At 35.8% G+C, this 69,808-nt stretch overlaps 10 protein-coding genes and 1 pseudogene across 14 annotated transcripts; 5 read left to right on the forward strand and 6 right to left on the reverse strand.

Annotated features, from left to right (window-relative positions):
- The first annotated feature begins 3,347 nt into the window (after nt 1–3,347).
- LOC18042135 (ectonucleotide pyrophosphatase/phosphodiesterase family member 3) lies at nt 3,348–5,128 on the forward strand. Its single transcript, XM_006431452.2, has one exon. The coding sequence runs from the start codon at nt 3,586–3,588 to the stop codon at nt 4,936–4,938; it is 1,353 nt and encodes a 450-aa protein (XP_006431515.1). The 5' UTR covers nt 3,348–3,585; the 3' UTR covers nt 4,939–5,128.
- Nucleotides 5,129–6,309: 1,181 nt separating this feature from the next.
- LOC18042136 (cytochrome c-2) lies at nt 6,310–10,844 on the reverse strand. 4 transcript variants are annotated; one of them, XR_002905604.1, is made up of 6 exons: nt 10,645–10,844; nt 10,212–10,345; nt 9,586–9,717; nt 9,016–9,067; nt 7,552–7,607; nt 6,350–6,590 (listed from the first exon to the last, which is right to left on the reverse strand). XR_002905604.1 is itself a non-coding variant. In XM_024185002.1 (4 exons), the coding sequence occupies exons 1-3, from the start codon at nt 10,754–10,756 to the stop codon at nt 9,625–9,627; spliced, it is 339 nt and encodes a 112-aa protein (XP_024040770.1). In that variant the 5' UTR covers nt 10,757–10,844; the 3' UTR covers nt 7,285–7,607; nt 9,586–9,624. The 4 variants fall into 4 exon arrangements, 2 of the variants coding, with proteins under 2 accessions (XP_024040770.1, XP_006431516.1); XR_002905603.1 differs by lacking the exon at nt 9,016–9,067 and having other exon boundaries at nt 6,310–6,590; XM_024185002.1 differs by lacking the exons at nt 6,350–6,590; nt 9,016–9,067 and having other exon boundaries at nt 7,285–7,607.
- A 1,854-nt stretch (nt 10,845–12,698) lies between these two features.
- On the reverse strand, nt 12,699–17,008 carry LOC18042137. The gene is made up of 2 exons (XM_006431454.2): nt 16,878–17,008; nt 12,699–15,229 (listed from the first exon to the last, which is right to left on the reverse strand). The coding sequence occupies exon 2, from the start codon at nt 14,931–14,933 to the stop codon at nt 13,740–13,742; it is 1,194 nt and encodes a 397-aa protein (XP_006431517.1). The 5' UTR covers nt 14,934–15,229; nt 16,878–17,008; the 3' UTR covers nt 12,699–13,739.
- A 3,865-nt stretch (nt 17,009–20,873) lies between these two features.
- Nucleotides 20,874–25,295, reverse strand: LOC18042617 (glutamate--tRNA ligase, cytoplasmic). Its single transcript, XM_006431455.2, has 7 exons — nt 24,986–25,295; nt 24,202–24,341; nt 23,835–23,922; nt 23,573–23,726; nt 22,177–23,276; nt 21,578–22,045; nt 20,874–21,232 (listed from the first exon to the last, which is right to left on the reverse strand). The coding sequence occupies exons 2-7, from the start codon at nt 24,336–24,338 to the stop codon at nt 21,014–21,016; spliced, it is 2,166 nt and encodes a 721-aa protein (XP_006431518.1). The 5' UTR covers nt 24,339–24,341; nt 24,986–25,295; the 3' UTR covers nt 20,874–21,013.
- A 2,014-nt stretch (nt 25,296–27,309) lies between these two features.
- On the forward strand, nt 27,310–32,916 carry LOC18042618 (probable serine/threonine-protein kinase At1g09600). The gene is made up of 8 exons (XM_006431456.2): nt 27,310–28,647; nt 28,971–29,255; nt 29,628–29,945; nt 30,322–30,549; nt 30,651–30,748; nt 31,118–31,229; nt 31,357–31,752; nt 32,340–32,916. Exons 1-8 carry the CDS (start codon nt 28,219–28,221, stop codon nt 32,544–32,546), a joined length of 2,073 nt encoding a protein of 690 aa, XP_006431519.1. The 5' UTR covers nt 27,310–28,218; the 3' UTR covers nt 32,547–32,916.
- A 680-nt stretch (nt 32,917–33,596) lies between these two features.
- On the forward strand, nt 33,597–35,102 carry LOC18042619 (glucuronoxylan 4-O-methyltransferase 1). The gene has a single exon (XM_006431457.2). It carries the CDS (start codon nt 33,945–33,947, stop codon nt 34,830–34,832), a length of 888 nt encoding a protein of 295 aa, XP_006431520.1. The 5' UTR covers nt 33,597–33,944; the 3' UTR covers nt 34,833–35,102.
- A 107-nt stretch (nt 35,103–35,209) lies between these two features.
- On the reverse strand, nt 35,210–40,103 carry LOC18042854 (leucine--tRNA ligase, cytoplasmic). Of its 2 annotated transcripts, none has more exons than XM_006431458.2 (3): nt 39,916–40,103; nt 36,145–39,426; nt 35,210–35,555 (listed from the first exon to the last, which is right to left on the reverse strand). In XM_006431458.2, exons 2-3 carry the CDS (start codon nt 39,405–39,407, stop codon nt 35,552–35,554), a joined length of 3,267 nt encoding a protein of 1,088 aa, XP_006431521.1. In that variant the 5' UTR covers nt 39,408–39,426; nt 39,916–40,103; the 3' UTR covers nt 35,210–35,551. The 2 variants fall into 2 exon arrangements, with proteins under 2 accessions (XP_006431521.1, XP_024038871.1); XM_024183103.1 differs by having other exon boundaries at nt 36,140–39,426.
- Nucleotides 40,104–42,268: 2,165 nt separating this feature from the next.
- On the forward strand, nt 42,269–46,774 carry LOC112098398 (ras-related protein RABD1). Its single transcript, XM_024184651.1, has 8 exons — nt 42,269–42,474; nt 42,588–42,660; nt 42,864–42,911; nt 43,057–43,104; nt 43,290–43,361; nt 43,699–43,854; nt 45,794–45,897; nt 46,530–46,774. The coding sequence occupies exons 1-8, from the start codon at nt 42,461–42,463 to the stop codon at nt 46,618–46,620; spliced, it is 606 nt and encodes a 201-aa protein (XP_024040419.1). The 5' UTR covers nt 42,269–42,460; the 3' UTR covers nt 46,621–46,774.
- A 2,373-nt stretch (nt 46,775–49,147) lies between these two features.
- On the forward strand, nt 49,148–49,812 carry LOC18042855 (annotated as a pseudogene).
- Nucleotides 49,813–51,134: 1,322 nt separating this feature from the next.
- On the reverse strand, nt 51,135–55,767 carry LOC18042952 (putative disease resistance RPP13-like protein 1). Its single transcript, XM_006431461.2, has 2 exons — nt 53,284–55,767; nt 51,135–53,251 (listed from the first exon to the last, which is right to left on the reverse strand). The coding sequence occupies exons 1-2, from the start codon at nt 55,565–55,567 to the stop codon at nt 51,168–51,170; spliced, it is 4,368 nt and encodes a 1,455-aa protein (XP_006431524.2). The 5' UTR covers nt 55,568–55,767; the 3' UTR covers nt 51,135–51,167.
- A 12,641-nt stretch (nt 55,768–68,408) lies between these two features.
- On the reverse strand, nt 68,409–69,720 carry LOC112097701. The gene is made up of 3 exons (XM_024183061.1): nt 69,316–69,720; nt 68,873–69,170; nt 68,409–68,785 (listed from the first exon to the last, which is right to left on the reverse strand). Exons 1-3 carry the CDS (start codon nt 69,718–69,720, stop codon nt 68,409–68,411), a joined length of 1,080 nt encoding a protein of 359 aa, XP_024038829.1.
- Between the last annotated feature and the right edge of the window lie 88 nt (nt 69,721–69,808).

The raw sequence follows: 69,808 nt of genomic DNA on the forward strand, positions 1-69,808 counted from the left end.
TTTAATATGATTAGTCTCCTAAACAAATTATGTTATTTATATTATATGTGTATTAATTAAAAATTTAAAGTTAATTTTCTCAGTACTGTATTTAAAAAGTATTATGGTCAAAAAAGGAGGTTACAATATTCTTCTATAAAAATTTTAAGATTTACATAACCATTTTCTCAAATATTAAGGACGTAGGCGTCATTTTTTTTTCAATTTTCAATTATCAGCACTCAATAGAGTTTCAAATAAAAAATGCATTGGAATGTAGTTGAAGTCAAGTCTACAGATGGTATTGAAAATTATTAAACCGTTCACTTAACATTATGGACCAAAAAAATATAGTAAATTTCAGATCCTTACATTTTTAGGAAAACTTTTAATTATTCGTTAACAAAATTTGTCAATTTGGTACAAGCTATCATTTTTGCAATATGTCACTCGGATCGATTTCTTTTTCCTGAAAGATAAAGAGTTGAAATGAAATCGAATAGATTTAAGCAAATGTGAACAATTTTTTATATATAGTAAAAAGCTGTTATTGATTAATATTCTACTATTTCAATTTGCGCACAAATTGTATTGAAATATTCTATTTCAACACAAACACTCACCTAATTATGACTTGTTTAATTTAAATAATTGCATAAAAATTATCCCAAATTAATTTTTTTTTAGCGCCCAAACCCTCTAGAATCCAAATAGGGATGACAAAATCCTCCATGGGTTTGGGGCCTCATGGAGTCCCACCCCAAATGGAGAAATTTTTAAATAATTTTTGGGAAATGAGGTGGGGAGTGGGGAAAAATAATCCTCAAATTCTTAATGGGGTGGGGTTTGGTTTTGCACTCCCCACCCCACTCCCACCCCAATCTCCATTATATATAAATATGTTTTTAATTCTTATTTAATAATTTTTATTTTATCAATTATGTCAATTAATATTTTTTTAATTTTAATGCAATATAAACATGATATGAATGAAAGAAAATCCTAAAATATTTTTTAACTCCGAAACATTATTATATTTTCTTTTCTCTTTTAAGGTGCTACGCTCTTTAAATATTTTTCACCTTTAATATCATTTTAAGATATTTTTCAAACTTTTAGATATTTTTTTAAAGAATTTAAATACTTTATAATATGGTGATGATTTTATTTTAAGTCTTTAATTTTTAACATACTAAAATCATGTATTTATACCTAATATAAAATAAATAAATGAGGAATTGGGTGGGGATGAGAAAATCATTCCTCACATGGGGATTCCCCATCCCCACCCCACTAAATTTATTGGGGAATGAGATGGGAAATGGAGGCAAAATTTTTTAACATGATGGGGAATGGGGTAGGCCTTCCCACCCCTACCCCACCTCATTGCCATCCCTAAATCCAAAGTCGATTGACCAAATAAAATTATAAATTACACGTCTTCCTATAACAAAACACATCCGTATTAATTTTGAGGGAAAAAGGACATTTACAGCCTCAAGATTTAGACAAATGATCACAAAGACCCCAAATTTTCAATAAAAGACACCAAAATTCTCTTTTAAACATAATATCATTTAACTTTATAAACCTGAAAATAATTGATCCCAATAAATGTAACAATATTAGATATTGTATTGTATCAAAGTAATTTTTAATAATAAATAGGAACATAATTTCAAAATAAATAAATTTAATTTAAATTATTTTGAATATTATGTAAAAAATAATTTTAATATTATCAATAGTAAGATATTTTGTTAATTGTAAAATCTATTTAATCCAAAGGTTTATTTAAAAATCTTTATAATAAATACATATATATCATTTAAAATAAATATAATAATTTAAAATTCTAATATTACTTTAAATGTAAAAAATACTTTAATATGATTAGTCTTTTAAACAAATTAGATTATTTATATTATATTTGTATTAATTACAAATTTAAAGTTAATTTTCTAAGTGTTATATTAAAAAAGTATTATGGTAAAAAAAGGGAATCACAATATTTCTATTTTTAGGATTTACATGACCATTTTCTCAAATATTATGGACATAGGCGTCGTTTTCTTCAATTTTAAGTTAGCGAATCAAAACTTCATGTTTACTTGTTAATACTCGTAAGCACTCAATGGAGTTTCAAATAAAAAATGCATTGGAATATAGTTGAAGTCAAGTCTACAGATCGTACTGAAAATTGTTATACCGTTCACTTAACATTATGGACCAAACAAAAAAAAAATATCTAAATTTCAGATCCTTACTTTTTTAGGAAAACTTTTAATTATTCGTTTGCAAATTCTACAATCAAGCCGCCGCTTCACCACCAAAAATAGCAATAATAATTTAAGAAATCGTGAGTTGGTAGCAATCTTCTTTGTTGTTGAAATTTTTAATGGTTCATTATCCGACTGCGTGATTAATTAGTATATCTTATTTAATATCAATTTAAAAATCGATATATCCTCATGTGTCCGGTCAAATTGTTTTTTTATCAATTTTACTTAGTTGACCATGTGAATTGTAAATTCTAGAAGAAATAAAGAATTAAAAATTAATTTGACCTTTATGGTTTTAAAAAGTACAACGACATTATATATATATATATAATCTGGGATTACAATTTAAGATGAATTAACAACATATGAACATATTTTTATATAACGTTGTCATTTATATTTATCCATCAATCATTATCTAATAAATATTCCTTTATAGTAATATAGTAAAGGATTAATTAAAAGATAGAAAAATATAAATTTCAATATACTAAAATACAAAATACATTACTTTAAAGCGTGTGATTTTCTTATTTTTTAATCTTTTACAAGTTTTTTTAATTAAAATAAACAGAATTTCATTAATACCAAACAAGTTACTATCATTTTAAAAAAAACAACATAAGCCTTACTTCTTTGTACACAAATGTTCTTGGGAGTTGACTTCCAATTAAAGTCTACTACAACCGCCACTTTAAACGAATAATAATTTTTTATATTAGTTTATTACGCCACATGCTCTCCTCAAAGATTGAGGGAATTGATTTTTTATTTTTTTAATTTTGGTCAGCACATGCTTACTTACTGGCTGCGGTTCCATTAACTCTTGACTTTTATTTAATTTTGACTTACAAATTATTTCTACCTTTATAGCCTTTCACCTTTTTTGTTAAGCATTGTAATTATGATAAGCGGCCACTTGTTTTTGCCTTTACGTTTGAAATTCCACTACGTGTCGAATTAAAAGAAAATGACGGTCACATAGAATTTTTTTTTTTTGTTTTTCAAACAAATTTACAATAGTTTCAGTTTCAAATATTACTTTCAAAATAAGCTTATATTAAACGCGTTTTCATATTCACTAAGAATACATCTAAGAAACTGCATTTGAAAACTTCAAAGGAAGTTTTCAAGATTTTTAATATCTGACTCTCAGAAAACTTCAAAAAGAAGGATGAGGCCGACTTGTTAAATAACTAAATATGCAGACCAGATCAAGTGGGATGTATGCAGAAAAGTCACAGCAACCGGCCAGCATTTATTATATAACCCACCACATCCTTCTTCATCTTCAGCTCAATCACAGAAACAAATTTTGGTCGTCATGGGTTCTGACCATCACGCGTCGACATCACCATCAAATCAAACGAATCAATCCACAAGAACCCTCTTCATCATCACCCTTCTGCTCGTCACCTGCAATGCTGTTTCTGCAGCAGCATTGCGCAATCCTTATATCAGAGCGAGAGCTCACGGCCCTGCCAAGAAGAAACTGGAGAGGCCGGTTGTTATCCTGGTTTCGTCGGACGGGTTTCGTTTCGGGTACCAGTTCAAGACCCCAACGCCCAACATCCACCGCCTGATCAACCAGGGGACCGAAGCAGAAACGGGTTTGATCCCCGTTTTCCCCACTTACACGTTCCCTAATCATTACTCCATCGTGACGGGTCTCTACCCTGCTTCTCACGGCATCATCAATAACCGTTTCGTAGAACCTCGCACGGGCGATCAGTTTTCTCCGGCACGTCATGAGCCCAAGTGGTGGCTCGGCGAGCCGCTGTGGGAGACCGTGGCCAATCAAGGGTTGAAGGCTGCTGCTTATTTCTGGGCCGGCTCAGAGGTTCGCAAAGGTTCGTGGGATTGTCCAAAAGGTTACTGCATGAAATATAATTCCTCTGTGCCTTTTGAAGATAGAGTTGATACTGTTTTGAGTTATTTCGATTTGCCCAGCGACGAAATTCCTGCGTTTACTGCTCTATATTTTGAGGATCCCGACAGTCATGGTCACGTGGTTGGCCCTGATGACGTGGCGATTACCAAAGCTGTTGCTAGGATTGATTCAATGATTGGGAGGTTGATTGACGGCTTAGAGAAAAGAGGGGTTTTTGAGGATGTGACAGTTATTTTGCTTGGTGATCATGGGATGGTAGGCACATGTGAGGACAAGGTGATATTCTTAGATGATTTGGCTCCTTGGGTTGAAATTCCAGCTGATTGGGTTCACTCTTATTTTCCATTACTTGCAATCTGGCCCCCAGCTGGGCATAATCTGACAGAGATTGTCCAACGGATGAATCAAGGGCTGGACTCTGGGAAAGTTGAGAAGGGGAAGAGTCTGCGAGTGTATCTCAAAGAGGAGCTGCCTGCTAGGTTACATTACGCGGCGAGTGACAGGATCCCGCCGATAATTGGGATGGTTGACGAGGGGTTCACGGTGGCGCAGAGGAGGACGGAGGGAGCACGGTATTGCGGAGGAGCACATGGTTATGACAATGAGTATTTCTCAATGAGGTCCATATTTATTGGGCATGGTCCTCGGTTTGCTAGGGGAAGGAAGGTGCCTTCCTTTGAGAATGTTCAGATATACAATGTTATTACCTCCCTTCTCAACATAAAGGGTGCTCCAAATAATGGGTCTAAATCATTTCCCCAGTCTATTCTCTTGCCTGCCCAATAGTGCTCATTTGCTTCATAGATGACCTACATGATCATCATCCCCAATGGCATTGTGGGGCTGACTTAAAATCTTGATTGTTGATTGTATGCACGCATTCTTCTATTTGTACTGCTACCAATTTGCTCTTGTAGCTGCAGTAGCATTTGAGCAATGGCTGATGCAATAATAAGCCTCTACATTATTTTATGCTTGTTTAGAGACCAATTCCACGCTGGTTTTGCTCTTATTCTTGAACCTGTCCGGCTGCACTCTGCTTCTCTGGCAGAGCCAAAATTCTCAATTCAATATTTGCGAATATTTGCACTCGACTCCAATTTACTTACAGTACAACTTCATTTTCCAATAGTTTAAGTTATTACCATAAGCTTTAATTTATTTTTAACTTGGGTGGCATAAACATTCCTACAAAAGCAATTAAATTTTTAACTTCAACATTTTAAGTAATTTGTGTTTGCTACTCACATTCTGCAAATCATGTCTATGGCCATTCTTCAACCTCTAAATCATAAACCCCTAAAAAGGTCAAGAATCACATCCTCCATAAAAGACTCAATATAAGAGTCAGCAACCACTACATAAGACTTTCCATAATATGATTGATAACAATTAGCATGAAAAAAAAATAATAAACAAAAACAAAAACAAAAAACCCAAAAAAAAAGCAAAAGGAAAAACAAATCTTCTAGTGTTCACAAATTCCAACAAGCAGTGGGGCGACCGAACCAAGATGTTCAAGCCCAATAACATGGTAGTGAAACTGAAAAGCAGCAAAGAACGTCAAAGACTACATTTTTGTCTTTGTTTTATCAATTACACCAATTATGTCACCATCTTCCTCAAAGATTAGCCTATCAGGCAGAAAGTGTAATCTTACTAGAAGAATATATTAAATTTTAAAATACGAAAATAACAAAGACTCACAATAGGTGCTATCAGTGCATGAACTGACTTCACCACCATCTCTAAAAGAAATTGTCAATTCAGACAAAATTCATGTTTACAGGAACCTTTACATTATCACTAACAATGACAAATAGGGGCACCACAACTTTTTCTATATACAACTAAAAGCCATCGATCATAAGATAGAAAATGAAAACATAACAGTAAAAGACATTAAGGTTGATATGATGATTAACATTTCAAGCTAGTTTTGATAGTCGCCTTTTATGAATGGATGTGTTGTTGCCAACTTCTGTACAATTATGTAGAAAACAGTGTTGAGCAACCAACAATTATCATTGAGACTAGAAGTATATTCATCGCTGGAGCAAATTACTTCAGAAATACCTAGATTTCTAAAAGTGTAATAACTTGCTCTTCTAGCAGAATCAAGGAAAAATGAAAGAATAATAATACACACACCATGCTAAATTGCTAACCAAGATTCGTAATGCTCATGCACTAGAATGCAATAAAATTTTGCTAACTTAACATCAAAAAGTTGAAGTTAAAATAGCCCCTAAACTTTAACCTATTTTTATCTTGGATGGCATAAACATCCCTACAGACAGCAACATTTAAGTAATGTACTTTTAATACTCTCATTCTGCATATCATGTCTATAACCATTCTTCAACATCTAACTGCAAAAAATCGAAGATACCCTTGTCCACGTGCATGGCTCTTGAAGGTTTGTGCACGAATATGATCTGTATCAGAAATACATTATTTAACATCATGAAGTATAAGACCAATACCCACAATTGATCTACTTGTTTGTGATCACATTTATATATAATAACACATTATGAAGGTCAATCCTCATATCCACCACAAAGGGCTCAATGTGAGAGTTTGAGTCACCAATAACTATAAGACTTCCATTATTTCATTGATTACAATTAACATGTAAAAATCATGGGAGAAGGAAAAAGAAAAAAGAAAAATCTTCTACAGTTCACAAGTTCCAACAAAAAGTGTGGCAATCAAACCTAGACATGCCAAAATAATTTTTTTTTTTTGGGGGGGGTGGGGGGGGCAAGGGATCAACCATCCAAAGTTCACAAATTCCAACAAGCAGTGAGGCAATCAAACCAAGATGCAAGCTCAATAACATGGTGATATTGTTGAGGCTCTGTATACTTGAATATTGTATGAATTAATAATCTCAAGTGAAAAATGTCTACCAAAGACAATAACTTTTGTCTTTGTTTTACCATTTACACCAATTATGACATCGTCTTCTTCAGTGAGTGGATTTTGTTCTAGAAAACAATATTAGCCTATCGGGCCTCAAAATGTTAACTGAGAGTAGTAAGTGTGACCTCACTAGAAAATTTAAAAAAAAAAAAAAAAGGGATACGGTAAGTGCTATCAACACAAGGACTGACTTCATCGATTCAGACAAAATTCAGGTTTACAAGAACATTCTCATCATCACCAATAACAACACTAATCATGAACTTGTGGCATGCCCATCGTTTGCAAGGCCCAAAGCGTGGCATGCCCATTGTTTGCAAGGCCCAAAGCCGATTTTCGTTACCATTTTTTCTATATACACTAAAAGGCCATTAATCATACGATAGAAAATTAAGACATACCAGAAATTGTTGGTGACTCAAAACACTTAAACACTTATATAAAGACATTATGAAGAATATGATGATTAACCTTTCAAGCTAGTCTTGATTGTTGCCTTTCATGGACGAATGCATCGTTGCCAGCTTCTGTACAAACATGTGGAAAACAGAATTGAGCAAACAAGCCAATGGAACTTAAGCCATTGAATACTATTTCTGAGAGAAGGTATACATAAAATAAAAAAAACCTTTAAATGAAAGACTGCAATTGTACAGGTGAAGAAGGTCGAGTTGTGCATTCAAACACGCATATCACAATATAATTGAATAGTTGTTCAATACCAAAGGCATTCTACACTAACCTCCCGCTGTGATCTACACACAACATAAGTGGACCCACAACAGCTGAAGAGAGAAACTTAGGTAAGCCAGGCTCACCACCTCAACATGCTAAGGTGGTGGGATCAACTGACCAGGATGAAAAACCAAATGAAAAACCAGACGCACATCTATATTGACGCAAATTTAAAATTTGATTAGGTGGAATCCACCATCCAATTATTGACACTTGTCAAACAGTTGTTGTTGCTGAAATGGTGAACCCAACACACCTAAATTTCTCCCACAGCTGTAACCTTACAGCCAAGTACTGCATCCACCAAACTTTTTGTCACATTTGCCCCACTCTTCACTATAGATCAAAAGATTTTCAATAGATTTCCCAATACCTGTGTTTTGATATTTCTAAAAGAAACCTAAAATTGGGTAAACTGAGGAAAAAATTTGATGACAGGGATGAAGATGGGACAACAAACTTGTGAAGACAAAATACAGTCAATTATAAAAGGAGAAAGGTCGGTACCGTGAGATGAATTCAAAAAGTTTGGTCCATGGTTTTATCAAATAGACTTGGTTGATAAAACAAAAAACATTGCCATCACCATTATTAGTACCTTTCAATTGCCAATTACCTCTTCCTCTAGTGGTTGTCACCTCTCCTGAGAAATTTAAACCTTCAAGCACAAAATTGGAGATTGAAAAGTGCCAACTGATAGAGCAAGAGGTAAATGACAATACTTTTGGTATTTAATTGAAAGGAATTAACCATAATGAAATTGGCATTAGAATACCTATACTTCCAAAATGGTGGAACAACATCAGAATACCTATGCAAGTCATTTCACTAACATATCATCATAACAGTCATTATGATATATCCACAATGCATGAACCATAATTGAAATTATCATTCAGAAGACCCACCTATTCATAATGTGACTTCTCACCAAGTAAACAACGAAATGGCTCCTACCCTATTACCACAAAAGATGCAAAACTACATAATAGTAGTCATTTGCATCATTATGCAACACTGTACTTCAGCCATAAATACAACACAATATTTACAAGAAACCTAAACCCTAACTTGTCAATTCTGGATTAGCTCAAACAGGCCAAACTGTACCCACCAAAAAAAAACAAAAAACAAAAAAAAAATCCATAATTTTTATGAATTAAAGCAGCACAATCCAATGCATTTGACATCTCTACTTACTATGACAGATCTGTATCAACAAGGCTGCAAATATGAATAAACTCCTGCATCTCTGGGAAGGAAAAAAGCACAATGTAAACACAAACATAGCAGGTACCATATTTGGCAAATTGGTGGGTGCTGAACGCAGTCCTCCTACATAAAATCTTTAAGACTTATACTCTGAGAAAGGAAAAGACAATATGGCTGACATAGCAAGATTCATACATCATCAACAACCCACCTCAGTCCACATGCCATGCTAAAAATAGATTTCAAAAGAGCAGAGATACACAAAAAAACTTAAATTTCATATCCAAATGTAATGACATCTTTGAATCCAAGAAAGTCCACTCAAAGAAGAATATGCAACTTAAAATTCCATTATAACAAATTAAGTGGCAAAATTAGGATACATAGCGCTTAGAAATCATCAAAATTTGCGAAATGCCTCTCAAAGAAAAGTTTCTTTGGAAGAACATTTTATCTAATTGTCTATGGCTACAAAGAGTAAAACATTTTGAACATTCTCATTTGAACAACATTTTTTCTTCCAAAAACAAAAAATTATTGAATCATCAGGGACCATACTCTTCCCATGGTTGCAAAATAGCCCACACTAAGCAAAAATCAGGCTGTTGACTCCTTCAAATAGGCAATGAGGTCTGCACGATCCTGAGGCTTCTTCAATCCAGGGAAGACCATCTTTGTTCCAGGAATATACTGTACAACTCAAAGCAAACGACAGTGAAGAAACAAGAAAGGACAGAAGGAATGCAGAAAAGAGACAAATTATAAACATGAGGCGCGCTGAGGTGCATGGCGTCGTGCACAACGATATATGTCACGCTGTGGGGTGCCAGACAATGAATATCATGCACAATAACACGTGGCGCAGCACACAACTGATCAGATTTCTTATAAACATTACACTCTCAAGATAATCATTTATCAGCACAATCCAAGGAAATAAAAAATGCAGATAAAAATTCTGCCATTCAAGTTCGAAACGTCTGTCGTAGATATGTTTGCTCGTACAATCACAAACCAAAAAGCTTACTTTGAAGCGAGCATGAAAGATCGCACAAATTTAATCCACAACACTAAACCATGTGTGACAATTTACGGCTAATATCAAGGTATTATAACATTTCCGTGCAAAGATCTATTAAAATATGCAGACGCATTAAACTTTAGGAATTAGAACTTGTTCGTACCTTCTTGGGGTTAAGCAAGTAATCATACAATGTTTTCTCTTCCCAAATAACAGCCATACCCTTGTTAGCAGCTGAATAGGAGTACCCGGGAGTTGTCCCGGACTGTCTCCCGAAAAGTCCATTCAAATTTGGTCCTAAGAAAATTTCAATGCCCAGATCAATGAAGCCTCGAAACCAAAGGAACAATATTTTGTAACTCTAAGGAAAGCGCTTACAAAATCAACTTATTTTAACAAGCTCTCAATGTTAAACATTTATTTTTATTTTTAAAATTTCGATCAAATGTACAAGTAACTACACAATCATAAACAGTAGCAGAGAGATCCGAACTACATGATAGCTAAAATCTATTGAAAAAAAAAAGTGATAACAAAATAAAATAAAATTAGAAAAATTAAAAATTTTATTTTTAAAAAATAAACAAATAAAAAACCTTGTTTGTGACCAGCGCCTTTCACGACGGTGTGGCACTGAGCGCACTTGGTCTTGAAGATTTTCTCCCCGGCCTTTGGATTACCAGGTGGAGCTTCCTCAAACGACGCCATTTTGATTGTGGTTAAAATCGAATTAACGAATCTGCTGCAATTTCGTCTGGTTTAGTATTGATAATTGAAGTGGAGGTGCAATGACGGTCGTGCCCATTGGTCTGTAAACTTATTCGAATGTTCTAGAAGCTTGTTGATTTTGACCTGGATAATTTCATATGTCTCCCCTAACCTCTAAGGCAATAGCAAATTAAGAGTTTCTTGTAATTTTTATTCGAATGGCTTTTAGGGACCTTTTCTTTTTCCTCTTTCGGAGATATTTTGAGAAGGCTTCTAGCCTTTTACCTTTCAGGGACCCTAATGTTATTATCATCTTATTTTAGAATTTTCCTTCATAACGACACGTGCTAGAAAATTATCGTAGAGCGTGGTGAGACGGGGCACATTTTGCTGTGGTCGGCACCAGGGCAAGTACAGTAGGGGCTTCGAAAGGAAACGTTGAAATTGAATAGACACAAATTGAAGACAAAAAGTGTTTGAGGGAGACCAGGAAAAGAAAGCCGATTATCGTTGTCTTAAATAATAATAATAATAATTCAACTCTCAAAATAATAATATTAATTCAACCCCTTTTATAGAAAATAATAACAATGATCAAACCATACAACTTTTTGAATTGAAATTCTCATAAATTTGCAACTTGATGGAATATATATGTACCTATACGACTTGGCTATGTTGTAATTGTGGTATCGTATCACAGTTATAACTAGCTAAGTATCCAATGATTAGTTGCAACTGTGGCACGGTACCACAATTGCAACATAACCGGACTATATACACATTCAATTATCTATCAATCACTTATTTTTTCGTACTTTTTAAAAAATAAAAATATCATTTTTTGACATTCTTCCACCGAAAATAACATTTTTTACATTCCGCGACTTTTGTCTCAAGATATTAATAAAATTAACGAAACATCAATCAAATGATTTTTTTACTATTTTACCTTAAATAAATGTGAAAAAAATAAATAAAAAATAAAAAGCTAACAAATATAAATTATAAGAAAAAAGTGTGATCACATATGAGCAAACTCAACATCCATCAATATCCTTCCTAAAAAAAAGACATCTATCAATATCCAACCAGCAATTATTGTAGTATTAAAAAAGAAAAGTAATTATTGTAAAACATAAAACCACTTGAATTAAATAATGATGGGGATTAAAATTAGAAAGGCTTATCCTTAATCGTCATCATTTGGATCAACACCCTCAAAAGCCCACTCATACTGCGTCCTGGCTACTTCTTCTTTGGTGTGAAATTATTTTCAAGAGAAATTTATATTCGTCCACTTATTTATTTTGCCTTTTTAAAAAATGCACAAACACTTTTTTTTTGGCGCGCCACCTAAAATTTATTTTTTGTTACATTCGTCCACTTCCGTCTAATTTCTGTTAGTGGATTTAACGAAATATTAATGAAATGACCTTTTTACCCCTCAAAATTATAATTTAACCCAAAATAAATAAAAATTTGAGATAAATTGGATGAATTTAATTTTTTTCAAAGGTGGATGCTAGAAATTGAAGGAAAATTATGTTTGTTGCTTGCTAAATTTAGAAAATTTGTATTTATGTTTTTGAAATTCAAAAAAATAAATATAAATTTTCTAAATTTAGCAAGCAACAAACACTATTTTCCTCTAAAAAAATAAATACAAATTTTTTAATTTTAGTAGCAAACATTATTTTCCTCCCATTTCTAGCATCCACCTTTGAAAAAAATTAAATCTATCTAATTTATTTCTAATTTCTATTTATTTTGGGTTAAATTATAATTTTGAGAGGTAAAAATATCATTCCGTTAAATTCACTAACGAAAATTAGACGGAAGTGGACCAATGTAACAAAAAATAAACTTTAGGTGGCGCGCTGAAAAAAAAAAAAAATTGTGTATTTAAAAAAAAAAACAAAACAAACAGCGGACAAATGTAAATTTCCCTATTTTCAATCCCAAAGAACTTTCCAACATACTGGACACTCTTGTTCTTGATCCTGTTGGCCAAAGTCTCTGTCCAATAATCTAACATCTCTTGTTATTCAAATAATTCGCCACCAATATCGTTTCCTTCAGCTCATCATTGCTCTTGCTCTTCCCAAACTCCTCATCGAACATCTTCACCTCCTGTTTCGGTGATCTTTGCTTTGAAAACTCCACATGGGCCTTGCAGAATTCGATTATGTACGACAGCAGCTCCGTCGATACGTTTGGCAGCGGCACCACCGTGTTTTCCTATGCGTCGTCAATCGTCGAAGAACGACTTCACGATCTCAAAATCCATCGCCACCGGCTCCTCCACCTCGAATAGTTGCCCGTCCGCCCTCTTCAGAGATATTTTCTTTGCTGCCTGCGCGGAGCAAGAGGACGATGATTTCCAAAATTTATTACAAATCAACTTAATTTATATTCTAGGTTTCCAAGAACAACGATTAACGACAGTTACCACACAAATCGAAACATTGAGGCTTGATAGCAAATAAACTGGAGAAACAATGGCGCATTTTTAGGGGAAAGTTGGTTGAATTTTTAAGCGTCGTCAGGCATCTCACAGACACGAAGGTCGACGGAATTTGGAGAAAAGCGCGTTTCTACCAAGCACTCGATAAAAGTTTTGCACTTTCTAAAAACAAAATACTTCCGAAAGGACACCCTTAAAAAACAGACGGGTTCTCCAGTTGCACCAATATTTATTTCAAGCACATACTACTTGGTAACATTCAAATGACTAATTTCCAGGAATCTCAGAGCATACACTGTTGAAGAGCCAAAAAAAAAAAAATGATTTACGGGAAATGTTACAGGAGAAAAATATGGATCACGAATTCCCCTTCAAAGCAAAACCGGCATCATATCTAAAAAGGAAAACAAGCCAAGAATTAAAATCCTTATTGAAGCTAAACCCTTTACAATCAGTTTGTTCTTTACCACAAAATTGATATTCACCATGAGTTCCCAGTGTCTCTCTCTCTCTCTCTTAGGGATCATGAACTTGTGCAGGATGTCGCATGGGCCAGCCTAGAAGAGGAGGAGATCCCGGTGGAGTTGAATCATGGCTAGGAGAGAAGAGGCTCAGCTCCACATAAGGAGTAGCAGAATTCCCATCTCTCCCCATTGTGCGAAAAGAAATTGATCCCCGTTTGGTCGAGGTGTCAGAAGTCCTCCCCGGGCTAATTCCACCACTTTCCTCAGTACGGTCCTGGTTAGCAACAAGAGAAATGGCATCATGATGATCTTCAATAAACCTTCTTCTAGCCTCCAAATCTTGTAAACTGCCCAGAGCCAAGGAATCCGCAACTGGGTAATAAACAAGCAAGCAAATACATACCCCAGCACAACATAATAGGGAAAGAAAAGCTAAGAACACAAGAACTTCAAACAGAACATGCTCTGGTTTAGATAAAACAGATAAACCAAGTAAAAGAACCCTTAATGTAAGGAAACTTGAAACGGAGAAGATTAATGTGTAGACTCTCTTCTGCAAACCCTTATTGATAACCAATTTCAAAACCTGCCTTCCCAGCCAAAACAAGTAGGCAGTTAGCACAGTAGTGAAAAGCCCTAAGAGGATGGTGCTCAGTAAAGGGTAAGTACAAAGAGCAATATTCACAGAACCATCTGATGTTCTTGTAAAATAAATGGGCAGTTTTTGTAAGTTACTCTTATCCTTGTGTAGCTTGGGGCCAATTAGAATGACGACGAGCTGAAGAATAAACACAGGGAAGCAATACAGAAATAAATATCCGGCTGTTTTTCCATTCCAATTCCGGCTGAGAGTTCCCGAGTCCATTCTCTGTAAGGGTGCCCGAAGGAGAAACACAAGGGTCAAGAATAGGCAAGGTTCTGCAAACCCTAGATTCGAGACGATGTAACTTTTGCAGATGTTTTCCTGCCATTTGAAATCAAGAGCATTCAGCACTCTCCCCTCCCGTCTCAACAAACTTAACCGTAAAATTTCACCACAACCCCACCAGATTGCAAATAGAATGAAGGTTATTCGGATTATCCAAGGCCCGCTAAAGTAACTAAGTTGACCAAAACCTTGACTACGAATGCGAGATCGGAAGTAAAACGAGTAAACAATACACAGCAACCCGAGAATAATCAATATCGCAACTAGACATATTGTCGCCACACCGAAAGCATCGGTAACAAATCTCGTCAGGGGCATTACCCGAAGCACAGATTCCACGCATGCTCTCTGCCAGCATGGATACAAAAGGTCCTCAGGTAGTGAACGTGCTGCCTTCCCAGGATTAATAGAGGATAGCAGTTCTCAATACAATATTGAAAGATGCTAATTACCAAAACCCCCTATAGCAATCATAGAGCAACTTGCCCCAGTTCTCAAATACTAGCAACAAAGCCATCTAATTTGAACATCAACAAGATAAAAAATGGTGTGTCTGCCAATCACTTTAAGAAACTTCACGTCTTGGATGTGCTGATAGTATCCAGCCCACTCACCTGCATTATATATAGTAAAAAAGATTAGCAAAAGGGCAACAAAGAACAGTCAAATGAAATACTAAAAAATAACCATAAATCCAAAACACCAGTAAAAATTCAAGCATGCAAAAAAATTCAGCCACACACTAATCCTTGGGCACAAATGGTAGGCATTACAGCAAAACATAAATAAGTCTACGATTAGTCCACAACAGAAGCAACCAAAAGATGGGAAATGTGATATCATCACACGTACAAGATAGTGTATTCTTGAAAATAATGTAAACAGACTGATGAATTTATAGAACAAAAATATGAACACATTCTACTTCATGCATTAATCACCAGGGCCACACCAACAAATCAACATTAATGTCTTCTTTGGAAACAACATCAATAGAACCCCAACTATAGCAACATACAACCCACAGTATTTATTTCTAAGGCTAAAAATGGTATCTAGATAAGGAATGACAAGTTTTTACACAAATGAACTTAATGAACCACATAATGGTCCTTTAGAACAGCGAAGAATTCCAATTAAAGAAATATAATAACTAAAATGTGTTAAAACAGAGCTGCCATATAAAATTAACATTAATGCCGCACATTCTTGGAAAACAATACGACAAGTGTTTCCAAATCAAATACTTACTCAACCAGCCAATTACTTGGTAAGCAACAACAAAAGCTTCGACAATAACATAAGTGAATATTAATGACCTCACATCACATAGGATTTCTACACTTGTATAAACAGAGCTACCATAAAAAATCAACATTAACAATGCATGTCAATAACAGACAACATACACATGTTTCCAAGTAAAATATATACTCAAACAACTAATTACTTACAAATAAACAACAAAAGATTAAACAATGACATAAATGAACATTAAAGAATTGCATCATTTAGAAAACTGTACTTGTATGAACAGAGCAACATATAAAATCCACATTAACGCCTAAACGTCATTTAGCAGACAATACAACACATGTTTCCAACTCAAGTATTTACTACTAACAGCTTAATACTCAGCAATCAACAGAGCAAGCTTACGCAGAAACATAAATGAACATTAGCATTGCGTCATTTACAAGTTTGAGAGTGGTTCGTAAGTAACGGGTGATGCAAGCTCACAACTTAAAAACTAACTAAACACTACTTCACCAATCAAACAATTTCGGAACTCGTGTACAACAACAGTAGGACACATATAACAGTGTATACGAAGTCAGAGAAAATCACCATTCCAACACCACTTATATGATATAAACTATACAATGGATTCTACTAGCCAATTATAACTCCTATCATCTTTTCCAGAGATATATGCAGGTAAAGTCTCCACACACACACCCAATTTCTACGTTTTTTTAAAACGTATTTTCCTTTTACTTTTATATGATCAAATATGCTAGATTCATAATTTCGTTTCGTTTGCTTTCCCTTGCCCTCTCAGGAAACAAACAGGCGCCAAACCATAACCTCCCACAAATCATCAAGGAAAATCAAAGCATTCCACGAAGAAAAAACAAAAAAACAACGACGATTAAAACAACAGAAGATAACCAACAAAACGATGGCGTAAAGGCTAAGAAGCGTGAAATTACGTAAGAACAGAGACAAAATGGACAAAAGAGAGATCAAACGAGAGCTTACAAAACGCGAAATCCTGATCCGGCGAGAAGGAGAGGCGAATCGGAGGAGCAAGAGGTGAGATCGAAACCCTAAGTTAGAGAGAGACAATGTGAGGAGAGAGAGAGACACACACACAGAAAGAGAAGGAGAAGAGAGACAGAGATTGAGAGAGAGAACGTAGTTAGGGGGAATAGGTGAGTGGGACTTTGTTGGTGACAGGCTGTCTCCAGCTGTGTCCAGTCCGAGTCTGTAGGTTCGGATTTAAAAAAATAAAATTTTTTGGGACTTCTGGTTCGGGTTTTTTACACCCGAGCCTACGTGGCTATTCGCCTTGGCGGCGTTTACGGCGACTTGTTTCTGTATTTGTTCTGTGTTCTTTCATTCTTTTCCATTTCGAGTAATATCACCTAGATCCCTGCCGTTCTAACTAATCAGAAAATGCAACAACTGTTCTGTACTTTTGACATAGGTGTCTAATTTCTGGTAAAATTTAACACGATTCGATTATTCAATATGAATATGACACGAATAAATAAATATAGATCATCAAATTTGATACGATTATTAAATAAACCCGGTCTAGATCGATATGATTTTTTTCCGTGTCAGATTAGAGTTAAAATTCTTAACACATTTATCCAAACAATGACATGATTATATTTTCTTTTTTAAATCAATTTCTAGGTTCTTATCTTTAAAACTCAAATATCAAATAAGATTCTCTCTTTTTATTTTTTTGAAAGGATAAATATATACATAGTGTTTTATTTATAAAATTTTATATAAATTTAGAACTTTAATAGCTAGCGTATAAAATATTGGTACACATGTATACGTTATGATATTGATATATAGTATTATTTACACATATAAAATTAAAAACTTTAATAGTATAAATGTGTAATATTTTGGAGGTATGTGTGTGTAACATTTGTTAAATATATAGATATTAAACGGGTTATTGGGTAACCCGTTTATTTTCTGTGTGGGGTTTGGATATCAATATTTTAACACGATTATTAAATGCGTCAGGTTTGAATCAACTTAAATTTAACACAATATGAAATTAACACGACCCGCGACCCGTTTTGTTAGCTCTACTTGGCCTCTATATGTTAGGTTCTATTAATGCATAGCTAAATGAACCATACATTAGGTGTATAATTTTGTGTGAGCACAGTCCGGTTAGGTTTAATTTTTGAAAAAATAAATTGAACTAAAAAATCCATCAATTTAAGGATTTCTTAAGTCAATTAAAACTATTTTTTTTAAAAGACAAACGGAAATAAATTAAGTTTAATACATCTAAATTTTAGGTTTCGAGCAATTTTCCTTTAAATTGAGTCATATTTTTCTAATTTCATATCAACTTCATTGTGAACTAGAACTTGTATGAATGTCTACTTGACTCTAAACTTTTAAGTCATAAATTTCCTATTCGACCCCTGTAGAGATCTATGTAACAGAATATATCAAATTATGCCTTTGTATATTATTTAGTGTAAAATCAGGGAACAAAATGATACTATTATGTCATTTCTCTTTCATTTATTTTGGGCGGTTTTAAGAGTCTGTCTGTTTGGTTAAGATGAATCTCTATCCCCGCTATCCTGTGCTCGATCAGGAAAATCCTTAAACTCGGTTAGTAACAACAGTTCATGATTGGCTGGAGTGTTAGCTGTGCTGCCGCTATCCAGCGTAGGATTTGGGAAAATCTAAACTGGACGAATGTAATTTAATGTTTGATGTCCAGATGCAATTAATTTTATAACAAAATCTTCGTGAATTAACATTAAAAAGGCAAAGACTTTGGTAACAAGATTTTGTAATGAATCTTACATTCCATTTATATTTAGAAAGAAAAAAAAAATTTATTTGCATTATTACCTCCCATTTCAGACCCTTTTTTGTTTGATAGTGTTTCTCGTGAAGGCATTTGATAATATTTATTAAAAAAAAAAAGAACATAATTAGATTTAAATTTTTTTATACACTTTTGTTGAAAACTAACTAATAATTAAATAATATTTTTGAAATATCTGACCGTGATGAAAATGAATTTAGATTAGGTGCTGATTGCTGAAGTAAGAGGTCACGTGCATATTTAATAGTTTACGATCAAAATATTAAAAAAAAAATCGTCATAAAGCTCCAAATCCAATGAGGATTATATAGAAGAATTATCAGGCTACCGTATTCCTTGCATAATTGTTTATCAAATGCCAAATAATTATTTTAAGTTCTTAAAAAATATTAATAAAATTAAAAAAATCAGGTAATGCTAAAAAAAAGACTATAAATAAATTCATCCAATTTTAAAAGTTGAAACAATTTAAAAAAAAAAAAAAAGAGTAGAAAGGCTTTCTAAGCTAGAAGATTATTGATCATTTTCAATAATAAATGAATCATGTTCAGTATTCAATGTAGATATCAAATATTGATTTGGTTTTTCATATAATATATCACATTAACAATTTTAATTTAAATAATGTTATAAATTTATTAAAATAAATGTGAATGCTTATAACATACACTTCTTAGTCTTCCACTGTCTCCTACTAATAACTTTTAACTTTTCTATAACTTCCACTTTCTCATAAGAAATTATGATCTATAATGTTTCTATTAATTTCATGAAATGACTGTATAACTATAAAAGAGAACTCATCTCTTTATTTTGTACATGAGTAATAATATAATCATAAATTCTTATACAAATTTAATTTGTACAAATTGATGTGCCATGATAAAATTACTTAAATTAAATATCTCAAATCACATGATTTATTTTTATTATTTTATATTTTTATTCAACCAATTAATTAATACCAAATTAGTTTATACAAAATAAGTTTGTATAAGTCCATACGGCTGTATCATCACTCAAAGAATAAAATAAGAGAACAATATATTATAAAGTGATTTTATTCATTCCAAATGTGTATAAAGAGTAATGATACAAACTTATCTTGCACACACTTGAAATTAATAAAATCACATTATAATATATTGTTATCTTATTTTATTCTTTATCTTATGTTATTTCTTTATTCTGTGTTGCTGACTAATAACTTTTCTAATAAAGAAGAGAAAATTATTTTACTATTATTAACCTAAAGTTTCACAAACTTCACCGCACACCTATGCAATAAATAAGCTATCATTTGATTGGAAAATGTAAAAAATCATTAGAAAGATAATTCGAAATCAAAGTCATTGGTTGACTTGGGGCATTTTTAATTACTAAAATTGAGTGATTGGATCAGGTTTTTGCATAATATCTCTTTGATTTTTAATTACTAAAATTGATTGATTGGATCAGGTTTTTGCATAATATCTCTTTGATTTTTGCAATTCAAACTTAAGAGAGATGCCAGCCATAAGCTGTTTTCAATTTTTAGAGATGACAAAGACACAGCATGATTCATTATTGTAGCCAACCCATTTGGCACTTGCGGCCAACCCATTATGTTCAAATAATATATATCTTATAAATGATATTATAATAAAAGATCTGGTGGGATGAGTCATCTCTGTTTCGGTGAGCCGTCTAACAATCTAGATTCAAAATGAGCCGAATCTACTTTCAAATATTGGCGAAAAAATTCATCACCACGAGCAACCCATTGGGTTAAATGATCGTTTTCTTGGTAGTGAAAACATCAACATCAAACACACTCAAAACTAAAACATTATACTAACAACATGCCATCCGTACTGAAGCTAATACCCTTCGATCCAGAAACAAAGAACATATCCAGCAATGCATAAAACAACCTATCCAGAAAACTAAAATAAATAAAGCCAACCAATAAAGCAACTGCTTCTCGTTATAATAACTATTTTCCATGTTTCACTAATGAATTAACAGTTTCAGTCACCTGAGTTGTAATCAATAGAAAGAATAAGAGATCTGACACATTGTAAACGGTTACCTTTGCAGCAATTCCTTTTAAAACCTGACATCAATATATTAGAAAGCCATTGTACTTGAATATTTAAAAAGCAAGCTGCAACTGAACTAAAAAACAGTAAATCAATTAATTAAGTCAACAGTGGTTCAAAAATATGCGAATGGAAATGTAAGAAATAAAGTTTCCCAATCACAGCTAAATAAACTCATAAAGACAGTGGACACCTTAATAAGTATAAAGGTTTTACTTAAAGACTGCTTGCTGGCGCCCATCTGGGATGGCAAAGAGAACCACTGGCTTTGAAGATCTGGTAAAAGGAACATCGCATCTGAAGTAGCCCTTCCTCTCCAGTTGCAAAATCTCTCCCCGCTTCAGATTCCGCATGTTTGAATCTCCAATAGCTGCAGTCTCAAATCTTGTACAGGGGTTGAGCACATCAAGGAAGTCCTCTCCTTCTTCCAGCTGCATCAACAACAATTATAAGCATCAATAAAACAGCTAACTTCATATACATGACAACTGGCATGTCAAGTTACACGCACCACGATACTAGAATGTTAAGACAGCCCTGTACCAACTCCAGTATGCAAGCCCCATACCCATACATGGAAGTATCCCTACTACTAAATTTTGACCATTTCAAATTGATGGCTTCAATATTGAAATTAATGTAGAAGTAAAGGAATAAATCTGATGGCTAAAATAAGTCACAAATTCACATCATTCCAGAGACCCAATTTCAATATTGCACAGTTTAAAACATCAGAAAGATCTTGTGCAAGGAAAATTCTGATTATCATTATGTACCTTCTTCTTTGTGATTAGATAGTCAAAGCCAACCAATGTGAGGTTAACTAACTCATTTGTCTCAGGTAGCCATGTGAGCTTCAACTTTGTGGTCTTGACAGATCCTTCAAGATGCAAAAACCCTGATAATTGTGTAACATTTCCATCCTGGTCCCTACTAATTTCTTTTACTATGGCATTCCCCCAATCCATTAAAGTAATTTCCTCATTCGCAGAAATCAGCTGAGCATCAGCATGGTCTATCCATATCCTTTTTGTGTATGTCGTAGCTTTTTCTCCTGCACCTTCATACTTCTTATGCCTTGGAATTATGCGCACAAATGGTTTATCAGGGCCATCGGTTAGAGTCAGCAGTACACGTCTGTCTTCAATGACAGCAGTATGTCTAGGACAAACAGGATCAATGATCTTCTTATTAATGGTCCAAAGTTTGTCCCATTCCATAAGATTAAGATTTTTCGAAGCACCCTGCAAAAATAAGGATTCAAAAGTTAATCTTCTACTTAACAGATCTCAATGCATAACATATGAAGCAAGTCCACAAGAATTGAAAATGCATGAGATGTGAAAATTCTTATAGTTCAACTACATCATCTTACCTGTTCAAGAATAAACTGGATCAAAGCCTCAACCAGCAGACCCCTACGCACAATTCCTTGGACAGTAGGAAACCGAGGATCATCCCATCCATCAACTTTTCCGTTTTGTACAAACCAGAGAAGCTTGCGCTTGCTGAGAAGTGTATACACCATGTTCAATCTGCTAAACTCATAAATACGAACCTTTCTTACACCCAGATCCTCCTGAATCCTATAGTACTGTGCATTGCGATCATGGTACTCACTAGATCTGAGTGCATGTGTTATTCCTTCTTTAGCATCAACAAAAGGACAAGCAAAATCATATGTTGGGTATACCTTGTACTTGGACCCAATTCGATGGTGGGGAATCGGATTGCAACGATAATAGACTGGATCTCGAAGAGATTTGTTGGGATCTTGCATGTCCAACTTCCCACGAAGACAGCACTCCAAACCCCTTTCAGATCCTGCAATCATTTCTTTCCACAATTTCATATTCTCCTCAATGCTGTTGTTTCTGCATTTTGATTCTATCCCGTCCATCCTTTCTTTCTGCATTTGCTCACGAGGCGTGTCATCAACATAAGCCTTGCCCTGACGAATCAAATTCTCAGCCATTTCCATCAAATCAGGAAAGTAGTCTGAAGTGTAGGTTACTGTTTCATATTTGATGCCCAATGTCTCAATATCTTTAAGAAGATTGTCCACAAATTCATTGCTTTCTTTAGCAGGATTTGTGTCATCAAAACGCACAATCAGCTGACCCTGGTACCGTTGAGCAAAATACTGGTTCAGTAGAGCTGCTTTTGAGTGCCCGATGTGAAGATAACCACTTGGTTCTGGAGCAAATCGCAAACGCACTTTGCCAATTTCAGCATCAGGAAGATCCACTTCAAAAGGACGGCTGCCAGCTTTTCCCTTCTCAGATACATCCCCTTTCACACCCTGTTGTTCTTTTGACGTGGCTGCAGTTGGCTTTCCCAACCCTCTTTTACTGACATATGTTGCTGTCACTTCATCCAAAGAATCACTATATTCTGCAGATAACGAGTTGAACCAACGCACTAGATTCTGGTACTTTTTTGATTTCCTCAAACTATCCCATCTTTGCCCAGTTCCTGGGTGGATCCAAAATTAAGCACCTATTACTATTTGGAGCACAGAATAACAAATTTTAGGTGTTCAAAATGAAGAAGAAACTGTGGAAAGTTCAATCACTGCGTGCACCCAACAAAATGCAAAATCATAAATAGGAGAAAAGAAATAGTGATTTGTTTTGTATATCTTCAGAGAAAACTGAACCCATATGCATTATCTGCTAAAGAGAAAATCTTGCATATATTTTTTATTTTTGGTCTTAATGGTGCCACACGCTAAGTATTCAAGATAAATACACAAGTTTTGAAACCTTTACCAGCAAGAGCTGACCAGATAGCTATGTCCACAATTGATAAACTATGGCCAACTACGAAAGTACGTCTCTCAAGATACTTATCCACATAGGTGCATGCATTTTCAAATTCGGAACCAGATGAAAAGACTGGAGTATAATCCAGCCACTCATCAATCTGAAAAAAGACAAAAGAAAAGAAAAGGATTTGAATTACAATCTAAGCGTCTCTCCAAAAGAGGGGAAAAATTGACATTCTTATATTCATCAAATTAAGAATAATTACCACTCCAGCTTCATATGCATTCTGACCATAGAAATTAGCAACACGACCGATATAACGGAGGAGAACATAAGTTCCTTGCAATTTTGACCTACGGTACATAAAAGTTAAAACGTGAGTACATTCTTAGTCAACTTATAATTTTCTTTTCTTTGCTAAGAAATATAACCTGATTATTTTTGAAAGACAGATATTAAAAAAGAGAAACACAAAGATTGGACAATCGTGCCATTCTCATATGGAAACTATTGGCTACAACACCAAAAGAAATCAATAAACTCTGAACATATTCAAAAGGGTTTCTTTCTACCCAAATGCCCATATGCATTAAAACATGAAAAAAATAAAAGCAGCAACAGATCATAAATACCCATTTGAGAAAGAAAACGTAGGAGCAGAGCCTGATGTTTCAGTTGGTAAAGTGATTCCCGCAAGCTTGGCAGCAGCAATGACCGATAGTGGAGGGCTGTCGGCCGGAAAAGATAACACCTTAATCTCCATAGTCATCACCTGCACTATCACAACACCAATATCAAAATAAAACAAGAACAATAAACAAAGCAGCTGTCATGTAAGACCGAAATCACAAGAGCTTAGCTGTTAAAAGAGATTTAAGCATTTACATATATAGACTTGTAGAGAGAGAATTTTGAAAAAGGGAACGGTGGGTTAGTGGAAATTTCTTTTGTTCCCACTTGGGTTTTATCCAAAATGTAAAACTAACGCTATAGCCCACAGGATTAGAAAATTGGATTAGACCCTACAAAAGCAAAAAGTAAGTTGAATCTGTATTCTTAAAAATTACAATTATAAAGTAAAAAAGAAAAGAAAAGGGAACTCCTATGACCAATGAAAATTACATACACTATTGCATAATAAAATTTCTAATCCGACAGAACCTATCAGTTCATGGATATTAGAGAGGAGTAAAGTCAAGTCAAGCGAGAACACAGTATGCAACGGGCCGGGTTCAAGACGATTGAACGTTCGAGGGAAACTGAAAAATCGTGACAGCAACCATTCACATTACCAAAGCAAAGCAGCGACAAGTGTTAATGAAAAAAAGAATAAAATTAAAAAAAAATCATATTTCACAGTACGTACTAAAAGCAAAGCAACAAAACTCAAAGTAGATAATTAAAATTAACACGCACCAAAGCCAGCGGGCCGAGCGTGGCTGCTCTAGAGGGCCGGGAGTGGCGCGGCGGCTTGCTGGGCGGCTGTGGCGGTGGTGAGGCGATTATAAGGTGGCTGTCCTGAGAGGGACGCTGCCTGTTTTAGGTTGTGGGGTAATTAGTATGTGTGTGGCTGTGTGCTATATATATCACAGGCAAGTTCTTCTAGTATACAGAGCTTTGAGACACATACAAACAGAAGTTTATTTTTGTGGGTGACTAGGGCTTTGTACAGGGGAAAGATTCGCTCCTTGGAACGATAATGAAAGAAGCATTTTTTAAACCTTAGCGATTGGAAAATTTTCGAGAAAAAGAAATCCAAATATTAAATGCTTTTTAGTAGCCCAAAAAAATTAATAATAATAATAAATAAATAAAAATAAATCTTATATAAATAACTTAATAAATAAAAATACATTTTAATTGGTGTAATTATATATAAATACATAGTTTATAATGTTTAATTATTTTTCAGTGAGACATCTCATGCACTAATAAATAAACAATATATATTTTAATATACTAATATATAAAAAAATTAATATATTAAAATTTATGTTTTTTTTAATATTTTATTGATGCCCTCGCTAGAAAAACGCTCTTATAATATTTACTAATAAATACAAATAGAGCCTACTCAAATTTTTGTCCCAAGTAATTCTTTATAATAAAAACTTTTTCTGAAGTATAAAAAGAAAATATTGTCCCATATAATTCTATATAAATTAAAATACAATAATTGTATTGGTCGAATGAAAATATAAATTAATAAATCAATACAAATAGATAGAAGACAAATTTTAAAAATACATGACAGATTATTTAATAGATTGTTTAACTCAAATGTGCTTTTAAAACCCGCTATTAAAGAGAAATTTATTAAGTAAATATTTATCAAATCATTGTTTTTGTTAAAAATTTTGAAATAAATCATTTTTAGTGTTTCAACCGTAATCCCATCCCAAATTGAGTCCTGATTTTGGGCCATGCCGACCAGAAGTGGCATCAACAGTGTCCTAAATATCGTTTATAAACATGTTACTTAACTAATTTTTTTACCACGATAGGTTACATTTTTTTTTATTTGAATATTAATTTAAACACAGAATTTCTTTTGGGATTTAATAAAAATAATTATTTTGTAAACATGTTACTTATTTTGTAATTATAAAAATAATTACAAAATTTTGGGATTTAATAAAAATTCCCTAAATTATTAAAATTTTCAGATTTATTTTTTAATAAATAAAGTCAGTTATTTTAATAAAATTTTGCAAAATTATAATTTTTAATAAATAAATTTAGTCATTTTTATTAAAATTTTGCAAAATTACAATTTTTTAATAAAAATAATTATTAAAATTTTGCAAAATCTAAATTAAATAAAAATCAGCTGAGCACATTTGTTTGGGATTTATTTTTTATTAAATTTAGGGATATTTTTATAATTATAATTTTCTTATTTTTTAAAGTTTTTGTAAAATAAAATGGTCTTTTAATTTATTTAGGGGTAAAATTGTCATTTCATTTAAATTATTTAACGGTGTTGGTTAAAAAATGATTAGTTGATACAAATTTAAAAAAAAAGGTGGTGCAGAGAACATGTTAGAATTTTTTTATGGTTGGATTAACATAAGGCAAAAAAGAGGTGGTGTAGTGATAATTTTCCTTTTTATAATTATAATTTTTATTTAGATTTTTATTAAAAATAAAAACTCTAATTTTGAGATTTATTTTTTATTAAACTTAGAGGTATTTTTATAATTATAATTTTCTTATTTTTCAAAGTTTTTGTAAAATAAAATAGTCTTTTAATTTATTTAGGGATAAAATTATCATTTCATTTAAATTATTTAATGGCGTTAGTTAAAAAGTGGCTAGTTGATACAAATTAAAAAAAAAAAGTGGTGCAGAAAACATGTTTAAAATTTTTTAGTGGTTGAATGAACATAAGGCAAAAAAGAGGTGGTGCAGTGATAATTTTTCTTATTTTAAAGATAAAATTTCTTTTTTGGTTTATTTATATTATAGTAATATAATATGTTAATGTTACAATCAGATATTTATCATCGCCAAATTCGTATAATTATGCAGAGTTTAAGCTTTATTTACATATGCATATACATACATACATATATATATATATATATATATACACACACACACACACACGGTAAACAAAGATTTTTCTACAAATAAATGTTTACAAAGTTTGATCCTTATTATTAGTTCGAACTGAAAGCTGGCGCATGCATAAAGTTTAGCCAGGTTTGCTCCAGGGGCATAATAATAATAATAACACACAAATTTTAAATGTTAATGTACAAAATTTTGATCTATTGATAATTTCTCAAGAGCAACCAAACGCTATTAAAGTATTTGTTTAATGAATCTTCTTTCTTCTTCGTAACGCTGTTTTGATTGTATTTGAACAGATCCCATTTGCCTGTGAAGAGTCAAAAAGAAAAAAAAATATTTATATATACATATCCAAAACCAAACGTAACTGTCTTGTCTTCTGTCTGATGTGTCCTAATGCCATTATCCCAAAAATATCCATTGGTTACTCGCATTCCTAGGATCACCCCAGATCCGCATTTCACTGTGTGTGTGTGTAATTTTATCTTGTGTGTCACATAACTAATCTTTATGTTCAATGATCTTTTGGAAAACTTTTGGCCAGTTTTGTTTCTGGTTCCTCAGTTGGATACCAACTTAGTTGTTTTGTCTTTACCCAATTCGGACCAGAATTTCTCGGGTCCTAAATTCTCCAACTTAATCTAATAATCTTTCTATGTACATTCTCGAATTTGGTTTGCTATTTTTTTCTTTTTTTGATCTTGTTGTATAATGTCCTTCATTTTCTGAGTAAAAATTGTTTTTTCAATTCAGTTCATTTGATTTGGGGATCTGGGAATTTTTTGTGTTCATAAAAAAAGCATAAAAAAGTTTGAATCTTTTAACTGATTCGGCTGTTTTGGGATCGGGGTTCTTGTGGGATATTTGAAAAATTGATTCTTTTTGGGTTTTTTGGATCTTTGGTATCTCACATTTTGAGAAGAATGTGAGGTTTTTGGGGTGATGAATTTCAAAGAGCTCAAGCATTTGCATCATTTGATTGTGTGTTTTAATGAGTAATGTGCGAAGAAATATTTGAATCATACGGTTTCTTGTTTCGGAACAAGAGACCGTGACTGATTTGGATAAGCATTATGGGCTGCATTTGCTCGAAAGCAATTCGAGCGAAGAAATATATTGCTAAAAACAATGCCAAAGAGAAGGAATTAACCAAGAGAACAAACAAACGATTAGGTTCCTTTGAAAAGGAGAATGTAACAGTAGTTGTGGAAACGGATGGTATTGGCAATGAATCCACCACAAGGTTGATAAATGATCAATCTGTTGCTGATGACGATGTGGGGTCATCCGACGATGGGGAGAAGAAGGTTAAGCTTCAAAGGCGCAGCACCATAAATGTGCAAGTGGCGCAACCTCGGATGACTAGGATCGTTAGCGTGAGCAATGGGGAGAGAGGGGCTCAGGTTGTTGCTGGTTGGCCTTCTTGGCTGACTGCTGTGGCTGGAGAAGCCATCAACGGATGGGTGCCAAGAAAGGCTGACTCTTTCGAGAAGTTAGATAAGGTTAGCTGATTATCCTGCCTTTTGATATGATTTAGGATTTTGATTTATTATTTTTGGTTCTTGGTTGTAATGGATTATATGAAATTTTATGGCATGTAGGAAGTGAGTGTATACCTTTCTGTTGTATTTTTTTAATTCTGTTCTGCAGTAAATGGTTAGCTTTTCCATCAGAAGGTGTGATTCAGAGTAAGTCAATTTTGATTTCTTTAATTAAAACATGTTTGCACGTGTCGAGTTCAAAACTGGGATGATATCTCTATGACTAGCAACATAAAGTCCTTGTTTTCTGGATTTTTATTAATATTTTTAAGCCAATGGTGCAGATTGGACAAGGAACTTACAGCAGTGTATATAAAGCCCGAGATCTGGAGAACAACAAGTTGGTTGCACTGAAGAAAGTGCGGTTTACTAATATGGATCCAGAAAGTGTTCGTTTTATGGCCAGAGAAATCATTATTCTGCGTAGACTTGATCACCCAAATATCATGAAGCTTGAAGGTCTAATTACTTCTAGGGTGTCTGGAAGTTTATATCTTGTATTTGAATATATGGAGCATGATCTTGCAGGGCTTGCAGCAACACCTGGGGTGAAGTTCACTGAGGCACAGGTTCCTTCGTTTTCCCTTCTAGTTTTAGCTACTGAGACATAAATTGCAGTGATAGTAATGTGCATAATCATATTTATTGTTACAAGAACTAAAGAAGTAATATTTGAAATGACTTTCCTACAAAATCTGGGTAATAGCCTGTTACATTTGCAACCTTTGCAAGTTTAAGAAATAAGTGACTGTAAAGGTGGTGAGATTTCTTTTCATTTAAAGATCATATCATTTTGCATGCCACAGAGGTTTTGCATTGTGCATTATTTGTCACTTTGATGCTTCCTTATTCAACAGCAAGTTTTAACCAGAAAGAATGAACCTAGAGTTTTTCCCCTTTATTTAGTTTCCAATGTCGGATTCTATTCTTTGACCTTGCAGATAAAATGTTACATGAAACAACTACTTCATGGACTTGAGCATTGCCATAGCCGTGGAATTTTGCATCGTGACATCAAGGGCTCTAATCTTCTGATAGACTATAATGGAATTCTCAAGATTGGTGATTTTGGGCTGGCAAATTTCTTCAAATGTTCTCAGAAGCAGCCTCTAACAAGTCGGGTAGTAACTTTGTGGTACCGACCACCCGAGCTTTTGCTTGGTTCAACCGACTATGGAGCTTCAGTAGATTTGTGGAGCAGTGGTTGCATTCTCGCAGAATTATTTGCTGGGAAGCCTATCATGCCTGGAAGAACAGAGGTACTATTCCTAGCCTGTTCTTTTAAGAGTACTTACTATTTATCATCTCCATCAATTGCCTGACACATTGTTAATCTTGCATCCAGAAATTTCTTGCAGTACAGCAGCAATTTGATAACTCTCTGGGCATTTTTTGTGTGTGTTAGGAGAACAGACAGAGATAGTTTGTCTGTCTGTCTGTCTGTTTTATTGCATTTTTTATTCTCATTGATCTTTCTATTCGTTGACTTATAAGAGTTATGAGCAACTCATACATTACATCCTTGCTAAAGGGGCAGCTCTCAAATTCCATCCACAACCAGTTATTAGATGTTTTGCACATGTAGTCTTTAGTGAAATTGATAGGATGTGAAATCCCTTAATTTATCTTCTATAGGTAGAGCAACTGCATAAGATCTTCAAACTTTGTGGGTCACCATCTGAAGAGTACTGGAAGAGATCAAAATTGCCGCATGCCACCATTTTCAAACCACAACAACCTTACAAGCGTTGTGTTGCTGAGACATTTAAGGATATTCCTTCTTCGGCATTGTCTCTTTTGGATATTCTGCTCTCAACAGAACCTGAGGTTCGTGGAACAGCTTCTTCTGCACTTCAAAATGAGGTAAATTTGTGGGACTCGAGATGTTTATTACCTTGTTTAGGAGTTTGCTCAGATTGATTGTGCACGCTAAAGCATTCCTTGCAAATTTTTCTGTTTTCCAGTTTTTTACGACAAAGCCTCTTCCCTGTGATCCATCTAGTTTGCCTAAGTACCCACCTAGCAAGGAGTTTGATGTCAAACTTCGAGATGATGATAGAAGGTGATAATTTCCTGAATCTTTATATAATTTAGTTTTTATTTAATGGCCTCTTTTACTGCTTATGGCCTTTTCATTGGTTTGCAAAATCTGATATCCATATCTTACAGGCTTAGGGCCTCATGAAAATTATTTGATTTACAAAATTTGGATAGAATTACACCTCTTACAGAAATTTTTACCAGTATGGAGTGGTAACTAAGCTCTGATTTGTTAGTGTAATCAGTGGTAAAGAAATTTTTTTCTGGCAATTAGGTTCCTTCGTATTCTTTTTTTGACTGGAGGATAAATTGCAGTTACTTGGCAAAGCAGTAATCTCAATAACAAGAATTTATTTCACTAGCATGATAAATGATTTTATGGCTTATCCAGGAGAGGAGGAGGTGGAAAAGGACGAGGTCTTGAGTCAATTAGGAAAACTGGCAAAGAGTCTAAGGCTGTGCCTGCACCAGATGCCAATGCTGAGTTGCAGACGTCCATACAGGTAATACATTCATTCTAAAGTTTATTTTTAACTCCCTCATTTTCATGCCATGGCTGCATCCATGTTTTTGTGCATGTTTACAAAATTCTGATTTCTCTAACGATTATACTTTTTTGGACTGACACAGAAGCGACAAAATCAGAGTAATCCTAAGGCCACTAGTGAACAATTCAATTCCGACGAGGATAGTGGTTCTGGGTTTCCTATTGAGCCTCCCAAAGGAATTGGAAGGAATGCTGGTGGGCAAACAATGAAACCCACTACCGTCGGGGCTTCACTGAATATGACAATGGACAGTGACAGAAATTCAAGATCTTACATGCATCCTGGGGCAGCTGGGTTATCCAGATTTGCCAATTCCGTTGCAGTTAGAGGTGGCCATTCCCAGTTGGATTGTAGCAATAGAGTGAATTCACAGTGGTCAGATGACTCTGGACATGAGTGGTCCCAAAATTTGCTGGACAGACCAATGTCTTCATATAACAAGAAGGGCGAAAAGCCTTCTGGAAAGGAGTCTAAGACGGTAAGGAAATTTTTAATTAAATTTAGATTGAAGGAAAATCATTTAATCTGGATAAATGATCTATATATCTGTTTATATATTGCCAAGGGCATCCCAGAATTACTGAATCTTTAATTTAAGTTTTCAAGATACGGAAACATCCACGGACCATTTATTTTAAGAGACCTTCATTAATGACAAGAGCCTTTCATTCTATTTTGAAAACTTTGTGGACCCTCCTTTACTAAAGCAAAACCACAGAAACATCCACTATACATTTTCACGCACAAACCAACATGAATCAATCTGATCTGGATATGTGTTTTTTTTTTTTTGATATTCAAGAAGCTGCTTCAAATACTCTTGATTTAGGCGGTCTAGTGGCTGATCTTGAGACTATGGTGCCGGACTTCTTGAAATTTTATTAAAGACGCTAAAAAACTTTTTAACTGTTGGGCATGTTGGCCGGGCAGTTTGAACTGTTCACTATGTTCTCGCAAATTGATTGAACAATCTAATCTCACTGTTGTGCAGTGTTTTATGATTTTAACCACTCATTATAGACTTCTAGAATTATGGACTAACTTTTTAGTCTTTTTGTTTGACAGCAAGATTTTGCTTCCAAGAAGACCCGAATGCATTACTCTGGGCCGATACTGCCTCCAGGAGGAAACCTCGAGGAAATGCTCAAAGAGCATGAGAGACAAATCCAGCAGGCAGTTCGCAGAGCTCGAGGGGACAAGACCAAGGCCCAGAAAAATGGCGAAAGTGGACAAACACAGTCTCTTCTTCACTACGGAAGAAACGGCAGGTGACACTAGAAATGAAGATCATAAATGCCTCAATTTTGATGCAGAACATCAGTGCAGAATTGCTTGATTACACATTAGGAAGAAGTACCCCTTCTGGGGATCTGACTAGTCCACCACGGTTAAAAGGCTATGGATTTCGGCCCACCAAATGAATAATTTTTACGATCAGAAATTCATTTTGAAGTTCTAACCATAGAAATTCTTTAGATGATTTAACTAGGTGGGTAACTGAAAGCAGAATTTAATCCATTGCCAAGTGTATGATACCATGTGGTGATTGGTTTTTTTGAGGTTTGGCATGACAGTCAATTCTTTAGTTGTTTGAGGAAGAGGTCTCTTAGGCAATGTTCAATTGTTAGAGCTATGCCTTGTACAGGTTAAATTTTTTCAATTATATATATCTATTTTTACCTCATTCTCTGTATGGTTTGAGTGATCTTTCAAAATATAGTGAATGAAAAAGCAGAATCACTAAACATTATGTTTATCCGAGGTTGTGCTTGAGTGTGCCTTTTGCATGAACCACTTTTGAACAAGACAGCTTATTTAAAAGCATTCACCAAAATTTTTATGAGGAGAAGGTGCTGACGTATAGGGTATCAAAGTGTTTCTTATTTGTTAAAAGTTAAACCTGAAACTACATTTTTGTTTATTTTAACAAACATTACAAATAGTAAAACAGACAAGTATTTGCTATTTGACAAGATTTTATGCAAATGAAAATGACCTAAGTAGTTGACAGGCACTTGGCATGGATGTGATTGATGGATTTACCAATAATCATTTCAAAAATTTAAAATAGAAAATTTCAAAATATTATAAAGATGATGCATAATTAACCAAGTTGTGAAATTGAAGATATTGTTTTAATTTCAACTTAAATACGTGTTAGTCATATAATGGGTTTTAGATATTTCAACCAATGATTGCACAATCATCAAAAAAAAAATTACAAACAAAATGAACACTCTCTATTAAAAAATTGTACAAAACTTGAAGTTATCAAAATATCAACCGTCCTTTTATATAATAACTATAAGGAGATGCATCATTTTCAACTTCAAATCCAGCGCAGCCGAAGCAATTATACAGAAGGAAAATGATGAAACTTTCAATCACCAAATGAACAAGAAACAGAATATGATAAAATTACACTTCACCAAACATGGCAGATGCAACAACCACTTTCATATTGCTTCATGCAAAATCATAGTAGCTTTCTTGTCTTCATCATTCATCATCCAACGTTTCCTCACTTCATCTAGAAGCATTACGACTTACAAAATCAATCACATTTCCTTCACCAATTTATTTCAAGCCTAGCTGCTGCAGAAGATCAATTCTCGAGTTTATCTGCTTCTGCATATTCTTTGCGAAAGTAACACATATCTTGCACAAACAATGAGGTCTAAAGCCAACCAAGCACTCAACTTTAAAGTGCTTCTACTGGGCATTTTCCTTGCTTTCTTGCTTCTCTTTGTGGTAAGATCAAGTTTATCATTGTCAAAAGAAAACCCATCTCCCATGTCAAAAACCCCTTTTCCAAAAGCATCGAATGTCAAGACAAATGCAGAAGCAGAAGCAGAAGCAGCAAACTGCTCACCAACTTGTACAAAGATCCCACGCTCCTTGGCACAAGCACTTATTCACTACTCAACTTCAACAATTACCCCACAACAGACGCTCAAGGAAATCTCAGTGTCTGCAAGAGTACTCGAAAAGAAGGCTCCTTGCAATTTCTTGGTTTTCGGCTTAGGCCATGACAGCTTGATGTGGAGCACACTCAATTATGGCGGCCGTACAATATTTCTCGAAGAAGATGAAGCTTGGATAGAGCAGATTAGACGGCGGTTTCCCATGCTGGAGTCCTATCATGTCACATATGATAGCAAGGTAAACCAAGCCGAAAACTTAATGGATGTTGGCAAAGGACCTGAATGCACAGCAATTGGTGATCCTAAATACTCAATGTGCCAACTTGCTCTTAAAGGACTTCCTGCTGAAGTTTATGACATAAAATGGGACTTGATCATGGTTGACGCTCCAACGGGTTACTATGAAGAGGCACCGGGGAGGATGACAGCTATATACACTGCAGGGATGATGGCGAGGAACAGGGAGGATGGAGACACTGATGTGTTTGTGCATGATGTGAACAGAGAGGTGGAAGATAATTTCTCCAACGCATTTTTATGTGAAGGATACATGAAGAAACAGGAGGGAAGGATAAGGCATTTCAATATTCCAAGTCACAGAGATGGCCTGGAGAGGCCATTTTGCCCGGAGTAGGATCTTTTTTCATCTATTTCCATTTTCCTACATTTAAATGCTGTTCTTATTCCAATTTTTACCGAAGGAAACTTAAGTACTCATTTTCATGATTGAAGATATCCCTAGGTTGAGTAATTACAAATTACAAGCAACAAGCATATTTGAGAACATGTTCTTTTTCTTTGAATGAACTATCACAAGATTCAACATGTACAATAACATCAGCTTGCATCAACATCGAAAGCTCAATTACGTCAAGTTTCTGCTGTTTGGACTGAGTCCAACGGGATAAACTGCATTATATTTTGTGCACTAGAAGAATTGCTTACCCAAAAAAAGGGGGGGAAAATCCTTCCATAATGCAATAAAAAAAAGAGTCAATGAACTAAACAGGGTTAAAAGCATATTAATTCTATAATTCCCATGTATTTTACCAGATCCACAACAAAAGAAAAAAAGTGTAATTCAGAATATGGTAACCATTTCACCTATAAAAGAAAAACCAGCAAGTTCTTTCACTATCAAAAGGCAGTTGCATCTATCATACCATCAGTTTCCCAGGCAGCAACTTTCCATACACCAAATGTACTCCAGCACTTGAAAATTTAAATATTCTCCCAAAGCAGTAAGCACAACATTATCACTATGATTCTTCCAAAGCAGTAGGTACAACAAAATCACTAGCTTTCCAGTCAAGAAAATCATTCTTCAGAAATCTCTTCTAAGCCGCAGTTTGACTACCTATAAACATAAAAGCAACTCAGATTAGTTGCTAAACTGAGCACAATAATAATAAAAACAACTTGATTTATGAAAAAGGAGCAAAGCTAGTGCCTAAAAAAACTGCTCTGAGAAAAACAGACAAACAAATAATTGTCCTAAAAGGTTATACTTACGAGGAAAACAGTCAAGAAAGATATAACATCAAAACCCAAACGCCATAACATAGAGTTAAAAGGGTTAGCAGTGTGTAAAACGCTACATTTATCTAGGCATTGTAGGATTCAACACATTTTAACATTTTATGCATCATTCTACTATTCAAACTAAGATGATGAATGCTACTAGAGTTGATCATGATGAGCCTACTAATAGTAAAAGAATATACTATGATTTATTAATTCTATAAATACTGAGAAGAGAGATCCTAAAGCAAATAATTGAAGCATCAAGAGGTGAAAAAGGGGACTTTCGAAATATAAAAAAGAAATACTATCATCTCAAGTCTCAAAGCAAATTATAAATTTCAGTGCACCAAAACAAGCAAGAAAGAATATACGCTCAACAAAGAATATTCTATTATCCACCCAAAGGAGTTATTTTACCTTACCTGGTCAAGAAGATGGCGGTGGGGTTTCCAGGTGAAGGAGGATTCTGTTTTAGCAGAGAAGAGAGGGAACCAGCTTTGCTAAGAGCATCAGGGTCAGTGGCAGATAATATTTCCACCTCTTCAAGACCAAGCTGTCTCTTGATCAAGTCCAAGTTCTCCTGAAGGACCTCAATCTCTCCAAATGGCAGCTTTAAATCCAAGGCCTGAGGCCCAATTGCTTTCGCTTCATCCTTCTTGAACCTCAAGAAAGGCATACAAAGCTTTTGGGTCTGTTTAAAGTTTGAAGCCTGTCCAACAGAGTTGTTCTGCAATGCCTCCAATATCTCCCCATCAGGAGCAAAAGTACGACTCTTACTATCGAATTTGCTTTGCAGTATCCTCAAGCACTCTGCTTTCCATCCATCAAATTGCTCATTCACATATACCAAGCCCTTCAATTTGTCCTCAGTGAGTGTTGCAACAGGTGCACCTTTCTTATTGGCTTTCTTTGATCCAAGAATTTGCTTTTGGAGCAGCTTCCTCATCAAAACAATCGAGTCCTGCAAATACTTATTGGCGCTCTTGAGGATCAGATCAGGAGTGCCATATGTTGGCCAACCAGCTTTCACTGCAAAGCCATCCTTCTTCAAAATCACCCTCCAAACATACTCCGCATAATGAGGGCAGATTGGAGTGATGAGCCGAGTCTGCACATCCATAAAACGCCACACCAAATCCCGATTCAGACCCCCCGCACCACAAGACAACCTATATTCATCCCTTGCAGCTTGAAGATCATAAAAGCCCGTTTTTAGAGCTTCTCGGAACATGTAGTTCTTGTAATGCTGATCAGTCATTTCAACAGCAATATTTATCTCGTTCTCAAACACCCTATCAGCATAAGTAGATGGTGGACCAGTTCTCAAAGACGATTCCACAGCCAGTACCTCCTCCATCCATGCAATCTCCTTGGTGAGCCGAAGGATTCCAGTATTTGCAGTGTCAAATACGAAATTTGCATCATCTACACCATCTCCAGCATCAGCCAGAGAAAATCGTGTGGCATCTGCAGAGAATTCCTCAATGGCCTGCTTCAACGTCCTAAAATTCCCCGTAGACTTGGACATCTTCTCAGAATTAAGCATAATGTGACCATTACACCTAAATCCACGAGGCCAGTGGCGCTGGGACATGATTGCTGTGTGGTTATAAATGCAAAAAGTTAAGTGGTTCTGGATGAGGTCCTTACCAGAGACTCGAAGATCAAATGGATACCAATATTCAAACTCCTGCTTCATCCTGTTAAGGATAGATGATGGGATATTAGATGATTCTGGATATGGGCCACCACAGAAAATAAATTCCCAGACCTCATCAGTCATTTGACTAGGTTCTATTGAACCAGTAGTACTCCCATACATGTCTCCCTTATGTAACATGTGGGCTACTGTGTAGTAAGCCATATAAATGGTTGAATCTGATAATGACTCGACCAGGAACTGTGGGTCCCAGGGAATGCGAGTCCCAAGCCCAAACGATCTTGAGCAAGCCCATTGATTCAACCAGCCTAGAGTGTGCTCAAAGCCATGGCGGTTCTCATCATGGTATAGATTCATGGAATTTAAGCACTCAGTAGCTAGTCTCTTCCATTCTTCTTCCCCATATGTGATGTACCATTGGTCTGTAAGAGCCACAACACATTCATCACCTGATCTTGACATGACGCGCTTCTCAGGCTCGCTATACATAATTGCCTCACCCGTTTCTATCAGCTTGCTCCTAATCAATGGCTTAGCGTCCTGGACTTTCTTCCCAGCAAAATCTCCAACAAGCATGGTACCCTCTGTAAATCCTCTCAAGTACGTCAACCTCTTGGCTTCAGCCAACTTATCTTTCTCATTCTGACTTTTAATTTTCAGATCTGTGCAAACTCTTTCAGCAGACTTGTCTCCAAATTCTGGAATGTTGATAATTGGAATAACCTCAAATGGTAACACCCACTCATCCTTCACGCCAAACTTTGCTCTGAAAGCTGGTTTTGCTTTCAAATCATGCAGCGCCATATAATCATCAGGAGCATCACTAGGAACACTGGTCACTATCCCTGTCCCTTTATCTGTTAGAATGGTCAACATAGGAAGAGCATATATGACCTCATTAAATGAAAGAGGGGACTTTAAAGGAAGACCAATCAAATCATAACCAGTCAACTCAACCAGGCATGTAGGCTTTTTAGGAATCCTAGAGAAATTCTGATATGCAAGATTGAGAGCTGCTCTTTCTGTGACAATTAATACATCAGTTTCGCTTATTTCAAATGCTCCATATTTCCCATCAGGTAATACCCATGCATTTGTCTGTCCATACATGGTCTCTGGTCTCAAAGTAGCGGCGGCAAGATAGACTTTTTTACCCTCTAGAGGTCCAAATTTAGCAGGGAAAGGTTGCAGCACCTCCATCTTGATCAGAGTGTAATCCTGGGGCTGAACTCCTTCACCACTTGCTCTATCATGGTCTGCACAAGGCTGGTCATCTAAGGGAGAGTATATCGTGTATCTCACGTCTTTAACAATCTTACCCATGGCTTTTAACTTCCTCATCTGCCACTGTACAAAGGAATCAAAAAATGGGTTTATCTCTGTAGTTACAAATGAGCGTCTCCAGTCACAACCCAAACCAAAAGCTTTCAGATCTTCTTTGGCCAATGGTGGAAAAAAATTGAGCCATTTCTCCGGCTCCTGGAATTCAGATATCTCACTATCAGAAAGTCCAAAACTGCGCATGATCTCCCATTGATACATTTGGACACCAGATTTTGCAGCAGCCTTAGACTTCTTGCTCTTAAACTTATCCGGTGGAGCACCTCCATTTGCATCCTCAGCTTCTTCTGGCTGTGGACTTTCTTCCTCCTCCGCTTCTTTGAGAAATACAGGTGGATTCCCAAACTGCTTAATTTCCCTAGCAAGCTTATCAGCTGAGGCCTTAATGGGCATACCAGTGCAGTGGAAACCAAATGGCAAAAGCACATTAGCACCTTTCAATCTATGATACGCCGCAGCAAATTCAAGCTTGGAAAATGAGAATGCATGCCCTAGATGCAAATAGCCATTCATGTAAGGAAATGGAAAGTTTCCAAAGAACTTTTCACCACTTTCAGGATTCGGAGGCCTTTCGCCAGGTTCAGCATTGAAAACATTACTCTCCTCCCACCAAGTGTGGACCTTTGACTCAATCTCCAGGAGACGATCTCTCCTCGCAAAGCTTTTCCCACTTTCTGTTGCCATATCGTGGAACTGAGAAAAACTGCATCAAAAAACACATGTAAGAGCAGATAAGCAATCTTTTCTTTTTACAAAAAGTTTAACACAATTAGCATCAAAGAACACTAATGCAAATTAAAAATAGCACATGTCAAATACAATCACATCCATTTATATGTGTGTGTGTGTGTGTGTGTGTGTGTGTAGAGTATTGTAATATACCGCTCTGAGACTGATGAAACCAATAGTCAATGATAAATCATGCACAAATAATGTAGTGTATGTTTTGATTCATAGCATCAATAAAACAAAACCCACAAACTATAAATTTTACCCAAAAGAAAATTTAGTAAAAACAAATAAATAAACCCACAAATAACACAAAACCCTAAATCATAGCTCATTCAATCAATGTAACAAAATATTAATTATAAAAGAATCCAACTTCCCGTTTTTAAGCCGACTTCATTACTATCTAAAAACCGAATCTCAACTAAAAAAGAAAGTGAAAAAAATAAAATAATGTTGAAACCTGTGATTCAGGGCCGAAAACCGAAGGGCATTGCGGTGCAAAAACGGGGCGTTTTGTCTCAGTAGAGATAAAGCCAGCGAAAGAGAGCTTTTTATACTTTGCTTTGAGATATTTGAGATGCTATTCTTTGGTTTGTGTTTGCGGCTTCCAAACGCGAAGAGGAAGAATTGATGACCAAGTTAAGCTGACAAGTGACTAGGGTTTTCTGGTCAAGTTGGTAATTTGAATTGCCACGTGGCAGCGTGTGAGAGGATAGCGATATGTCGATCCGACCTGGGGTGGGCAATGCCGTAATGCCCGGGAATGGATCCAAACCCGAAACCTTTCTCCGGAGCCCGGGCGCCCGCATTCATTGTTATAAGAAAAAATAAGGGTAATAAGTAACAGAGACTAGGGAGGGACAAAAGGTCCCCTTATTATCCTTCTAAAACGCGATTGGCCATTTGTACTTTGAAATTTTTAATTTCAAACAGTTTTCTCACCCTTAAAATTTCAAGTTTTTACAGCATGGGAAAAACATGAGATATAAGAAATTAATTAAAGACTTAAATGACAAATATTCTTTCTGAAAATTATTATTAAAATACGTTGATCAATTAACAGGGGTAGTTTTTACCATGAAAATGAAAAAAAGTATGAAATTATTTTCAGAGCCAAAAATTATATGAAAAAAGATACAATTAGCAATTAGCAATTGATACATTTTCATAAACAACCAACATAAAATCGGCTTTAGAGACGTATATCTTTTTAGCGACTTTCCATCGAATACTTTAAATTTTAATCGGCAAGCATGGCGTAGATGACCATCGCTTGTGGGCTGCACCTACAACGACATGTCCTAAGAGTAAGAAACAAAAGGATGTCAAGTCGTACGATGCATTCAGACAGCCAACAAATGTAAATAGTATGCAATGGCGTATACGAATGCTGACTCATCATTCATATTTTAAATATGGAAGCTGCGTCAATGATGTAAAAATAAAATTAACAACATGACGTCCACATTGTACATGAAAAACGACGCATTAGTGGAAACACTTATTCAGAATAGTAATCATTAGGACGAGTGAAAATGTAGTCATTAATAGGCAAATGACTGGACAACTTACTAATATTTTTTATTTATCCTTAGATATTATTTTAAGGGAAAAGAGACCTTTTTTTTTTAAGGATATTAAAGGGTGTTTTGAGTGATAACAATAGTAGTTAGGATTTATAAGTTTTCATATGTCCGTAAGTTTTAATACTATATTTGAATTAGTGTTAAAATGGTTAAAAAAAAAAATCGTTTGAAGGTAGATATGACATTTTCACTTAAAGATTGAGTATTTGACACTTTTATGATTTAAAATTAATTGATTTATCTGTTAAAGATTGCGTTTACCTTTTAACAATGTGTTTTAACTGTGATTGTTTTAACAAGAAGAATAAAACATTAGATATAAAAAATTAATCAAAGACTTAAATGATAAAAGTAAATTTTAAAACTAACCCAAGTGTGTCTTCTCCTAACTTTTTTTTTTTGATACACTGATATGTATATTATAATAAAAAATCTAATCATACTTGCAGTTTAAAATTTGTTGAGATTTCACAACTATCATATATTAAATATATAAACTGATTGGAACTGTAATATATCAAGTATGTTACGACACATCCTAAATTTTTGCCTCACTTAATATCAGGGAATATCTTATTCCATCTACATTAATAACGAAACCAATTAAACTAGAAGAAGAAATAAGTCCCATTAATTATTAGGACACGAATCCATCCTCATAATTTGCCGATGGCCTATGAGCACATAATTTGACATTAATGGTTCATTCTCTCCAACTTAACTAAGAATACAAGTAAACCACTTGGGCTAAGCCCAAGTGGCTAGAGCCACCCCCTCACAAATGTGAGGGAAGTGGTTCGAGCCTTCGCAGACGCATTGCAGGAGTTTAATTTAAATTTTTTTTTCGGAATTTCAGAGTTTGAGTGAAGACAGTCTTTCTCCCAAGATAAGAGTTGACGTCCCTCGAATATTTAAGAGAGTTATAAATCTGAGCGGTGCCATATCAGAATTGATGTAAACGAATCTCAGTATTTGTATGGTTGTAAATATCATGAGCAATAGTTTTCATTCAAAAAAAAAAACTAAGAATACAAGTATGTCCCCAACTCGGTGGCCCACATGTTCAATACCTCGAAGGGCAATTTGGTCATTCCGTAAGTAGAGGCTTTTTTTTTTTTGTTACAAGTGACCTAATTTGATATAAATAAATAAAAAAATGTCTTTATTTGATTAAAAAGCATACAAGGATCTAATTATAAATACATAATCCAAGAAAACAGTAATAATAATGAATCTCGGAAACAATAATTAAATAATAGCAATAATAAGTGGACAAAGCTAAGTTCGAGAGGTGAGATAGAAAATTCTCCCGCACGACACAGCGCAAACAAACTTTCCCTTTCATTTTCTTTTTCTCTTTCTCGCTCTCCAAACAGAGCAAAAGGACCGTCGCAAGATTCTTCACTTCCATCCAAAATCATGAGCAACGAATAGTGAGCCTCCGTGTTTCCTTCCTTTTTATGATATGAACATTGTTAACATCTACTCATTTTCATTTGACAAACTTCAATTTTTTTTTGCCTTTTCATTTTTTTTGTTGTTAAAGCGATTATCTGTTCAAGCTGTTGCTTATCGGAGACTCGTCCGTCGGGAAGTCCTGCCTGCTGCTCCGATTTGCTGTCTGTTGACTTTTCCTTTCCCTTTTTATTTTCTTTTTTGTATATGAATTACTTTCTATTTTAGCTTTTTGTTCTCTGAATTTGTGTTATTAAAATGATAATTTAGATGGTAAATAAGTGTTATTCTCGGAAATTTCAGTTTTCATTACGTTAATTACTAGTTTTTAGGTTTATTAATGTAATTTTTTTTAAAATTTTTTCAGGATGATTCTTATGTTGACAGCTACATCAGTACCATTGGAGTTGATTTTGTGAGTCTCTCTTCTATATATATGTATATATGTGTATAAGTTATAATATGAGTCTATGTACGTGTATGTATGTATGTGTATGCATATGTGGAAAGAAATGTTGGCAGACTTCAGCATTTGACTTTTTTTTTTTTAATTTTGGCAGAAAATAAGAACTGTGGAGCTGGATGGGAAGACGATCAAACTGCAGATTGTGAGTCAAAATTTCCTTTTATCTTGTATTGGGAGAAATTCGATTTGTCTTATTTAGTGAAGGTTATGTTCAAGAACCTGGTCTTATTTTCTTTGTTTGAAGAGTGATATGTTGAAATGAGTGTATTTGTCTTATAAACATCATTTAGGTAATGTCTGATGTTTGATTGTTTTTCATCTGTTTAGTGGGACACTGCTGGACAGGAGCGATTCAGGACTATAACTAGCAGTTATTACCGAGGAGCCCATGGAATCATAGTAAGGAGCCTTTCTGCTTCTTGGTTTAAATCAGAAAGTTTGTGATTTACATGTGACATCTTAACAACGTTGTATGTGTTTATTAACTTATTTTTCCTCTTTCGTTAAGCAGTACATTTTCCAATAAATCTGTATACAAGATGATGTAGTCGAAGAATGGGAGCGATAATATGATGCAAATTGTCTAATAAATTCTTATGACATATGATGTTGTCGGAAGTAAATGTCTTGCAATGCTGTATTCTCTTTTAAGAAAGAATAAGTGGTAATTTTGTTTTTCCAATTTTTTAATTGAGCAACTGTGTGAGATTAATTAAATGTGTTGGGATTTCAACAGATTGTCTATGATGTAACTGAGATGGAGAGCTTCAATAATGTCAAGCAGTGGTTGAATGAGATTGACAGATACGCAAATGACAGTGTATGCAAACTTCTAGTTGGGAACAAATGCGATTTAGTTGAGAACAAGGTTGTGGACACACAGACAGCCAAGGTATATTCGTGACTTCTGTCGCCTGAACTTTGAATATAATTTTAAACTCTTCTCAAGTGCATTTGCTTAGTAAGTTTCTGCATACCCAGGACACTGAAACTTTGGACAGTTTGTATCTCGAGTTGGAATCTTTTCTGTCAATACGACTTGTTAAAATAAGGGTTATTATCGTTTGAATCCTTCCAGAATTGCAATAAATCTAAAGTCCATAAAAAATATGATTCCATCATTTTACTATTATATCTAGACAAAATCCATTATTTTACTACATTTCATTAGCAACGATAGTTGACCTGTTGGCTGACTGATAAAATATCAATTTTGCACTTTATATTAATTCTTTTTTGGTTAACGAATAACACACAAAGTATTGCAATATTATAAATTCAAAATATAAAGTAGCTACAAATAATTCCTATTAGCCTATGAATATCATATTTGATACCTCTATTTGTGTAATTTTTTTCCAACGGTGAAATTGGTATTTTTTTTGTACTAACAGAAATGTAGTAAAATGATAAGTTTTGTAAAGATATAGTAGTAAAATGATAGACTAAAATAATACTTGTTGTTTGATATATTGTAATTCTTAAAGTATTCAATTGATAATATCCCCTAAAATAAATGTTCGTAATATGTTCTCATTTTAATGCAACTGATTGTTTAATAAAATTGTATTTCTTTGTTAATCTTTTATCATGTGCATGCTCAGTGAGAATTTGACTTACTAGAACACAAGTTTGACTCTTCATTTAAATGTCTCTTGTATCATATCCTTCAGTGTTGAGTGTGTTTCCAATAAAATTGAGTAGGGGGATCCTTAAATACCGTTTCCTTTTTTCCAAGGGCCGTGCCAAATTGCTCTAAGTGATTATCAATGAATAATGAAAATAAAATTTTTATTAAAGCAATTTTTTCCTTAAATGGTGACTAATAGTACCCCTTTTTTTGGAAAAGAAAGTCAAAGCATGCCCAAAGAATCATTTACTTTCCTCTAATGTATTTTCTAATTCGTTTTGCGCCTTGAATGTCCGTTTTGGTATGTATTCTCATTCCATGTCGAATCTTATCCATATGGACAACCCCAATTACAAAAAAGTCTAATGGATCTATTGAAGTTCATATGAGGTTTGTGCTTTAGATTTAGACCTCTCTCTCTCTCTCTCTCCCCCCCTCCCTCTCCCTCTCCACTTACCTGTCTTTCACTTACCTGTTTGCATGCATGCCCATGCACATACTTGCAAGATAATACACGGTCACTCGTACTTGTGTTTTGGTTGAGCTACTGGCTGCTAACCCCCTGTAATTCAGTTTGAAACTTGCCACCCTTGTGCTTCACTCAAATGGTTGGTTAGGGTGAGATCTGTATTGTTTTCCTGGTCTCTTTCCAAGGTTATCTAAAGGGATTTGGCAGTCTGATTCTTTAGGGAATATCATTGCATAAGATATCTATTGTTTGTCAATGAATAATTTCTATTAACTAGTTATCTATATAAATTGGTAAATTTTAACTGCATAATTTGCATGCAATAAGATTTTATAAGAATCTTGTTTTCAACTCATGACTTAGACTAATGTGATATGTTGAGCATTAAGCTACAAGATCTGCACATCAAAGTGCTTCATGATGGTAAGGAGAAAGCATCTTTTTCTGCTTCTTCATGTGATTTAAAGTTTCCAAGGCACTTATCCTATAAAATATCTTTCAAGACTTTGGAAATGCTTTTATGTATGACTGAGAGAAACTTGTTGGGTTGGTTTTTAGCAACAGACAGAGTTATGGACTTTGTGTTGACTTGTTATTGATTAAGACAGTACATCGGCTGATCTATTGGCATCAAGCAGCAGATGCAGAAATTATGGGTGGCATATCATTGTATCCAAATAACGTACTACATTGATTTTTCTGACTTTCTGTTGGTCTCCGAGTGAAATGCAGGCATTTGCAGATGAACTGGGGATTCCTTTCCTGGAGACGAGTGCCAAAGATGCAATCAATGTGGAGCAGGCTTTCTTGACTATGGCTGGCGAGATTAAGAAAAAGTAAAATCACTTAACTCTTTCCTTCTCGCCTTATGATTGATTCTGTGATCCATTGCCTATTTGCAAATGGTGATTGTTGAATTATGCTGACTGTTCTTATTCAACAATCACCATTATTGCTGGTTATATGCATTGTGATGAAAATTCTGCAATGAGTAACTTTTTACCTAATGTTTTCTGTTGGAACAAATTACTCTGGTAGAAAAGCCCTACAGGGTTTGAGAAATCCCATGATGTGACGATTGTGAGCATTTTAGACACCGTGTATGGATTTATTTATGACTATAAAATGTTAAGATTGTTTCTAGTTGTGGTTTGTAGTGTATAAAAGGATTCAAAATTTGACATCTGTCTAAATCAGATTAATAACATGATAATGTACATATGCAAGATGTGAGGAATTGTTTTATCTCACCCCTAAACTTTAAGAAATTGAAACATTATCATTCAAAATATTTAACATTTCCAGAATTGATAGTTGTCTATTTGAGCAGTGACTGGTGGTTATCATGAACTGATGTGTGGTTGTGGTGTCAAATCTTGGTGAAACCTGTTGTCCTATGCCTGATTAACATAGCTAGTCTCTGAAATAATTTGTTGATTCACTAATTATGAGTTCAAATTTGATGCAGAATGGGCAACCAGCCTGCTGCAAACAAATCTTCTGGAACAGTTCAGATGAAGGGACAGCCAATCCAGCAAAACAGCAACTGCTGTGGTTAGCCGAGCATGTTATTTTACTACTACATGTTAGCTGACTGATTGTAGACAGTTTTAACTATGTTGACTGCATTATCTTATGAATCTTTTAATCTGGCAAATATTTATTTCCTGCTTTAAGTTCTTTCCCGTTTATGACAAATTTAATTTCTTGCTCCATTGCATTCCAAATTCCTGTCAATTTAGGAGGGAAAAAGAAAAGAGAGACGAAATGGGAGAAAATGGTCAAATTTGTTGGGGGAGAGCTGTTCAAGTAGTTTTTGTTCTCGTTTATTGTCGTGACTAGAGCTGGTAAAATTTGACACGACCCGATTACCCGACACGAACACGACATAAATAAATGGGTATGGGTCGTCAAATTTAACACGATTATTAAATGGGTTGGGTCCGAGTCAACACGATTTTTTTCGGTGTTGGGTTTGGGTTAAAATTCTTGACTCATTTACCCGATCAATGATCTGATTATATTTTTTATTTTAAAATAATTTACATATTCTTATCATTAAAACTCAAATATTAGAGATTTTTTTTTATTCTTTAAAAGGGTGAATTTAAATACAGTGTTTTATTTATAAAATTCTAAATACATTTAGAGCTTCAATAGTGTAAATGTGTAAAAATTAATAGACATGTATATTTTATAATATTGATATATAATATTATATATATAATTAAAACCTCAATAGTGTAAATGTGTAATATATTGGTAGATATGTATATTTTATAATATCGATAAATTATTTATGTATGTATGTACATACGTATGTATGATAGTGTGTAAATATTTGATATAACTTTTATTCAATATATAGATATTAAACGGGTTATTGGGTAACTCGATTATTTTTTCGTGTCGGGTTTGAGTCTCAATATTTTGACACGATTATTAAATGAGTTGGGTTTGAGTTGACTTAAATTTAACACGACACGAACACGATCCGATGACTCATTTTGCCAGCTTTAGTCGTGACCCTCTTGTCGCTTATCTAGGACCTGGAAGTTCGGTCATATCGGATGGTTAAAGTTACCGAAACGACATCATTTTGGGTGAAATATCATATTTATGTAACACTTTTGATAATATTTTTATGCAACAAAAAAATGTTCGTGGTACCCCTTTCAATTTTTATTTGTTATGGAATTTGGAGGTAGTGTACATGTATGAAGATGACGTAATAAAATTGTTTTGATAAGGTCGGTTTACTTCACTAACCATTAATGCGCAAAGCCACCTAATGACCCTAAAAAATCCCATACATAATTAAAGAATTTCAATTTTATATGTACAAAAATAAATGACTCAAATATATTATTTGATAATTTCAAAAACAATAATTTACTCTAATAAATCTCGTAGCAAATATATGGTTTGTATTGCAAGTCTTTTCGAGACTAATTCAAAGAGAAATTACGAAGAACATATAATTGACCTTTATCTATCATAAAGAATTCTAAATAAATTCATATACGCATCGTAGTTAATTACAGTCTTGATATTTCATTTGGATTTTGTTAATTTTCTGTACAGTTGTGCTGTGCGTACAAGTTTTGTTTAATGAAATCGGTAGGTGAAGAGAATATTTAGAATCATACATCAAAGTAATGATCAATATAAATATTGAATGTCTCAAGTTAGATTATACAAAGATGAAATAATGCTAATATAGTAAATTCAATCATAATAATTTGACTTCCATTATATTAATTATGTCCAATCGTGCTACTTTAATAAAGAACCCTCGAGCATTTATATGTATACAACAAACAAAATTAATTACAGAACGATCTTTTACAAAGTCTGACCGGTTAACTATCCATCAAATTCTGTAATGTGTTACTGTTGAACTCTCATGTCAAATATGGATAAACAGCGCTTTGGCTAACAATGAGATATATGCGAGCATAAGAGCTCCGTTCTCTGTTTTAATTGCGTTTCTCTTTGTGGTTGTCGGACAAACTATAATGTGAATTTCTATCTAATGGGTGTCCTAATGCTTTTAGTTAGTGTGGGATTGTTGATTTATATATGACCTTCAGTATCCAAAATTTAGATGATGATAACCTTTAGTACTTTTATCATATTTCCTTTCGTGTTGGTGTTAGTATCTTAATTTTGTGCCCAATGGTAATTACAATATATACCTAATTTGAAACTTCTATAATTTTACATATATAGATGCAAATTCATTTTTAAGAGTGCATTTAATCAAGCAGTCCAGGCGTTTATACTGAGTAATTGGTTCAATATTAATACAAAACTATTTTAAGTAACATGTGGCATATTCTAATTCCAGTGAGCTTCCAACTCATATTCCCAATTCAAAAGAAAAGTTTTCAATTTTCTCCAGAACGTTCTACAAAACGTTTCTTCTAGTCTCTACACTGCTAGAATTTTCTCTAAGTTTCTTTTGCAAAGACTTTTAAAGAACTATCCAGATACCGAGCTATAATCCAGTCTAAGCGTATATCTCTCTCACTATTTCACCTCCTTCAATTTCACCATATCAACAAACACTTAGCCTCGAAACAAACACTCTCAAAAAGCTAGCTTAGCTACCCAGATGGTGAAATCAAGAATTCTTGCAATTACAATGTCGTTTCTTGTTATGGCAACAACATTGATGATCATGGCATCACAAGCAAACGCTCTGATGCCGTACACACGATCACCTTTCTTTGACATGATGTCTGCAATTACAGAAGATCCTTTCAGGGTTCTTGAACAAACCCCTCACAATCCCCAAAAGGAGCTGATCATCATCAAACTCTAGCCCTGGCGAGAGCAAACTGGATGGAGCACCAACAGCACACGTGATCGCGCTCGACATTCCAGTGATGAAGAAAGATGAAGTGAAGATTGAAGTTGAAGAGAACAGGGTACTGAGAGTGAGTGGGGAGAAGAAGAGTGATGATTATTATAAGGAGGGAGTTGAAGGAGAGAAATGGCACAGAGTTGAGAGAACATTTGGCAAGTTTTGGAGGCAGTTCAGGATGCCTATGAGTGCTAACTTGGAACATGTTAAGGCTCATTTGGAAAATGGTGCTCTGAGGATCAAAGTGCCAGAGCTTGCTGAGGAGAAGAGGAGGCAGCCTAAGGTTATTAGCATCAATGAAGAACCTGCAGGTAATTCTTCCGGTGAAGATATTAAGGCCACCAAGGCCCAAATGTGATTGATTAAAGAAAGAAGTGCTTGCTTCGCGCTATTTGTTTATGATCTTTTCTTAGTTTTGTTGTGGGATGTTTCTCTCTGGACATTATGTTTATTGTATTTTGATGGGTTTTTTAAGATGACTTGCATGTATTAACAATAATAAAGTGTTTTTTTTTTATTTTTATAAATCAGTGTCCTAAGTTTGTAAAAGAAATTAATACGCTTGGTTTATTGTTAATAAAACATAAAAAATAAAAAGTCTTTTTCTTTGGCGTATATTATGCATTTTATGACACTGTCATATTAATGCGTCAATTTTGATGAATCCAAATATTCAAAATTATATTTATAAATATTAATAGTGATGGCACATAAACAATTAATTCAAGAACTCGCCCAAAATGCATTAATTTAAAGAGTATAAATAACATTACAATACAGTCTAGCCCTTACGTGTTTAATTAGCAATTAAAAACTACTTTATATTGTAAAACACCATTAAAAGAATATTTGTCAAAGTCTGATGAAGAGAATATACACGCACACGTATATAACCGTACAACAGAAGAATAAATAAAAGAAAATAAAGTTTCAACAACTGAATAATGCAAACTCATTTTTTTTAAAAGCATTTTATTGTTTAATTAAAAAATTCGAAAACCCATTATATACATGATAAAGACTCACCGACGCCGAACCATATTAATTTAAATTAGTTTTCAACTGAGATTTGAATTTTAAAATTACATACACAAACACGCCCAATTTTTTTAAAAAAAGTACTAATAATAAAATATTTCAACCGTCCTCTGTTTAGCCGCCAAAAACCGATTTACCATTTATTACAACGAAAGGTGTACATAGACGGATAAATAATGCTAATCTACCAAGTCCAATCATAATAATTTGATTATCAATATATTAACCATGTCCAATCATAATATTTAATAATCACCAAACTTACAATTCGCAAGTTAGATTATACGTATGAGAATCTAGCAAGTCCAATGATAATAATTTGATTTTTATTATATTAACCGTGTCCAATCATACTATTTTAATAAAGATCACTCGAATATTTATTTATCCAACGGGTAAAATTTCAAAACAATTTTTGCCAAAGTCCTCCTTGGCTAATTAATTCATACATTAATACAGTTCTCTGCTGAATAATGCAAACCCGCTACGTTATTCTACCATTTCTTTTTAAAGCATTCCACCATTTAATAAAAAAAATTCGAAAACCCATTATATACAATACAAAAAGCCCACCGACACCAAACCATATTAATTTAAAATAGTTTTCAATCGAGATTTGAATTTTAAAATTACATACACAAACACACCCGATTTAAAAAAATAATAATAATGCTAACAATAAAATATTTCAGTCGTCCTCTAATCAATCATAAAAATCCATCCACCATCTATTAGAACACAAGGTATATGGGTTAACAAGTCCCAATATTGTCCTCCATCCTTTCTGCACTTCTCTGTTATCAACGGACAACTCCAGATGTATAATTGCAAAAGTGAGGAAGGCAGGCCCTTCTTCGGAAAGTATTTGAGCTTGGGACAACCCGAGAGTGTCAATGAAGTGAGGTTTTGAAGATCAACAATTGAAGAAGATAGGCGTTCCAGATTTGGAAAATTAGAAATCTCCAGAGATGTTAGAGAGGCAGGAAGAGGAAATGACACCGTGTCGTCATCACATCCTTCGATATGTAGACGTCGCAGAGAGGAGAATCTGTGAAATCCCCGTCCCCGCTCAATCATTGACTTCCAAATCTCCATATTACCCCAAATTTCAAGTGACTGAAGGTTGGTGGGAAGGCCATCTTCTTCAAGGCTTGGAAGCGCACCTCCTTTTCCTATTGTTAATTCTTGAAGAGAGCTCAGATTGTGCAATCCCTTGGGTAAGGCCTCTAGTCTCTTACAATTAGATATCTCCAGCCACGTGAGTTTCGCACAAGGCAATCCCCCTTCGGGAAAGGACACCAGATTTCCACATTCCTCTATGCTAATCCGTCGAAGCTGGCGGAGATTATGTAAACCACTCGGTAAAATTTTGAGATTTTCACAATGATAAATGAAGATATCTTCAAGAGATGTGTTGTTGTCCAACCTTTCTGCTATTGACTCCAGCTTTGGACAATCCCAAACAGAAAGGGACTTAAGAGACGGAGGTAGATTGCCAACTTCAAGGGACTCAAGCGTGGCAGGTAACTCGTTTTTTGAAAATATACATGTCAGAGATCGACAATCGTCAATTGATAAGTGCTCAAGAATAGATGACGTATACCTACTGTTGCTGCTACTCTGGACGCCCTCTTCCACTGTCAAAGTCCTTATATTATCGCAACACCAGATCGTCAACTCCTTAAGGCTCGATGGTAGCTGGACAGCAGCAATATATGTCAACGAATGGCAATACGCAATTAACAAGATCTCGAGAGACGAATTGGTGTCGCACATCCATGCCTCTGGTAACGATTTCACTGCATCACAATACCCAATCTCAATTTTCTTCAACTTGGAAGGCAGAGCAACCTCAGGAAAGGAAACAAGGGAACTGCACTTGTAGATTTTTATCTCTCTCAAGGAACTGAGGCTGAACGATGATTGTGGCAGCTTCACAAGGCCTTCGCATTCGCTCAATCTTAGATATTCGAGTCTGCATGACAACCCGCAGAGCTGCTGTTGTTGGTCTTTCTCTTCCTCCGCGACCAAGGATTGAATTTTGGGACAGCTGTCAATCCTCAGTCTTTTGAGAGAGCAAATGTCTTGCAGTAATTCGTTATGGCTCTTCCATATACATGTTTCATTTTGAATATTATTTATCTCCAATTCTTCCAGTTTTGGTATTCGCGGCTTCAATGGCCCTGCGAGAAACACTTGATTTGATGTATCTCTACAAACCACTGAATTCTGTGAGCCGAGATGATCAGTTGCACTTCTCCACACAACCTTTTTACATCCACCAATTTCCATTTTGCAAAGAGCTGGAAGACTCGTAACTGAAACTGACAATTCTTCACATCCTCGAATAACAAGCATCTCCAATGCAGGAAGGTGCTCTGGAAATGTTCCTTGCAGCTTAGAACATCCTAAAATGCAAAGCTCTCTCAATTTAGGAAACCCTTCAACTCCCTGACTGGATCCATGAGGAATCCACTCTTCCCATTCTTGCATGTCTTCAAAACGAAGAGTCTCCAAGCATGGAAAAGGAATTTGAGAGTCATTCCCATAGAACTCTGAACCCAAACTCTTTACTCTACTCATTCCACGCACTGCAAGATGCTTTAGAAAGGATAGTTGCCCGACTGACGGCAAGGTAGTACACACGCCGCAATCTTCAAATTTAAGTGTCACTAAATTTGAGAATGAGGAATCTCCTAACCATGTTGGAAATTTTGTACCTCCATAGCCACTGATACAAAATTGTTCCAGATTTTCATGAGGTTTTAGCATGCGAGGACATCCTTTTCAGTTTCTGCCTCCCTTGAAGACAAACCATTGGTACTCCGTGTCCATCGAAACTTTAACACTTTAAGATTCTTCTTTCCATCCAACCGAGCCTCCTTTGCATCACCAATGTCTTTTACATTCCCTAAATTTGAAATTTTAAGTGTCCCCTGAAGATGTATCAATGACTTTAGCTCTCGTAACCCAGAACCATTGTCTTTTCCCACAGCAAAATTACTCAACGTCTGAAGACAAGTCAGCTTACCAATTCCTACTGGCATTTCCTCCAACGAATCTGTATTTGAATTATTGAGATGATGCAATTTGATGAGGTTTCCCGTGGCTGCACACAACTTCTTCAGTCGCCGACAGTCTTCCAACAGAAGGGTGTGCAAATTGTAAAGCTTGCTGACTGATTCAGGCAGAGTTTTAATCTCAGTTCCAGACAGGTTAAGGTGCCTTAAATACCTCAAATCACCAACTGAATCCGGCAGCTCGGAGATGTGATATCCACGCAAAGAGAAGACCCTCAACCGTTGGAGTTTGAACAACTTAGGAAGAATGCTATGAGCCAAGTATCCACGCGAACTATTTGTCAACATTACTGGTAAAAAAGTTCGCAAATGTTGGATATCGTACAAGCCCTCAAACCTTTTAACGCCATCACATGCTCCACCAATGTACGATAGATGACGAAGATTTTTGGAAAAACTTTGTTGCTTGTTAACCTCTGAGGTATACTCCATTGTGAAGTACATCTCCCCTGCAGCCCAATGAGCAAGGTCGTTGACAAGGTCGTGCATCACAAATCGTGATTTATTGTTGCTTGATTGCTGAAAAAAAGATCTTGAACGTAGCTCTTGAAAGAACTTTCGACCTAGATCTTCATTAGGATTCCCGCTCTCTTTGTGATCCAAGAAACCCGAAGCACACCATAATAAAATTATCTCCTCCTCTTCAAATTCATAATCCTTTGGAAACAATGAGCAGTATGCAAAGCATTGTTTCAAAGGTGCCGAAAGATAATAGTAGCTCACTCTAAGCGCCGGTATAATGTCACATCTCTCTTCTGGTAAATCCCATATCTTGCAACTGAGCACACCTTCCCAATCACTCCGGTCAAGTTTACCACGCAAGAGACCACCAAGAGTTTTCGCAGCTAAGGGCAAGCCGTTGCATTTGATCACTATCTTCTTGCCAATTTCCTCCAATGACTTGTTTGAACTGAAATCTCTTGTCCCCAAAGAGTGTTGAGCGAACACAGACAGACAATCATCATTTGACAGCTTTTTCAAATGATAAGCCCGAGCAGTCCCCATGATGGCTGCAACCTCTTGATTACGAGCTGTGACAATAATCTTACTCCCCGGTGCGCCAGCTTCAAACGGACGGCTCATGTCAACCCAGTCATTGTAATTCTCATTCCAAACGTCGTCTAAAACAAGCAAAAATTTCTTTTGAGATAACTTCTTCTTCAGCTCCTCTTGAAGCAAATTTAAATCACTGTCATCAGTAGTCTGCTTAGTAATGGATCTTAGAATTGTTTTTGTTAGCCTGATAACATCAAAATCATCAGAGACACAAGTCCATGCCTTGAGATCAAAATGACCCTGCACTCGAGCATCATTATAGACAAGCTGAGCGAGAGTGGTTTTGCCCAGCCCGCCCATGCCTATAATAGGAATAACAGAGAATTCACCATCATTTCTCAAATCATCCCTCAACAACAATTCAACAATTTCATTCTTTTCTGTTTCCCTCCCATATACCTTGGCTTCAGTCACTAAAGAGGTTGTGGGTAGTCTTTGCCTGTCTTTTCTGGACCTCCCAGCTGAACTTACGTTCAAACCGAGCGAGTCTTTCTGTGTTACAATATCTTGAAATCTGTCGTTGATCTCTTTGATTTTGGACATTATGGCGTAATCGAACTGAATCGATTGTGGAGTAAAAGTGGTGCAGCAAGTAGGAATGAGCTTCTGAAACTTACTTGTTCTTGTACGACTGCTACTGGGTTGATCCTGAGCCGCAGCTGGATCTCCATTTCCAAGCAGCAACTTCCTCCGGAAAGCCTCAGTTTGAAACTCATCCAGCAAGTCTTCAACATCAAAAGCCAAGTTCTGAAGCTCATCAAGCCACAACTTCACAGACTGATCAGTCTTCTTCTCCTCAGCATCAGCAAGCACCGCCTTGATCATCACCAACATATTCTTCCACTTCTTTAGGTCGGCTTGGATTTGCTCTTGGCGTGCAAACAGCCGAATCCCCTCTGAAGCTAACTTACTGACCAGCAAATCAACGGACGCCGTAAGGATTGCCTCTCCGATGAATGACATTTTTTGTTCTTTTTCTTTTTTTTTGGTTTTGCAAAGAAAGAAAGGAGCAGAATTATGGGTTATGGAAAGCAGAATGAGAAAATGGAACAGGTGAGAAAATGGATAATTAAGCAGAATGAGTTTGTGATTGTGAAGGGTCTGGCCCAGCAAGCTTAGTAGAAATCACGCGTTTATACTTTATTGACCAATGACTAATAATTTGGCAATTCACTCATCACCACCACTTGGTAAGTCTTCTACTTATAAAAGCAAGTTAGAATAAACGATTTTAATCTCTCTTTTTATTCCTATAAATCTTCGCTGTAGAAGTCTTCTACTTATAAAAGCAAGTTAGAATAAACGATTTTAATCTCTCTTTTTATTCCTATAAATGTACTATTTTTTTTTTAATCTCAATGCGAAGTCGTATCATAATGTTATATTCCTGCTGGAAAACGAAATTTTAGATAAAACAAATTCGACTCATTTCTTAAAAATATATATTTAGTAGGTTACTAACATAACTAACAAAACATGATTATTACACTAATAAAAGACAGTACTATCACCAATAATTTAGCAAGTTTCGCATATACGTGTTTCTAGAAACATTATATGGAATCAAACAACAGTGATGCAAAGAGCAAAGTGGAAATCCTCTGATTGTATAATAATTTGCACCTTGATATTTGTAGGGTCCAGCAACATTGACCCAGTGTGCGGGTACGTGCGGAATAGAGGAAAATGGAATGCATCCACTATCCACTACGAACCTTCGCTTTACAAGTCTTCAAACTCATAAACCAAGTTAAATCAAAACGTTTATCTCTCTCTCTCTTTTTGCCATATAATTACTTTATTTATTGAATTAATTTCCATGCTAAAATGAACACTTAAAAGTGCACTATAATTTTTTATAATCACAATGGTAATTCCTACTATCATGTTATTTTAATGTCGCGTCAAAATAAATTATAACAAAGTTTTTTTTCATATGAATACTCTTTTCATTTATGAATTTTTCAATTTCTAATATTTTTCTCACTCTTTTAATCTTAATATTTGTATTCATTTTGTTCAAACTTTTTTATTATTTAATTTTTAAAGAAAAATCTAAAAAAAGTAAGAAAAATATTATACTTAGAAAATAATGAATATTTTATGGATCTAATACAATAAAGCACTTATTTATTTATTTACATGTTATGTCAACGAAGCAAACTTGAATATTTTTGAATGTTGTAAGCTTGTAAAGAATCAATATATTATTTCTACAAAAGAAAATAATATATTAGATATTTAAAGCATAAAAAATAGATGTTAATTGATGAAATTTGATTTAGGAAAGATGGCTAAGAAAACAGTGGTGTAACATCATTTTATTCATGTCTAAAAAACCTAAACATGACCTCTATTTATAAATACACTTATACCCTATTATTTGAGTTGTCATTCTTTTATAATACTCCTTCACCATTAGATCAAACAATCGAATCCCTACTATAGCTAATTAACTTATTGACCAGTAACTTAAAAGATGCCATAAGGATTGCCTCTCTGATGATTGGCATTTTTTTCTCTTTTTTTTTTTTTTTGGTGGGTGGGAAGAAAGAAACCGAATTATGAGTTTATAGAAATTAAAGCGAATAAGAAAGTGAATTACAGCAGAATGAGTTTGTGATTGTGAAAGGTCGAGCAAGTGTAGAAATCAAGTAGGCAAAACCCACCACGAAAGTTAAAAAGGAAAAATAGCGTCCACCACAAATATAAATTTGGAGGAACTCATGATCATTTATTTGCTTTACATATTAAATTAAATAAAAGCCAAACCAAGAATCTCACCTTTGCTTAACATGATTAATTAGGCACTACTTCAGGAATAAAACTTAAAACAGAATCCTGAAACATATTTCCTTTCCAACTTTTGTCAAATTGTAAGTCACTTAACGGGTACTAAAATCATGAAAATCAATCTGAGCATGGCAAAATAAGTGACTATCAAATCCTAAAAACTTAGAGCCTAAAATCCACGAATCATAAAAGATACAATTCGACAAAGAGATTATATTAGAAACCAAATTAAAATTCAACCTGAAAAGAAATTATATGAAATCACTTATCAATAGTTATGGGATTCAATGCTGAACTGAATTTTTATTAAACATTAAATTAATGTAAATTAATGACTGTTTGACAAATTTGAATGTTATGCAAAAACTTAGCTCGGGATTGGATATTTATATGGAGTTAAAATTGTGGGTTTTGATAATTTCTTAGATATGGGAGTTACAGTAAGTTACCAAATATGGATAGTTATTAAGAATATAAATGAAATAAAATAAAAATAAGTGGTTACTTACTGTATCATCTATCAAAAAAAAAAGATAACTTGCATCAACCGTTGTGGTATTGACACCTATCTTGAGCTAGTAAAAGTGGAAGTTTCCCAATTGAAAGAAAGTGACGGGAAGATGCTGTGGTGTTGATACTTATCTTGAGCTAGTAAAAGCGAAAGTTTCCCAATTGAAACAAAGTGAATGGAAGATGCTATGCTTTAATTATTATTATTATTATTGACGTGTTCGAGAAGTAAAACCATGAATGCGATGAAGTATAAATCAGAAAGCTATGGCCCGGAATTCATTTTCACATTTCAAAAGTTTGAAGAGAGTTTATCCATTCTTCTAAACTAAGAAAATCAATATTCTTGCTTTCTTCAAGCGTTGAATAAAAAAAAAATTATTGAATAAGGAGGAAATTAGAATGTATCGCTAACCTAAAATAAATAAAAAAAAATCTCTTTTATTACTAAAGTACACTATTTTTTTAATAATTGTATTGACAATGACAATATACATCATCGATTATATTCTTGTTGTGTTGAAATAAGATATAAAAAATTTTGGATCGAGGAATTCGACTCATTTATTAAAGGTACATATTTAATATAGAGTAATGATATAATCATATACAAATTTATCTTGTACAAACTGATGTGACATAATAAAATTAGTTGAATTAAATATCTCTTGATTCATATAATTTATTTCTATTATTTTATATTTTCATTCAACCAATGAATTAATGACACATCAGTTTGTATAAGATAAATTTACATAAAAAATTATGAATGTCTCATTAGGACACATGGCTACCAACTATTGGATGTGTACGTTACATTAAATGTAACATAGCAAGATCCTTCTTTAATATACTAAAAACAAAAATTAACATAACACGATTATTACACTAATGTGAAATGAAAGCCAGTACTCACCAGTTCACCAACAGTAATTTAGCAAACTTTGCATTCTCGTGTTTGACAGTTTGAGGCAGTGGACATTGGTGAATTAACCAAAGGAAGACGTTCTTTTATAATTCGGGTAACGCCGGTCTGTCCTGGAAGAAGCTAAAGACACGACAGTGTTTTGGTAAGACTGGAATTTTCTGGACCGTTAGATTTCTTTATCGTGTGTCCATAGATAGTGACATTTAGTTGACTATTTTGACATCTACCAGCCCGTGGCGTTTTGTTTTCGTTCGCCTGGCGTTTTCATCGCTCTATCGTCTTCGATCTTTTTATGTAGGGATGATAATGGATTGGATCTGATCTAAGATACACATGATTCAAATGAATCGGTTTAAAATGAATTTAGATCGGATTTGGATATCGATGTGCAGATTTGGAGCATATTTGAATATATCTTAATATCTAAATCCATATACATATCCACTCATCTTTTAATTTTATTTTATTTTAAAATTTTCTTAATAATTATGGAATTATAATGGTAATAAATTTTATTCATAGCATATTAGTAGTATTTACCATGCATTTAAACTCTTAAAACTTAAATATTAGTTTTGTAAATTTAAAAGTCAGTCAGCCCCAAAGCACATATATGCAATATTCAAATTACAAGTCAAGTAATATAACCTGGTAATTTATTTTATTATATTGGCCAAATAATTTTTAAGGAATATAGTTATTCATATATTTAATCAAATATGGTCATAATAAAAATAATAAAAGATTGAATATAAATCATATTTAATTTATACGTCATTATCTAATGTTGTAGAAATGATGGTAGGTGTATCGCGGATATTAGAATGATGAAAGAGACAATAGAATATTAGATTGATCTTGCTCCTGCAATTACTTCTAAATGATATTTTATTATCTTTCTTATTTGTTGTTTTGGTGTCTTGGTGTCAAAGTATAAGCTACAATATTTATTATATTTTTGAGAAAAATTATATAATTTATTTGTTATCAATACATTTTAGCCTTCAATTTTCAATCTAAACAATTATTACTTTTTTATTACTGAATTTTAAAATTCATGACGGATCTAGAGCAGATTTAGATTTTAATTTTTTTTTCAGATTTAGAGCAGATATAAATATTTATTTCGTTTTTAGATCTGAATATAAAGCGAAAAATATGAATTCATGACGGATCTAGAGTAGATATGGATCTTAATTTTTATTATGAATTTGGATCTACTCTATTTTAGATCCAACCCATATCTAAAATAGAGTAAATTTAACCCATATATGTCCGGTTACCATCCCTATCTTTCTGGCAACATGGGTATATGTGTATGGTAAACTGTGCTAGTGAAGAGTGTCGACATGATGCTGTCACCTTGCTTTAATTAATTGCGGTTTATAAAATAGAGTGCTGCTATTCACCCCGATTTTTAACCCCGAAACGCGCCCCGAATTTAAAACGCACCGTTTTGATAAAATTGAAAACGGTGCGTTTAACCCATGTTTCTTCCTTTCCTTTCTTTTGCCAAACCACGGAAACGGACCTTTGCTTCCTTTTCGTTTAATCCTATCATCTTGTGGTCACTGCCGCTGCTACTTCCTTCAAGATCGAGCTCTCTGCCACTGCAGCTTCAAAGCCGTCCGATCAATCGACGATCCGACACCAGGGCCCATCAACTGGCGCGTCTGCCTCAGCTTCTTCTTCGTCCTCTCCGGCGTACACGGAAGAGCAAATCGCGATCGTGAGACAGATTAAGAAAATGAAAGATTATTACGTGCGTTGATGGCTCTGATGGGTTTAATTTACGTGCGTTGATTCAGTTGTTGCCTGTGATTTTGATAATTCTCTTGTAGTTTTTGCCGTCTTCTGATCCAATTTATGCCTTGTCGAGGTCTTACCCTTATGAGTACAAGTTTACAACGGAAAGAGGGGTGAATTTTTATGTGAAGTCTAGCAAATTTGAGCAAGACTATCCGTTGGGTAGTGTTCAGAGAGTGAGGCTGGAAAAGCAAGTTGAAAAGGATTACTTTACTATTCTTGCACAAAATTGCCGGTTAGAGATTCAGCGGCAATAGTGGGGTTTTATAAAGGAGACTCCCCATTGTGACATGTGGCAGAAGTTTCAGTATTCACCAGCTTGGTAAATCTGACAATAATTCTATAGTAATATGCATAAAGGTTGCTTGATTGTGCTGCTATGATATTCATTATTCAGATAGGAGTAGCAACCGTGTTACTGAAATCTGGTTCAATGAAACAAGCTGAAGCAAAACTGAAGTAATTTTCTCCCACATTCAATTAATGCATCTTCAAATCTTTCATAAAGTTGATCCTCTCCTCAGTCTGCAAAGCGGAGTGTTGTGGTTCACGCTTGCGCAAATAGAAGAAGAAAGAAAATGTTCACGTGCTGCACAGGTGGAACTAAATGGGAAAGCAATCAAAGCAAAAAAGCAAAAAAGCAAAGAAGCAATTAACGCAAAAGGAAAACAGTCAAAGCAAAAAGGAAATCAAAGCAAAACGCACCGTTTTGACAATATTCGGGGCGCGGTTTCGGGGTTTAAAATCGGGGTAAGTAGCTTTACTCTATAAAATACGCCTAAAAAAAATGTTCACGTGTTTGCAGTTTCAGTCTGCAAAGCGGAGTGTTGTGGTTCACGCTTGCGCAAATAGAAGAAGAAAGAAAATGTTCACGTGCTGCACAAGTGGAACTAAATGGGAAAGCAATGTAGAATTGATTATTGCTGTATGTTGGGCGATTTGGTACTCCAGAAACTGTTTTATTTTTTATGGCAAAGAAGAGAATCCTTTTATTTCAGTGGCACGAGCAGCAGCTATTGTAGAGTCTTTCAAGAGGGTTAAAATCTCAAAAGATCAAGCAATCTCAAGGCATGGGCAAATCAGTCAGCAAACATGGACAGCTCCCCCAAATGGCTGTTTTAAGGTGAATGTGGACGCTGCAGTAAAAGTTTCAGAGCAAAAGGCAGGCTTGGGAGTAGTTATAAGAAACTCCAGGGGAAGGGTTGTGGCAGTAGCAGTTCAAAATGTTCCATTTCGAGGCATTGTAGCTAGTATGGAAGCTGAAGCTGTTTTGTTTGGAATTGAAACTGCTCAACAGGTGGCTTGTGTGCCAATGGTCATTGAGTCAGATTCAAAGGAGGTGGTGGATCTTTCATTAAACAGAAAGGAAAGCAAGACAGAAATAGAATGGATTATTGCAGAAATCCAGACAAAGCTTAGTGATCCAGAGCCAAGCATCAATCCAATTTGCTCCAAGGGGCTGTAATATAGCTGCTCATTATGTAGTAAAGAAAGCTTTAGAAGTTGAAAATCAGTGTATTTGGCTGGAAAATTTCCCAGTTCATGTTTCGTTGTTACTGTCAAAGTTCTGTTAATGAAAAGCTTTACTTCCTTATCAAAAAAAAAGAAAGGGGAAGCAATCAAAGCAAAAAATCAAAAAAGCAAAAAAGCAAAGAAGCAATCAACGCAAAAGGAAAACAGTCAAAGCAAAAAAGAAATCAAAGCAAAACGCACCATTTTAATAATATTCGGGGCGCAGTTTCGGGGTTTAAAATCGGGGTAAGTAGCTTTTCCCTTATACGATAAAACTTATCTTAAAATTAGGCGACAAGATTATGAAAAGGATAACTTATAAGACTATTAGTACAGAAACAGAGGAAAAATAATATGCTGAAGCAGCGATTTGCCTATTTGATTTTTTCGGAGAAGATTGATATTTAAATTTCATTGTTGATTCAACCAACCATAAATAATTTATCTTTTATTCAACAAATCATAATTATAAACCATCTTTTATATGATTTTTTTTTTAAAATTCCAAAGGAAATGGTATTTTGAAATTGCGCAGTATTTGATTGATATTATGTTTTATATTTTCCTATCAACAAAATTATTGATTTTGCAGGGATCACATTCATGCTCCCACCTTTCTCACACATGAGGCGTTAATTATTATTTGAGTTTTGACTGGGGAAGTGGACGTCTCTTCTGATTTGAAGAATATGGAATCTACCCGTGCGGAATTTTTTTTTTTCTCTCTCTCTTCTGATTAGCAGAATTCGCCAACGAAAATGATATTTTAATATGTGCATTTATGGATAAGTTTTCTTATCTAAATTCCTGCTGTACATTGGATAGAATAAATACAAACAATCTTTTATATATAAAAAATTTTGAAAATTCCAAATGAAAAGATATTTTGAAATTGCGCAGCTCTGGCCAGGGATCACCTTTTTTCCTTGCTATTATTATCTACAATATATTTATTTTTGCAATCCGCATGCATGCTTGGTTATGATCACCCACGTGATCGGTATTACGTTTCTTCTGATTTGAACAATATGGAAACTACCTGTGCAAGTTTTTTTTTTTTTTTTGGGCGAATTTCAGTTGAATGTCATTTATAATTCTTATTTCAATATATTTATAAATAAGTTTAATAATATTAAATTTTCACTTAAGAATGACCGGTGGGAGGGTTAAGCAGATATGCCTGATTTGGGTGTTGGAATATTTATAGTGGCCCATGTGCCACATTATTGAATTAGTAATAATTTAAAATTTAAATGATAAAATAAATAATAGGCCAAAATCTTATTGGTCAATTGGGAAAATCTAATTGTCCACTTTGATGGAAAGCGGAAATAAGAATTTTATTGAAATTGATCATCTCTTTATATATATATATATATATATATATATATAACGTTAATTTTCCTCCGTCAAGAAAGTGAATCACTCTAAAGGAGTCAAGAAATAGAAATTAATTTTACTAATATTTAAAATTTTACAGTGAGATTTGATCAAGAAAATTGCTATGGATCAAAGTATGTTTTCTCTCAATGATGATGTGAAAATCATAATATTCTATGATCTTAAGCATTGAAGTTTATGAAAATTAGGGTTTATTTGTTTTATAAGAGTTGTAAAAATTCTCAACAATTGGTAGCAGAACATGGTTTAAGAATTCATGATTTTCCATTAAGATCTGTAATAACCCTTTCTTAATTTTCAATTATCCTTGTGGGTACATGTCAATTTGGATTATTATTCCACATATACATAATGTATAAAGAACATTACTGGCATAGAAATTTTTTGCACCAAAAAAAATAAAAAAATCCAAGATGTTTTTGACTGTTGGCGGCACAATACAGAAAGGTGAAATTAGGTTATCTTTTGGAGTTTTTCATGAGACACCCTAAGGTTGTTTTGGTTTATGTTTTTGGCCAAAGTTTAGAATTTTGTTTCATTTAAGTCCAATTGAATTTGCAACGGCCACCACATGCTGTTTTTCGAGTCGAAATTTAGGAACAATTGCATGTGAAATTTCAGTTAGTCCCTGATATTCTATTTTATTACATTAAAGATATGATTAATTGGATTTAGTATGATAAAGCCGCCGACTTTATGCGCATCAAGCATTATAAGTTTTGTTCTCATAATTTTGAATGCTTTCGCTCATAATTTTGAATGCTTCCTCTAGCTTCCTTTCGTGAAACGTACTAACAAATTAAGAAATCATCCAATATCTTTAGTACAAATCCAAATAGTCTCATTTTGACTTTGAGCAAGCTTTTTAATTCCACACTCAGAGATAAAATTTTGTGAATTCACATTATTTAACAAAATAATTAACAAATTAATTGTGATTATGGTTGACGATTGTTTGAGGGATATACTTCGACGAGGCCAACGGTGACAAGCAGATACCTGGTAGCAGAATGTACTTCGACGAAGACCAGCTGTGGTGAGCAGACAGCTGGTAGCAGGGTCTCGCGAGCAAGCATATACCGTAAGAATCTGGCAGCAAGGGGAGCAGGAGCAGGGATATTCTGCTCATCCACGAGGCCAATCTCCTGCTGGAAGCATAAAGTCATTCCTGCTACATTCCTGCTAAGGGTTGAGTCGAGGAGACCCGGTCAACGACAGTTGGCGAGGCGTGCTCTCCAGTCCGAGAATCAAGGCACGAAGGCCACGCAACCACCCACGACTACGGAAATGTGGCATCCACTTTCAAGAGGTGGGAGGATAACGAGCGCGAGTGGAGGCAAGGCCCGAATCAGAAGTGGCCTATAAAAAGGTAGCCAACGAAGGTAAAAGGGTTAGAATTTTCGCTATTTGAACTAAGAAAAGAGAACTCTAAGAATTGAGATTATAGAAAAGTCATAAGATCCGTGGCAAGCGTTCCCAGAACCTTCACATCTGACTTGAGCGTCGGAGGGTTTACGCCGGGAAAACAACCGGCGTGCTCTGACTCGTTTCTGTGAACGCAGGGATACTTGGAGAAGAAAGCATACGAGGAGAGATCTTGATCGAGGTGAAGTTGATCGAGCAGATATCCTGGTCGTAGGACGGACATAACCGGAATCTCGCATCAACATTTTGGCGCCGTCTGTGGGGAGCTGAGCAAAAAGCTTCTGTTGATAGCAAGAAGAGAAGGGAAGCAACTGAAAAGCAATGGAGACAGGAGGAAGTAGTGCACAAGGGGGTGATATGAGGCTTAACGATTCCGTGACGCTGAGGGAGATAGCCAGTGAAGCACGGGAAAAAGCCATGTTCGACCGGATGGAACGGATGGAAAAGCAGATGGAGCCCTTGACAACCATCCTGCATGATCTGCGGAGTGAACGAAGAGTAACCCAGGAGGAGAGGGTGAGAGGTGGTGGAGTGGCACTAGGTCCCGATAGTGCGAGGAGAAGTCAAACCACCGGGAGATTTGGTGGTGAGAGAGGTAACATACCTCTACGGGGGGAATTTCTTAGAGAGGAAGAGCAGTCCCCGGCAAGACAGATTTTTGACGAAGACGACGGGGTGGCGAATGCAGAGGAAACAAAGTTGAGGCAACACTTGCACGATGTAGTGCAAGAGCGGGATCAAGTTGCAGCACGTGACCCTGGTCGTGCAGTGCAGCTGGAGGAGGAAGTGCGTAGACTAGCGCAGATAATTGACGATATGCAAGGAAGGAGCAGAGCTCCTGGTTGGAGGATAATGCTGGACGGAGAATCACCGCTTGCAGCAGATATCATGAGGGCAGTTATTCCGAGAGACTTCCGTCTCCCGGACCTTAGATATTCGGGACGAACTGATCCGCTAGTGCACATAGAACGCTTCAATGACATAACGGGGGTACAAGGATTATCTCAATCCCAAAGGTGCAGGGTGTTCCCACTATCCCTTGAGGGACGTGCACGAGAATGGTACAGGAAACTTCCTCGGGGCAGCATTAAAACCTTCGAGCAGATATGCCAGGAGTTTGCAGAGCAGTTTCGTGGAGCAATGGCACCAGAAGATGACATGATGGAGCTAAAAAGCATGAAACAGGGGGAGCAAGAAACCCTTCGGGAATTCATCAAGAGGTTTCATCGTGCTGTCCTCGACTTGGGAGCCTTCAACCACCCTCAGGCGTTAAGGGGATTGAAAGAAGGGGTGAAGATAGGAAGGCTGTGGTACAACTTGAGAAGCCCAGTTATTCAGACGTATGCGGCCGCATACGAGCAGGCTAAGAGAGACATTGAGATTGAAGAGGAGAAGGCAGCACGGATTAAGATAGACCAGTTAGAAGGGTTGGGGAGGAAAGAGAAGAAGGCATTACCGGGGAATGGGCCGATCAGGAGGAGGGACCACCAGGCCTCGGGTAGTGGAGCAAGAGGTTGGGTAACTGCTTACCAGTCTCATCAGAGGCCACCACAGTATCAGCGCAGCAGGGCGCAACCTCCTCGTTCCCCAGCTAGGGAGCCTTGGAGGAGGCATGATTCGGCATATGGTGGTCTTCATCAACATTCCCACGGTAGCAGAGGGAGCAGATCAGAAGTACTGCCACCGCCCCCAACTCAGAACAGGGCAAACAGAGAAAGAGCAGTGCACCTGATCGACCAAGACCAGGACTATGGGCGGTATACTTCCTTGAAGATGTCCCTGGACGAGGTGTACGAGGCCATAAAGGATCGGGGGTTGCTATACCTCCCTGCTCCAATAACAAAGCTACCCAGCAGGAGGGATAGGGGACGCTATTGTAAGTTCCATGGCACTCATGGCCACACCACAGCAGACTGCAGAGATCTTAAGACCCAGGTTGAAGATTTGGTGAGAAATCGGTATCTGGACGAGTTTATAGAAGGGACCTTCCCAATGGTAGCCTCAACAAGTGAAGGAGAGCAGAGTGATAGGAATTTGAGGCGCGAGCAGCCTGCAGTAAGGGTTATAGCTGGGGGCCCAACATTGGCCGGAGATTCCAACAGGTCGAGGAATTTCATTCATTTGAAACTGTGATAAATTCTCTAAGGCATGCAAAGGCTCGTCAAGTCTCAAAGCCTGTTTTATGGCGAGACAGAAGCCAAGCGTGCCAGGATCTGCTCGACCACGCGAAGGCGAGCAGAATCCCCAAGCATTGAAGAATTTCTAAGGCATGCAAAGGCTCGTCAAGTCTCAAAGCCTGTTTTATGGCGAGACAGAAGCCAAGCGTGCCAGGATCTGCTCGACCACGCGAAGGCGAGCAGAATCCCCAAGCATTGAAGAATTTCCAAGGCATGCAAAGGCTCGTCAAGTCTCAAAGCCTGTTTTATGGCCAGACAGATGCCAAGCGTGCCAGGATCTGCTCGACCACGCAAAGGCGAGCAGAATCTCAAGCATTGAAAATTTTCCTAGGCATGTGACAAAACCACACGCCGAGCCAAAACCTGCTCAAACAAACGAAGACGAGCAGAGTCTCAAACAACTCATGATTACAACACAAGAAAGTAATCAAAAACGTTTTTATTAATTTGTTAATAAGTAACAGAGGAGAGAATCTTCACAAACATTATTCATTACAATACAAGAAATATATTAAGAGGACGGCGGATCAGTAAGCCGAGCAGATTCTGTTGGCTGGTCCACTTCAGGCGCAGGAGGGGTATCACCAGCTGCATCTGGGGGGGTACTCGCCTCACCAGCATCAGCAGGGATTACATGGGGAGGAGAGTTTTCCTCCTCAATCACAATTGGCACCGTCTCCTCGGCATCTTCCTTTGCAGCCTCCTCGTCCATATGTTGGGCGACACCAGCTGCAAGGTCGTCCATCTTTAGATTAGGATGCTGCTTCCCGAGGACGGCCATGATGCAGCGATAGGAATGCCGAAGTCCCTGGTCGTACTGGTTGTCAGCCTCCTTCTCCAAGTTCTCGACCTGAACCCGATGAGAATCGCGGAGAGATTCGAGCTGAGCCTCGTACATAGCTTTCTGCCTTTGCAGATCCTCCTTGACCTTAGTCAGCTCTTCCTCGAGAGTAATGGCCTTTGCTTGAGCAAGAGATTCCTGCTCTATCAGCTTCAGATTCTCGAGATTCAAGTCTCCCGCTTTCTTCTCGGCAGCATCGGCTCTGGTCGTCTCCGATTGAATGTCCTCCTTCATCTTCCGGTCGTAACGGCCAACCTTGGCCTTGTAGTAGGTGGTCATACAGCTGAGGTGGAAGGCGCTATACTGCATGGCCCCCACTAGCTCGCCCAGGGTGCAGCCATCAAAGTCCTCCAGATCCCTCTTACTCACGAGTTTAGATAACTCATTGAGATAGGGGACCATGTGTTCTGCTCAGCTGTCAGGTAAGCGAGACCGAGGCCCGACAGGAGGAGAAGAGGAAGCAGGATCAGTGGCTGCCCCACTAGTTTCCCCGACTTTAGCAGGAGCAGGAGGTAAAGTCTTCAAGGGAGAGACCCGCTGCACGATGTTGGCCCGCTTTGCAGTAGGGGCGTCCTTATTCTGGTCCCTCTTTGTGGTTTGAGGTCGAGAACGTTTCCTGTTCAGGGCCCCAATCACAGCATCCTCCATCTTATGACCAGGGAGTATCAAGCGAGACTCGAGCAAGTTGTATGTAGTAATCAGTTCCCGACTCGAGCAGGAATTGGCTAGCACAGCCTCGACCCGTTTGAGCTGGTCAGGTTCGAGCGAGAAATGAACACCCCAAGAAACTACAACACAAACAGACACTTGGTTAGAGACAAACAAATAAAGCAAGAACAATTATGGATACGAGACGTCTAAAGCGAGCAGGCAACCTGGGACCGTGAAACGGGGTGGGACGCGATAATCCTTCCCGTCTATTTGCACAACTTGACCCCAAGGACCCCCAGCAAAAAAGAATTTCCTCTTCCAATTCCCACCACCACTAGTAGGGAGGTCGGTTATGGGTTTCCTGGTCTTGGTACTAGATTGGAAGTAGTACCAGCCTGCATCTTTGGGGCTGTTCTTTAGCTGGTACAGGTGCATCACCTCGTCAACTGTGGGCTCACTTTGGCAACATCTGTCCCACAATATTAACAGACCAGAAAGCACTCTCCACCCGTTTGGGTTCAGCTGACCAAGAGATAGATTCAGCCCAGTAAGTATCCGGGCAAAGTAAGGTTGCAAGGGACACCTCAGCCCATACTTAAAGCTATCCAGATACAGGGTAACGTATCCCCTAGGAGGCCGGCTAAGGAGTATCTTTCTTTCCTGGGACCTTGAGAGGGATTTCACCAGGGATGCTATACCTAAGCCGGAGGTCGTCGAGGTCATCAAACGTGGTTGTGCACGTCATGTAATCAATAGCGTAATCCCGCGATAGGGCTCTACCTCCTACTGTACTCCGCCCTCCTGGTCGCGATGTTCCTGATGGGGACACCTCACCAGAATCACCTCCTCGATCCTCGCTCAGGGTATTTTCCGAGCCAGAAGATCCCACATCACCGCTACTTCCGCTCGAGGAGGTTGTTTGTGGGGACATCTTCCTAGCGCTAGTACCAACACTAGATCTAATGGTTTCTAAGGGGATCGCGGAATCAAAAGCAGGATCGGTGAGCAGACCAGGCAAGAAACGCAGCTCGTCGTCATCAATCTCAACGATTTTCTCCTTACCCTTCGACATTCCCTAAAGTTATAACCTAAACACTACCACCAACTACTACCCCAAGCAAAAGCAAAGAGAAAAGAAATTATCTACGACTAACCGAGAC

The sequence above is a fragment of the Citrus clementina genome, unplaced genomic scaffold (assembly GCF_000493195.1).
Source record: "Citrus clementina cultivar Clemenules unplaced genomic scaffold, Citrus_clementina_v1.0 scaffold_5, whole genome shotgun sequence".
Lineage (NCBI taxonomy): Eukaryota > Viridiplantae > Streptophyta > Magnoliopsida > Sapindales > Rutaceae > Citrus > Citrus x clementina.

Excerpts from the sequence above, each read along its gene's own strand:
- LOC18042135 (XM_006431452.2), top strand. The coding sequence starts at position 3,586 with ATGGGTTCTGACCATCACGCGTCGACATCACCATCAAATCAAACGAAT.
- LOC18042136 (XM_024185002.1), bottom strand. The coding sequence starts at position 10,756 with ATGGCGTCGTTTGAGGAAGCTCCACCTGGTAATCCAAAGGCCGGGGAG. Across the intron at positions 10,346-10,644 it reads AGGCGCTGGTCACAAACAAG|GACCAAATTTGAATGGACTT; the intron begins GTTTTTTATTTG and ends AAATTTTCTTAG. Across the intron at positions 9,718-10,211 it reads ACTTGCTTAACCCCAAGAAG|TATATTCCTGGAACAAAGAT; the intron begins GTACGAACAAGT and ends TGAGTTGTACAG.
- LOC18042137 (XM_006431454.2), bottom strand. The coding sequence starts at position 14,933 with ATGCCCCTGACGAGATTTGTTACCGATGCTTTCGGTGTGGCGACAATA.
- LOC18042617 (XM_006431455.2), bottom strand. The coding sequence starts at position 24,338 with ATGACTATGGAGATTAAGGTGTTATCTTTTCCGGCCGACAGCCCTCCA. Across the intron at positions 23,923-24,201 it reads ACGTTTTCTTTCTCAAATGG|GTCAAAATTGCAAGGAACTT; the intron begins GTATTTATGATC and ends TATGTACCGTAG. Across the intron at positions 23,277-23,572 it reads TATCTGGTCAGCTCTTGCTG|GAACTGGGCAAAGATGGGAT; the intron begins GTAAAGGTTTCA and ends GGATCCACCCAG.
- LOC18042618 (XM_006431456.2), top strand. The coding sequence starts at position 28,219 with ATGGGCTGCATTTGCTCGAAAGCAATTCGAGCGAAGAAATATATTGCT. Across the intron at positions 30,550-30,650 it reads CTTCTGCACTTCAAAATGAG|TTTTTTACGACAAAGCCTCT; the intron begins GTAAATTTGTGG and ends TCTGTTTTCCAG. Across the intron at positions 31,230-31,356 it reads AGTTGCAGACGTCCATACAG|AAGCGACAAAATCAGAGTAA; the intron begins GTAATACATTCA and ends GGACTGACACAG.
- LOC18042619 (XM_006431457.2), top strand. The coding sequence starts at position 33,945 with ATGAGGTCTAAAGCCAACCAAGCACTCAACTTTAAAGTGCTTCTACTG.
- LOC18042854 (XM_006431458.2), bottom strand. The coding sequence starts at position 39,407 with ATGGCAACAGAAAGTGGGAAAAGCTTTGCGAGGAGAGATCGTCTCCTG.
- LOC112098398 (XM_024184651.1), top strand. Across the intron at positions 42,661-42,863 it reads GCCTGCTGCTCCGATTTGCT|GATGATTCTTATGTTGACAG; the intron begins GTCTGTTGACTT and ends AAATTTTTTCAG. Across the intron at positions 43,855-45,793 it reads TGGACACACAGACAGCCAAG|GCATTTGCAGATGAACTGGG; the intron begins GTATATTCGTGA and ends AGTGAAATGCAG.
- LOC18042952 (XM_006431461.2), bottom strand. The coding sequence starts at position 55,567 with ATGTCATTCATCGGAGAGGCAATCCTTACGGCGTCCGTTGATTTGCTG. Across the intron at positions 53,252-53,283 it reads ATGGACACGGAGTACCAATG|GATGTCCTCGCATGCTAAAA; the intron begins GTTTGTCTTCAA and ends GAAACTGAAAAG.
- LOC112097701 (XM_024183061.1), bottom strand. The coding sequence starts at position 69,720 with ATGTCGAAGGGTAAGGAGAAAATCGTTGAGATTGATGACGACGAGCTG. Across the intron at positions 69,171-69,315 it reads CTGGTGAAATCCCTCTCAAG|CTGAACCCAAACGGGTGGAG; the intron begins GTCCCAGGAAAG and ends TCTCTTGGTCAG. Across the intron at positions 68,786-68,872 it reads ACCCCGTTTCACGGTCCCAG|TTTCTTGGGGTGTTCATTTC; the intron begins GTTGCCTGCTCG and ends TTTGTGTTGTAG.